This window comes from Leptodactylus fuscus, chromosome 7, assembly GCF_031893055.1.
Source record: "Leptodactylus fuscus isolate aLepFus1 chromosome 7, aLepFus1.hap2, whole genome shotgun sequence".
NCBI lineage: Eukaryota > Metazoa > Chordata > Amphibia > Anura > Leptodactylidae > Leptodactylus > Leptodactylus fuscus.
This window is the reverse complement of record NC_134271.1, coordinates 119,929,807-120,001,895: the sequence shown is the minus strand read 5'-3', so window position 1 is coordinate 120,001,895 and position 72,089 is coordinate 119,929,807. Positions and strand designations below refer to the sequence as shown.

General features: G+C 43.1%; 1 protein-coding gene across 6 annotated transcripts; it reads left to right on the top strand.

The window, feature by feature from the left end:
- The first annotated feature begins 17,104 nt into the window (after positions 1–17,104).
- Positions 17,105–63,071, top strand: RASGRP1 (RAS guanyl releasing protein 1). Of its 6 annotated transcripts, none has more exons than XM_075282980.1 (17): positions 17,105–17,312; positions 29,677–29,855; positions 42,754–42,863; positions 44,362–44,417; positions 44,520–44,651; positions 45,140–45,293; positions 47,045–47,218; positions 47,308–47,424; positions 47,998–48,273; positions 49,590–49,670; positions 53,565–53,669; positions 53,769–53,878; positions 55,244–55,388; positions 56,175–56,211; positions 57,102–57,251; positions 59,034–59,401; positions 61,652–63,071. In XM_075282980.1, exons 1-17 carry the CDS (start codon positions 17,221–17,223, stop codon positions 61,784–61,786), a joined length of 2,421 nt encoding a protein of 806 aa, XP_075139081.1. In that variant the 5' UTR covers positions 17,105–17,220; the 3' UTR covers positions 61,787–63,071. The 6 variants fall into 6 exon arrangements, with proteins under 6 accessions (XP_075139081.1, XP_075139080.1, XP_075139084.1 ...); XM_075282979.1 differs by having other exon boundaries at positions 29,674–29,855; XM_075282983.1 differs by lacking the exon at positions 17,105–17,312 and adding an exon at positions 23,388–23,455 and having other exon boundaries at positions 29,674–29,855.
- The last annotated feature ends 9,018 nt before the right edge of the window (positions 63,072–72,089 follow it).

Below are 72,089 nucleotides of genomic sequence, written 5' to 3'. Positions count from 1 at the left end.
AGCGCTGATTGGCCAATGTATTCTATTAGCCTGATGAAGTAGAGCTGAATGTGTGTGCTAAGCACACACATTCAGCACTGCTTCATCACGCCAATACAATGCATTAGCCAGTGCTGATTGGCCAGAGTACGGAACTCGACCAATCAGCGCTGGCTCTGCTGGAGGAGGCGGAGTCTAAGATCGCTCCACACCAGTCTCCATTCAGGTCCGACCTTAGACTCCGCCTCCTCCGGCAGAGCCAGCGCTGATTGGCCGAAGGCTGGCCAATGCATTCCTATGCGAATGCAGAGACTTAGCAGTGCTGAGTCAGTTTTGCTCAACTACACATCTGATGCACACTCGGCACTGCTACATCAGATGTAGCAATCTGATGTAGCAGAGCCGAGGGTGCACTAGAACCCCTGTGCAAACTCAGTTCACGCTAATAGAATGCATTGGCCAGCGCTGATTGGCCAATGCATTCTATTAGCCCGATGAAGTAGAGCTGAATGTGTGTGCTAAGCACACACATTCAGCACTGCTTCATCACGCCAATACAATGCATTAGCCAGTGCTGATTGGCCAGAGTACGGAATTCGGCCAATCAGCGCTGGCCAATGCATTCTATTAGCCCGATGAAGTAGAGCTGAATGTGTGTGCTAAGCACACACATTCAGCACTGCTTCATCACGCCAATACAATGCATTAGCCAGTGCTGATTGGCCAGAGTACGGAATTCGGCCAATCAGCGCTGGCTCTGCTGGAGGAGGCGGAGTCTAAGGTCGGACCTGAATGGAGACTGGTGTGGAGCGATCTTAGACTCCGCCTCCTCCAGCAGAGCCAGCGCTGATTGGCCGAATTCCGTACTCTGGCCAATCAGCACTGGCTAATGCATTGTATTGGCGTGATGAAGCAGTGCTGAATGTGTGTGCTTAGCACACACATTCAGCTCTACTTCATCGGGCTAATAGAATGCATTGGCCAGCGCTGATTGGCCGAATTCCGTACTCTGGCCAATCAGCACTGGCTAATGCATTGTATTGGCGTGATGAAGCAGTGCTGAATGTGTGTGCTTAGCACACACATTCAGCTCTACTTCATCGGGCTAATAGAATGCATTGGCCAGCGCTGATTGGCCGAATTCCGTACTCTGGCCAATCAGCACTGGCTAATGCATTGTATTGGCGTGATGAAGCAGTGCTGAATGAGTGTGCTTAGCACACACATTCAGCTCTACTTCATCGGGCTAATAGAATGCATTGGCCAATCAGCGCTGGCCAATGCATTCTATTAGCGTGAACTGAGTTTGCACAGGGGTTCTAGTGCACCCTCGGCTCTGCTACATCAGATTGCTACATCTGATGTAGCAGTGCCGAGTGTGCATCAGATGTGTAGTTGAGCAAAACTGACTCAGCACTACTAAGTCTCTGCATTCGCATAGGAATGCATTGGCCAGCCTTCGGCCAATCAGCGCTGGCTCTGCCGGAGGAGGCGGAGTCTAAGGTCGGACCTGAATGGAGACTGGTGTGGAGCGATCTTAGACTCCGCCTCCTCCAGCAGAGCCAGCGCTGATTGGCCGAATTCCGTACTCTGGCCAATCAGCACTGGCTAATGCATTGTATTGGCGTGATGAAGCAGTGCTGAATGTGTGTGCTTAGCACACACATTCAGCTCTACTTCATCGGGCTAATAGAATGCATTGGCCAGCGCTGATTGGCCAGAGTACGGAATTCGGCCAATCAGCGCTGGCTCTGCTGGAGGAGGCGGAGTCTAAGGTCGGACCTGAATGGAGACTGGTGTGGAGCGATCTTAGACTCCGCCTCCTCCAGCAGAGCCAGCGCTGATTGGTCGAGTTCCGTACTCTGGCCAATCAGCACTGGCCAATGCATTTCTATGGGGAAAAGTTAGCTTGCGAAAATCGCAAACTGACAGGGATTTCCATGAAATAAAGTGACTTTTATGCCCCCAGACATGCTTCCCCTGCTGTCCCAGTGTCATTCCAGGGTGTTGGTTTCATTTCCTGGGGTGTCATAGTGGACTTGGTGACCCTCCAGACACGAATTTGGGTTTCCCCCTTAACGAGTTTATGTTCCCCATAGACTATAATGGGGTTCGAAACCCATTCGAACACTCGAACAGTGAGCGGCTGTTCGAATCGAATTTCGAACCTCGAACATTTTAGTGTTCGCTCATCTCTAGTAACTACCACCATAGCAGCGGTAGCAGCTGCCACAGGGCCCGGGACATCAGGGGCCCGGTGACAGCTGCTACTGCTGCTATCATTATGCTCGGAGGTCTTTTCGGACCCCCGAGTATAATGATCGGGGCCCCCTGTTGGTGGAATACTTTCCACCAACAGGGGGCCCCGAAGCTGCAGCAACGGCTGAGACACAGGAGCTGCAGCTCTGGCTCCTCTCAGCGCTGCAGGACGTTCCCCCTCTCCCCCCCCTCCCTTTCTCTGCTGTCCTCTGCCCACCAATGAGAGGAGGAGGCGGGGCTTATCCCTGCCGTCCAGCACAGAAGAGAAGAGGAAGAAGCTGCTCTAGGAAAATGAAACTGAAGCTACACAGGTACGTACTGGGGTTACTTATTACTATCAGGCATTTGGGGGGATTACTTGTGTTTTAGTAACTCCATGTGCCTCATAGTAATAGCAGTTAACCCCATCATCTCCCTCACATTAACCCCTGTTTGCCTCACCATAAGAGTTACTGATATGTGAGACATTTGGGGGTAATAGTAATGAAGATACTTTATTATTACCTCCATGTCTCTCACATATCAGTAACTCTTATGGTGAGGCACACAGGGGTTAATGTGAGGGAGATGATGGGGTTAACTGCTATTAATATGAGGCACATGGAGTTACTAAATTGTAATGCACAGGACCAGATTTTTTTTTATCCACAATTTGTCCTGGTATAGCGGTCAGCGGTGACAGTATTTAGTCCTGTAGGGGCCACTAAGGGACATAATACTGTGTGCAGGGGCCACTATTGAGTATAATACTGTGTGCAGGGGCCACTAAGGGACATAATACTGTGTGCAGGGGGCCACTATTGGGTATAATACTGTGTGCAGGGGCCACTATTGGGTATAATACTGTGTGCAGGGGCCACTAAGGGACATAATACTGTGTGCAGGGGCCACTAAGGGACATAATACTGTGTGCAGGGGCCACTATGGGACATAATAGAGCGCGCAGGAATGCGTAGGAGGGACTCGGTCGAGATCTTCGGTGTCGGGGGGGCCCCATGTCAAAAGTTCGCCACGGGGCCCCGCCATTCCTAGTTACGCCACTGTCCAAGAGCAAGCTCAGGGTCACACTCAGGGTCAATTTGGAATTAAAACTAGGAACAACAGTAAATGAAATGAGAGCCAGGATAAAGGGTATGAACCAGGACTTTTTCATTGGTGAACTATCCGTAGGACAAATGATGTGCTCTGTTACGGTATGGCCTTATACTGCATGAGCTCCACACTGACTGCTATACTGTTCAGTAGGGCGTGGAAGGTGAGCATTTGGGAAAGTTGAGGGTTAGGGTGCAGAGGAGGGGGATCTCGTAGAGAAAAAAGCAGCCCATTCTTTTCAATGTGGAGCGCTCGTATGCCAGCTCCCATTGAAATGCATGGGATCTGCTTTATACGCGCTGATTCTGAACGTGTTTTAACATTCAGAATCAGTCAGCGTATCCGTAGTGTGAAGGGGCCCTAAGCTTCTGGCTATGTCAAGATAAGAAATAAGACAAGATAATCTTTTAAGGGCCCCTTCACACGGAGGATACGCTGGCTGATTTTGAATGTGTAAACGTTCTGAATCAGCAGCGTTTAAAACAGGTCCCATTGCTTTCTATGGGAGCCGGCATACACGCGCTCCCCATAGAAATGAATGGGAAAAAGCAACCCATTCATTTCTATGGGGAGCGCACGTATGCCGGCTCCCATAGAAAGCAATGGGACCTGTTTTAAACGCTGCTGATTCGGAACGTTTACACATTCAAAATCAGCCAGCGTATCCTCCGTGTGAAGGGGCCCTAATAGTCTCACCATGGGGAAATTCAGTGTGTTACAGCTTCATGGATAATACAGTAATATATTGCAAGATAGAACATATACAAGCTCAGAATAGCAGATAGAAAAGAAACTAGGAGTCATAGCAACTCAAAAGAAAAGAAAAAAACTTCATTTACTTCTATCTGCGAAGTGATGATGGAGCTTGGAGCTTCTGTAACAGGCAGCCACTCACACGCCGTATCCGCCTCAAAATCCTGACTAGAGATGAGCGAGTACTTTTCGGATCAGCCGATCCAAACAGCACGCTCCATAGAAATGAATGGATGCACCTGGTACTTCCGCTTTGACAGCGGCCGGCCGCTTAACCCCCCGCATACCGGCTACGTCCATTCATTTCTATGCGAGCGTGCTGTTCGGATCGGCTGATCCAAACAGTACTCGCTCATCTCTAATCCTGACCAAAAAGACGGCTCCCATTGAAATCAATGGGAGCCGCTCAGGAGTTTTTTCCAGGAGCCGTTTCTTCCAGCTCCTGGAAAAAAGAAGCGAGATGCTCATTCTTCAGGCCAAGTCGCCTCGCGACTCCGCCTCAGGTTCCGGACCAAAAGTCTCCGTGTGAACTTACCCTTATCCTGCCATTGTAGGGCAATGTCTGGCTGCCTACAGCTGCCCCTGATGATCATTAAGATTGCCAAGGGGTTTTAGTTGCAGGACCTGCAACAATCAACTGATCACTGGCAGATCTTCATTGTAATACAGGATTATGCAGATGACACCCTCAATGCAAACCCATAAACAGCAATATATAGCAGGAAGTATTAAGGCACAAATACACATGGAGACTTATAACTAGGTGCATGTTTTCTGCAGAATAATCACTGGTCTGAACTGGTCAGGCGTGCACTCAGCAGCCATGTACAATTTGTTCTGAAGTCATTTCATTCCGTTGCCAAAGAGGCAGAAGACAATTAAGAATGTTGTTGGTTTAGAAAAGCTTGGCACTTGGACGTAGTAATTCACAATCCACAACATCACCCACATTTGTTGCTTCTTGCTTTACTTTAAAGAGATGATTCACTGAAACATGAATTTTCCTTCTCTGTTCGCATGTGGCATGTCTTGTTGTTATTATGAGAACGATTATTTTCCTTTATTACTTGGAAAATCATCCAACAGTGTGTTATGTGCGGACATGTTCTAATTATATAAAACAGTTCTGGAAGGGTTAAATACCCTTTATAACACAATAGTTCAGTTCCAGCCAGTGCAGATGGTTGCATGTTTTTCCCTTTCTTGGATTAAGGGAATTTCTGGGGGGGCAGGGTGTATAATATAAAAAGAAACAATAATCACCTACCCCCGGGCCTCTGTTTCAGTGTTGGTTCCCCCTAGTTCAGTCTGTGGTCGGGCTGGAAGTGGAGCAACTAATACATCACCAGTACCCAAGATCTGATCACTTCATTTCAGATCCGGCTAGTGTCAGCCCAAGATAGAATTCAGGATCCCATGCTGGAGCGGAGAACCAGGGTTAGGGGAATATTGTTTCTTTTTCTACTTTACCCCATCTCTGCTCTCTCCTTAGATTTCTAGTTTGCTTGTAAGACCCTTTAGGGCTGAGGCGCTGCGGCAAAAAATCTGTGTTTTGTATTACCTGCAATGTAAATGGGATTCTGACCCTTGTACACATTGCAGAAAGCTGTTCTGCAGCAGAAAGCTGCAATTTCAAGAAGTGTGGAATTTTTGGAAATCGCAGCATGTCAGTTATAGCTACAGAAATTATAGCATTTTTCGTATAGGTATAATAGGTACAGAATGTACACAGAGTCAAACTCTGCTGACTTTTTGTTAAAATAATGTTTTTTGGCTGCAGCTCACTACATGAGGTCTTCCAGACTTGAAGGAGAATGGAGCTGCAGTAACACTGCATGGCCACTATAATGCATGGAGCCGTCTGCTTCTGGCATGTACTAGGGGCCATACATACTGTAGAAGCCTGTTAAGATTCTATGTACTTATTGTTGCAGTAGATTTTTCTTGTATCAGGCAAATATATATATGTACATATCTTGACAATTCTAGAATGGATGTTGTTACATTTGCTTCTGTGTAAGGTGATTCATGTAGGATACTGATATTGTCTGAAGAGATGAACACCAGAAGATACCCATCAGACTCATCTCTAGGTATGTATAAAGTTTATTTATATAGACACCGCCATACACAGGGTTAGGATTAGGCTATTTGGGACATTAAACCACTTCTCCATAAGGACTTGTTAGTGGTTTAGTACCCCAAATAGTACTGACAGGTTCCCTTCAATAAGCTTCCTCTGGTTATTAGGATATTAGGAAATAAATCACAAAATGATGGACCTCAAAACAAAATAACCATCAAAGTTGGAGTTACCCTATAATCCACAACCTGTCATTCTGAGTCCTTGATAATGATACTTTACTCTTCTAACCCTTCCGAAATAATAGGTAAGCGAAAGTACAACCCTATGCCCTAGGAAATCGTTACATAGTTTACCTTATTGAATCTACATGGCTTATCTCCGAATACTTAGTATAACATGCCCTGGCAATACAGGACACATTGTTTACTGCTTTCAAGCTTTGCAAAGGTTCCTGGAAATTCTGATGTGTGCAAGAATTCACTGGCTAATTTCTTCAAAATCCAGAACTTGATATTGCACAAGGTTTCTCCTATTGTGCATTTATTCAGCAGGTCTGGACATGCTAATAATGGAAGTTCTTTCACTCTGCTGTTGAGCAAGCCTGTCTATATGTGTTACACCTACACTAGAATCTTATAGACAGATGTGTTTCTCTGCTACTGATTCCAGTGAGGGTAGTAGCTCCTTTAGGGCTAGTTCACACGGGGCCAAAGGGGCGGATTTTGACAGCGGAATACACGTCATAATCCGCTCCTTTACAATGCTGGTCTATGGAGACCACTAGCATTCTTTTTTCCGCTATCGGCAACTGCCGATAGCGGAAAAAAAGAAGCGAGCTGCCCTTTCTTCAGGCGGATTCCGTGGCTCGCTGAGCTGCGGCTTCCACCTGGCAGCTGCAACCTCCGGTGTCGGCCCATTCATTTGAGCCAACTCTGGGGTGGGAGAAGCCGCGACCGCGGCATCATGGCAGGCGGGTTTTGACCATATTTTGACTTGGCTCCCCGAGTCAAAATATGGTCAAAATCCGCCCCCCCCGCCCCCCCGTGTGAACGAGCCCTTACTATATGATCCACAGGTTGCAATGAGAACAAGGGCCGTCCTCAACAATTAACAAAATTAAGTGAATTTAAGAAAATAGCAGTCTGAATCCCATCAATATTTGGTGTGACCCTCCTTTGCCTTCCATCAGTTCTTCTCTGTACACTTGTACACAATTTTTGAAGGAATTCAGCAGGGAGGTTCTTCCCGCCATCTTGGAGAACTAAGCCCAGATCTTCTGTGGGTGTAGCTTGCTCTAATCCTTCTGTCTCTTCATGTAATCCCTGACAGACTGGATGATGTTGAGTTCAGGGCTCTGTGGGTGCGGTATCAACAATTCCAGGACTCCTCCTCCAAAGGGCGGTCACACCAAATATTGATGGGATTCAGATTTCTCTTTTCTTCATTCACTTTGCATTTTGTTAACTGACAAAAATAAACTATTAACATTTCTATTTGTGAAAGCATTCTTAGTTTGAAGCATTTTTTCCACACCTGCCTAAAACTTTTGCACAGTACTGTATGTGAAGATTAATTGAGTTGCATATTGAGTCCCTGTGCTGGAGCCTATGTGAACTAGGACCGAACACTGTCCGGACATCTCCATGCAATCTAGAAAGCCTGCAGTAGTTAAAGAGGTTGTTAAAAGGGGGGCAACACGGTGGCTCAGTGGTTAGCACTGCAGCCTTGCAGCGCTGGAGTGGGTTCAAATGCCGCCTGGAACAACATCTGCAAGGAATTTGTATGTTCTCTCTGTGTTTGCGTGGATTTCCTCCCATTCTACAAAGACATACCAATAGGAAAAGAAAAATCTGGGATCGCTGATGATGGACCCGAGTGTTATGGCAATGTCACAATCCATGTGTCATGTGAAGGACTGGTTCTCTACCGGTTGCCTGCCGCCCCCCCTCCTTCCCCAATCCTAAATTACCTGTGCCATGGGGTCTGACTGACTATAGTAAAGATAATTGAATCATTTTCTGTGGATCTCCTATTAATTTATCATTAGGACTCATAAAAGACCTGTGGAGTCAGTAGGCCAAAGCACCGACTCTGACCCCTCTATATTATCACATCCCTACTCCGACTCCTTCATGACTGACCTTCTACAAAAATTCACAAAAAAAAAGCTAGTGATTGAAGTAAATATGCAACAACCTATGAATCCAAATTTATTATACAATGTTAATAAACATATAATATAATAATAATAATAATACAAAATAATAATTATTATTATTTTGACGCTAGAGTGAGTTACTTTTTTTTATAACTCTAGACTCCACTGAGAACTAGCCCTGACTCCAACTCCATGTCTCTGACACCACAGCCCTGATTCATTATCCAGGCCGTCTGCTAAACTATTCACACTACTATTGAAATTTACATACCATTCTAAGTTTATATAGATGACAACCCCTGTGGAGCTCACAGTATAATGGACCTACCCGTAATCCATTACATCAGCAATGAACAAAAGGCAAGAAGGTCTGAAGTATCACCAGCCAGTAAGCTGTAAATGCAGAAGGATCCTATATTCCTATTCCATATGATGCTACAATGTCCCCTTATGAATAGGTACACCCCTGCTGGCTAACATGATATCCCTCCGAACGTTTACCAGTATAAGCAATAATATCTTATTGACTTCTTATACTAACTTCACAGTGCCACAAAATTGCAAGTCACAAAATGTAATGTTTTTGGCTCATTGTGGTCTCTGTGGTTTTCCTATTACAGGAAGTCCTTCTGTAGCTTATGTTGACGGTGTGTATACATACAATGCATTCATATGGGATTCATGACTTTTACAACACCTGACAGATAATATCTCCTATAAGAACAGAAGCAATAAATATTGAAATTCATCTTGACCCATCCTGTCCTATCACACTGCAAAACGCCACATATTTGACCCATAGTAAGAACCGTGCAACTCAAATCTCATGGGCTCCAATGCAAAATGTGTAATGCTGCGCCAACCTGGCATTTAAAGTATCGGCTCATTTTAAGTGGTAGAGGGCCCTTTAAGGCCCCTACAGGATCCTCCGCCTTGTAGAGACTGCTACAGTAAAACTCTCTCTGTAGGCATCATACTTTATTTTGCTTGCCAAACTAAGTGTAGTGCGAACAGAGCCTTATTGCTGGATTTCTGCTTTTTAATGGTTAAAAGAAGGAGTAGCATTAAGATAATGTAGTCTTATTGAGTGGGAATCGGACAGCAGTGTCTCTGTGCTTCACCAGCATTTCCAGTTCAGCGACTTGTTTTGGAGCCCATGTTGGCAGCACTCAGTGTAGAGATGTGGGAATCACATGCTGGTGGCACCCACACACACACATACCCACACAAAGCCTAGGAGCATCCTGGCATAGTCAGTGATTCAGTGCTCACCATGAAGTTAAGTAGCGAGGATTGAAAGCGTCTTTATTCCTTCTTCGTCCTGCGGTTTATCTCTCTCCTACACTCATGTTAAACATTTCCTGTTTCTTAATAGATGTAGATGTCTTAGGTCTCATTTACTGCTGGAGTCAGAGAAATGCCAGGTACGTGGCTGGGTTATCTGCTGAGTAAGTCTGCCTCCTTGGGCGCAGTTCAGATGACTGTTCTATACAGTGGCATTCTATGTACACACATAGTCTTATTGCATCACTTCCCAGTCTCTTGGTTGCTCTGAGTTACTAGATTAAGTTGTTATTGAAGGAATGCTGGGTGGTAGCGTGGCATGTTTGTCTGCCTTATCTCACTTGGCAGATCAATATAAAACCCTTAGTTCCCTGCAAAGTGAATAAAGCACAGCGGAAATGCGTTAGTTTAGGTACAGCAATAACAAGGCTCTGCACTGAATGCTCCCCAACCATCCCTTTGTCTCTGGAGCGACATCTTTAGCAGTTTCCTGAGCCCTCACTGAAGGCGCAGAGGGGAGGGGGTGCGAAGTGTTCAGTGCAAAGAGTCCAGGACACTTTACAAATAAGGGACCACCCATAGGACACTAGATTGTAGCACAGAGCAGCATAGAACAGCACAAAGAGCATTACTTTTTTTTCATAGTCATACAACTAGTATGACCTAGATATGTTGTAACTACTTTACATCTATGGCTGTCAGCAGTTTTGAGGGGTCAAACTGCTGACAGACTCCCTTTAAGATACCATCTACAACTACTAAACATTGCTGACAGTCTAATTCTAAATATTGCTTTGTTAGTCCGAATAGCAACATTGTTTCATGTCAGTAACACACTTACGTTTGAGTCTTCAAGATAAGATCTTGGTCTTGTGGATAACGGAATTTGCTGTCTGTGCCCTTGCAGTTTCCATAATAGGATCTGCTCATTTTCCGCCCAAAAAATGCAGAGAGAAAAGTCCTGCATCCAAAACTTTTCTCTCGTTTTTTAAGTGGAATGGAGGATGGAATCCCCGAACGGTCATCAATGTGAGCCCAGCCTTAGTAAGTTTCATATAGCATCTTATACAAAGGTATCCCCGCCCCAGCTTGTCTTCATCAGTGTCCTGCTTCACCTAGTTTTTGCAAAAGTGGCAGGTCTTATGAAGAAAATAAGAAAAAGTTGCACATTTTCTTGCAGAAACGGTAAGTGCCAAAAATTGCAACTTTTGTCATTGTTATGAGGTGGCCTTAGATGGCACTTACCTCTTACTCCTACTTACTGGTTCTATTGTAGGGACACTGGCTGTTATTGTTTTAGGGGCGCAGTGGCTGTAACTGTTTTGTGCTTGGGGGGAGGGGATAATCCTGCACTGGTCATGATTCATGGTCATGGTCATTAGGTTGAGGGCGTGGGGTATTAAAAGATGTAAGTAGGCAAATATAAGTAGGCAATATTAACTATTATATGTCATTGGAATACCATAGATTATGGATTCCATCCATCAGTTTTGTCTATCATCCTCCCAAAGGAGGAAATAAAATAACAGAACTTCTAGCACCCACACCTTAGGCTCTGTTCACACTTGCGTTTTGTGCGCTCTGGCACAGTTAACAGTGTTTTTTAAATCAAAAATAGCAGCAACACTATTTTTGCCATCCAATATATCAATCCTGACATACCACATGGATCTGCCAAATAGCATAAAGACCAGTTACATTTTCTTCCTGGTGGGTGAGAATCTTGGATTCCATTATTTTCAGTTTAATTTACTGTACATGGCTAGTCACTAGAATACATCTTTATAATACATACCACTGTAAGACATGTGAGAAGGTGACAGGCAAAGTGCTGGACTCACGATATATCTCCCCCAGATTTCTGACATATGTGTGATTCAGGGCAGGTCTTGTGTAGGCCTCAGCCCCAGATGTGGGTCCTGGGCTCGTTACTGGGCCATAAAAGGCTGCAGAGCCTGACAGCAAGAGCAGGTGCCTGGCTCTGTCCAGAAATACTAAGAGTCTGGTGAGACCTTACTGTGCTATTTTGTTGTTTGTGTGATTAGTGGTAAGCCACATGTATAGTTAGCTTCATACTGTTTAGTTAGTGCTCAGACGAGCAGGATTTTGTTGTTAGACATTTTTGCCTAAAGTTAAGCACCTAATTTTGTTTCCCTGTCTCTGACTTCTTGGGTCCGCACCATTGCTGTAATGAGCTGACCTCCCCACAGACTATATTAGTCTTGTTGGTGACTATTGGTCACTGTAAGACTATATTGGTCTTACCACAGTAACAGCTGAACTAGACCAATGATCTGTTTCTTTTCAACAAAACAATCTAGAAAAATATGTAGCTTTTTGCATTATTGATGTGGGATTTTCCATTACTTTGTCCTGGTGGTATGTTTTCCGTTATATAAGAAAGATGATATATACAAAAAATATACAGTACTATATAAAGCGTTAAAGCCTACAAAAGTCAAAACATGACAGTTTTGTTAGTACAAGAGTCGGGGGAAATGTAACTTCCTGGTATTTCTTCCTTCAAAAATTCACATTTCACATTTCTTCATCTAAAAATATGACTTATGCCAGTTGCACATGACCATGTGCTAACTGGAGACCGCGAATGAACGGTAGAGGTGGCGCACAGGCGACACATAGATGTCATCCGTGTGCTGCCCGTGCACCGGACGTGCTTCCACTCCTCCTTTCATTCAATGAAGAAGAGCTGCAGAAGCAGGGTCGCAAAATCGGACAGGAATAGGAGATGTTCCATATTTTGCAGCCCGCACATGTGACTGTGTAATTCACGGTCATGTGTACGGGTCCATAGCAATTAATGGGTCAGTGTGCTATCCGGGAAAACCCGGAGAGTATATAAGTTTTTTATTTTTATTATGGTCATTGATGGCATTATAACAGGGGGATTTGGGACCAAAGGGCCTGTTGGTGGTAGAATCCTATCATGTGAATGAGTACTTAAGGCTCACAGCCCTGGTGCAAAAACTCTGCTTGGGCCCTCAACCAACTTTTTCCTACAACTATTAGCCACAGCTATACATTTTAATAGCATATACATATCACTCTCCTACTCTTAACAGACTAACATGTCAGTTCACAAGCGGTTCCCATAATTCCCATCCTCGTCACTACCCCCAGATAGTAAACGTTCACCCTTTTTGCCACTGCCTCCCCTACAGAATCCTTCCTTGACTATATTCTGCTGCCCAAATGATATTTTTGCCACTAAAGGATTCATTTTTCCCTTTCTGACAGTGGAAGGTTGTGCATCATAGATTTTCTCACTCCAGTGCACCAGAGTGCAGGGGTTACAAGTTTACAATGCACAAACTGCCAGCCATCAAAGGAAATTAGAAAGGAGAAGTCTGAGGGTGACCTGCGGGTCTCCCTTCTTTCTGGGCCTGGTTGCAGCTGCGACCACTTCTCCCGCCGTAATCCATGTATGGCCAAGAAAAGCTGTTTTTGGGTCAAGCTCCTGGAACAGGATGTAGGTATATATATGGTAATATGGGCTTCTGGGGTTCTTGGTAAAATAAGGTTATTGAGAATTTAGTTTACAGACCTTGTTATTTTTGTCTGTGCATGAAAAGCACGCGTGAGGCTTCGCTCTTCCTGCTGATATAAATCTCCAGTCACTTCCCACCTGTACAGCTGCTGTGAAATGTATGTGAGATTGTGCTGAAAACGCTGTAGATTTGCATATAGGAGAAGCTTTTTTAACCATTTTCTGCAAGTTAGAAACTGTTTTTGCAGGAATGCAATCGATTGGGAAATCAAAACAACAACGTCACCAGTATTTAATGGGTTAAATTTGGGGCCTGGGGACATCTGTCTGTGTTTGGTTACCGGCAATGTCCTCACAAATCATATCCAGTCATTCAACAGTTAGGATTATCCAAGGAAAGGTCAAGAACAGGTGATAGATAGAATGTGTAAGTCCTTCATCCAAACATATGGGAAATGTTTCGAAAGTTTATGACACCTTGCGAAGTTACAGCCTCTTCATCAGATAACAGGAAAAATAGTGACAGGTTAGCGTGGTCACTTGCAGCACTGGAGCCCTGGATTTGAATCCAGCCAAGGACAACATCTACAAGAAGTTTGTATGTTCTCCCCATGTCTGCATGGGTTTCCTCCAGGAACTCTGCTTTCCTCTCCGGAGACATACTGATAGGGAATGTAGATTGGGAGCCCTATATGACTGACAATGTCTGTAAAGCACTGGAGAAAATAGTGGCGCAATATAAGTAAGAGAAATACCGTGTTTTCGGACTATAAGGAGGAAAATGTGGAGTGCGTCTTAAAGTCCGAATGTAGGCCTCCATGATTGTAGGGGGTGATGAGAGGTGTTGCTACTGCCGGAACCTGGAGGCGGAAGTAGTAGGGCGATGCTGCAGGCCCTGGGTGTGAGGAGAGGGTGTCCCGGCGAATCTCTCCTGACATCCGCCGTACTATCATTGTGGATGCCGGTTTTTAAAGATCAAGTCGAGTCTAAACAGCAGAGTCCCAGAGCTAATGCCCATGATCAGAGTCCACTCTAATTGTGGGCATTACTGCCTCAAAGCTACCCCCCAAAATGTAAAGCCAGTGCCCACCATCCCCTTACCTTTCAAGTTGCAAGCCACCTCCGGCGCAGTGAGATCGAGGAAGCCGACCTGTTGCTGTGACAGCCAGGAGCCATATGAAGGCTCTCAGGCTTGTCGTAGGAATATTACTACTGAGGCCGATCTATGAATTCCCCTCCAATGCACCAAAATTTTAACTTGCATCAAATTATCGGCCTACATAGCATGCACCATATGGGTTTTAGAAACTTTTTTTGGCTTGTCCAGCAATAGAGTGGCTTAACCCTTTAAGGACCACAGGCTTATCAGTACATTAATGCTTGGAGACTCTTTTCACATTTTCCCTCCCTGTCTTCCAAAATTCATTACTTTTTTTAAATTTTTCTGTCCACATAGCTATGTGAGGGTTTATTCTTTGCGTGATGAGTTGCACTTTCTTTGCCACCATTTTGGGGTACATATAATATCTTGATGAGCTTTTATTTAAATTTTTTTGGACATCCATATACAATAACACAATTCTGTCTGATTTTTTTTGCATTTTGTGTTTACATTTTTAAAGGCTATTCATGCATATGTGGGGCTCTATCAGCATGATTTTGCTGATAGAGCCCCTTTAAAAGCACAAGCCTGATGAAGTGCGCTATGCACAAAACGGACGTTGCTGAGAATTTTTTCTGACTAATGCTACCATTCTTCCTGTTGATGTGCTTTCAAATTTTTAAAGAAATGGAATAAAAGACTTGTGCTTTTAAGAAATCGCTATGGTGAGTGCCTTGCTTTTTCAACTTTTGAATTTTCTGGACTTGTGTATATATTTTTGCAATGTGCACCACCCGGACTGCGATTAGCAGTTTTATTTGTTAGCGATTTGGACTCCCTACAAACCATTGCCTTGCCCTGTGTTTTGAAAGCTAAAAAAAAGTCCCTAGCGTTATCCTGGGAACAGTAGTGCCGCTGGTGCTATACATTTCTGCTTACAAGTTTCCATAACTCCTATTGATGTAGCGTTGCCTGTATCGAGCACCATGACACGATTTTTATGGACAGCGGTTGAAGTCTCGGTATAGAGGTGCCCACTGCAGTGACCTTATATGTGTGAATGACTTATGTGAACACCGGAGGATACTATTGTTGGAATACCTCCTTAAGACTTACACTGTACATTGGGGAATTAAGTAAGCTATATATAGACTGGGTGTTTGTCTTAATGCAAGACTACAAACCTGTTGCCAAGTCGGGACACGTCTAGACAAGGAAACAGTGAATAAAGGGACTCTCCAGATATACACCATTCGGGTGGAGTGTTAAAATAGTCATATAAACATTTGAAGAGGGTGATTTATAGAGTAATACAGTAATACCACCCAAATATAAAACTTAGGCTACTTGGACACGAGCATTGCAAAAATCAGCCTTGAAAATAGAGGCAACATCTGTTTTTTTTCTTTTTTTTGCATCTGCGGGGCAACTGTTTTCAAGGATCCCTCATAGACTTGAGTTTATTGATGGATTTGGGAAAACCAACAAAAATAGAACATGCTTGGTGTGACTTGTTTTATACCAAAAAATGTGCCAAAATTTTAGACCTCTTTTCACATGGGAGTTTTCTGGACCCGAATACATTTTTATAATCATGCCTATCTATAGGAAAGGATATCAATATCTGATCTGTGAGGGTTTGACACCTGGACGTTGTACAGATCTGCTGATCTGGTTGCTTCTGGGCATTGGAAGCTACAGCAGTGGACAGGGAGTAGAGGCAGCAACTATTGATGTTATAGGTGCGGAGCTGCAGTTCCCTGATGTCACCACTGTACAGTAGATGGGGCTGCAGCTCTGTTCCTATTTCTTGAATAGCAGCAAAGCTGTTGCTACTCTTCTTCCATGCACAATAGATGTCTATGGAGAGGGAAGTAAGGAGAGCTCCTCAGAGACTTCGGCACTATAGAGAGACTGGTCTCTTTCACAACACTGCTGGCTTACCAGCCTTCTCCAGACAGCAATGACTCATTTAGGCCAGGGCCCCACGTGGTATAAATGCTGTGGTTTTACAGTCCTTGCAAAGTGAATGGGATTATATCAAACCCCATCCACACATTGCGAAAAAATATGCGCAGTGGACACGCTGTGATTTCCAAAACCATTGCGGTTTTGGAAATTGCAGCATGTAATTTATAACTACAGAAATGCTGGCGGTTTTCCCATAGGTATAATGGAAGCAGAAAGTCTAGCACAGATGATCTGTGTGGGGTCTGAATGTCGGACCCCAAAAGATCATGATCTGATGACATACCCAGTCATCAGTATGAAAGTCTAATTTGGGGATGGACAACCCCATTAAGTGTCATACAGGTGAAAGGGAGCTGATCCGCAATAACGTAGCCTGGGGACTACACAGATATTGGCAGATGGGTGGGAGTGCCAGGTGTCGGATGATGGTGTTGTTTAGGTGGGCATAGATATACTCAAGGGTTGGCAGCATAACTTGTGTAAATATTGGATCTTATCAAAAGTCTTTCCACCCCATACTGACCATGATTCCTCCAATCTGCCTGCTATGCCTCAGAATGGGCAGAAAATCTGTGATTGTAAAGACACTAAGATTGGTCAGAAATCGTTACCTGATATGTAGAGATGTGGTGCCAGTGTATGAGGTGGCACAGATGATAGAACTGTATCCTGAAGGGTCTGCTGCCCTGTTATACACCATCTATATGTAATAGGTGTCTCTGCCATGGCCCCTGTGTCCGGGCAGCACATAGCCTGGCAGTGCCACCTGTGTGAGGGGAGACCCTGTGAGTGGCTGCGGCACCTGAGGGTTAATGTAGACGAGGCATGGTGTGTGGGAGGAGTGTGCGGTATGTGAGGCAGGCAGACGGAGCTCGTGTAACTTGTCACAAGTAGCAGCAGAAAGAGCACAAGTGTAGTGAGAGGAGCGGCCGCCATGTGTGTGACCCAGGGCACAGGTGCTGCTGCTGCTGCTGGCACAGGGGAGGAGGTGTGCTGGGGTGGAGACCAGTGAGCAGCCCCATTCCAGTATGGGATACAGGCGGAGGACTGGGACAGCACAGCACGCACACCACACTGGCATCTTCATCATGGGCACTATAGGCAAGAAGAAAGGCATCCAGTAAGTCATTGTGTCATTACACACATACATCATACATGTAGTCATTCTCTGCATGTGTGTTACACTTATATTACATACATGTAGTGATTCTCTGCATGTGAGTTACACTTATATTACACACATAGATCATACATGTAGTCATTCTCAGCATGTGTGCTACACTTATATTACATACATAGATCATACATGTAGTGATGCCCCTAATGTGTACTATGTATTACACTTACCTTACTGTGTCTATATCTTATATGTAGTGATACCCAGCCTATGTATTATCTATTACACTTACGTTACTGTGTGTGTATCATACATGTAGTAATGCTCCAGCTGTGTATTATCTATTACACTTGTTATTGTGTCCATATCATACATGAAGTGGTATATGTCACTGTACATATATTATATATGTAGTGATGCCCCCGCTGTACATTATATATTGCATATACTGTATATTATTGTATATATATTCTGTACATATATACTACATCTGGTAGTATTATAAGACCTGTATAGTACACATAGGTATATTTCTATGTACATGTATTATGCACTAAGTTGTGTTACTGCTTGTATTCTATATGGTATGGAACTTGTGTGTGTGTGTGTATATATATATATATATATATATATATATATATATATATATATATATACACACACACACACACACACACACACACACACACACACACACACACACACACACACACACACATTTATGTATTATATTTACTTAGTATATAGTATAGTCCCTTCTGTGCATTATGAAACCTTTTTAATGCACACATTTAAGTGCACATATATTATACTTACATTGGTATTATGGAGCTTTATATTACAAATGTATATCAATGTACATATAACACCCTAGCTGCTGTGTTGTTATGTTACATATATGTATATTATGTTACTGTGTATACATATATTATGTTACTGTGTATACATTTTTGAGGTGATGCCTTTGTTGTGAAGTATGTAACCTTTATATAACTGTGCATGTGTTATACATGCAGTGGTATTGTGAGACCTTAATATTGCACGTATATGTAATTATACATGTATTATGTAGTTAGTGGTACTTATGAGACATATTGCACACCCATATTATATAAATAATAGTGCCCTTCTGTACCCCTATATACATGTACAATATTATGTATTATTAAACCTTTTACAATATTAGTGTTCTTGCTGTGTATTGTTTACTGTTACATATGTTACTTGAGCATAAGTACAGGTGCCCCTCCTGTGTATTTGGAGACCAATATATTACATATGTAACCATAGTGCACAGGCAGTGTTGCTCCTGTTGTGTTGTGTTTATTGTTAGACCTTTATATTACACTAATATGGAATATAAATGTATATTTACTATAATTGAAGGGCTGATATAATAATATTAATATCTGGAGATAGTATGTGAGCAGCAGTCAGTGCTGTGACTTATAGGCTAGTAGTCTGCATTAGACTTCCCTTCAGAATTACAGAGAGACAAGAATAATGGCCCTGGTGAATATCCGGTATATACCCTGACCCCAGGGGAATATACTGTGTGCAGCCTATCCCCAGGTGAAGAGTGTGCAGTACCACTATGTGTAGCCTATCCCCCAGGTGAATATACTATGTGTAGCCTGTCCATAGGTGAATATACTGTATGTTTGGGTAATATGATGAGACACTGGTGGAAAAATTGGTGATGTTCAGTGGATTTCAGTAATGAACCTGGAAATTCTACAGAGAATTTGTAAGGTGGTGGTTAGCTGGACAAACAAAAATCCATATATATATATATATATATATATATATATATATATATATATATATATTTCTCTTCAAAACCCAGTTCAGCGTTATGGAACAGGCATAGGCATTTCTGTAATGAATGTGACATGATCCAACTTGTATGGAGCATGCTTCTATATGATGTAGTGACTGTGTTGGACCCCATGTAATAACATTGTTATTGTACAATACCAGGGTGTGGTATCGGAGCCATCTGGGTACACAATGACGAGTAGGTGGTGACATTTCGCATAGGTTATGTCTATTTGGAGCTGCTTTCCATGATAAGGTTTTAGTCTCCTTTGCCCTTCCTGGCAGAATTCCCCATGGAATTGTTTTACTAGCAGGATCGCCATTGTCTCCTGTGGCCTTTCAACCCCAGAGCTGCTATATATAAAATCAAACAATATACTATAGATATGTCTCTAAAAAAAAAGTAATTCCATTGAATGCTGTATTTGGTTTTGTGCTGCTATGTATTATTCCCTTCAACTATAAAAGCAGTAAGAAGTAATAATAATAATAATAATAATAATAATAAATGTTATTTATATAGCACCAACATATTCCGCAGCAAGATACATTACAAAGAAAGTCGATTCACACAATGGGACTGAGGGCCCTGCTCGCAAGAGCTTACAATCTATGAAGGAGTAAGACTACTAAACCCATTGCTCCCCCAAATAATTACAGATTAGACTATGATGTGTACTGCCAGGCTGCTAACCATGCTCTATCACCAGCCAGGCCATGTCTACATACCAATCACACTTAGTCATGTCTCCATTGTTGGTGTGGGCGCAGGTTAGTGCCCCAGCCTTAGGTGAAGTTCTGTTTTATATGCACTGCTTCATACATGACGCATGCATATACACTCCGAACTACCTTAATAGACCATTTGGATATGTGGATGCCCCCATTGTACCTACTCATCCCAATTGGGGACTACTATTTTTGCACTGTTGCCTAAACTAATACCTCCACCTATTAGTATCACCCCCTCCTTTCTATAAGGGCCCCTGCACATGACCGTCTGCTATCCGGATAATACAGCCTAGCAATTGTTGCTTTATGTCATTGTCATCTTAGATAAGTGTTATACTATCTGCATATTCTATTGTCTATCGCTTAGCGGAGAGATGTCATTATACATTTATTACCTGAATTCTCTACCATCGATTTCTTGAGACAAATGGAGGAAATTGAGGGCCTTGTTCATTAGCCAGTAATGAACCCAGAAGATCTTATGTCATGCACATATTACTGCATATCAGGCACTGAACAAGGAGTCTAATCCATCTCATATAGTATGGAGGAAATATATTAAAACTGCTGCAGAGCACAAGTGGGGAACTTGCCCATGGCCACACTTCTTATTTCTCAGAGGCGCTTTGGAAAACGTAAGCGGTGACCCGGTTGGTGGCCATGGGCTACCACTGCTGTTGAGTGGATGTTTGCTAAAAAGTGGTGGTGGGGACCGCTCTAAGAAGATGGCTAGTATATATACAGTAGTACTGTATATAACGGAGCTGTAAATTTGGCTTGGATATAGGTTTTCTTCTCCTAGATATTTTCTTAGAGAGGGTTCAATGTAGGTGACTGAACCATTTGGTGATTGCTGCAGGACATTGTCACTCCGGATAAAATGCCATTGTGGCCTGCAGCCATTACTGCTGTATTATTATGGAGGTAACATCGCTGTGGCCTACAGAGGATGCTGCATATTGAACATGAGGCCAGACAGGATCTGTTCCAAAGGATAGAAGACGTGTTTCAACAATAGGAGAATTTATGAAGATGTTCTATATGGCCGTATGGTTTTAGCGTGTCTGATTTACACCAGGTTCACACTAACATTGACTCTCTGTTGGTCGGGTCCGTTTGAGGAAGGCCATATACTGTAGAACTGGAGTCTCCAACAGATGTGAAGTTAAGTCTTAGTAAGAGCCTATTAATAATTCAAGTGCGCTCCCATGCGTCAGAATTGAAATCTACGCCAGTCGGGAACTAGTGGAGATGTCAGGGATATCTCATGTTAACTTTTTAGTGTGACTTATAGTAAATTTAATAGGCTGAGGCATCCCTGCCCCAGTCCACCTTGTTCTCCACAACCCTCCAACCACTTTTGGCCCCTTCTTGTACCACATTTTCACCAGAAAACTGGAGTACATGGCTTAGTAGCTTCCCCCCAATAAGTATATTATAAAATAATAAAATTAAAAAAAAATTAAAAAAAAAATTAAATAAAATAACAAATAATAATAATGAAAAATAAAATTACAACAAAATCAACAGTAAATTACTGAAGCCACATGTAGTTTTTTTGGGGGGTTTTGGTGCAAACTTTTTTTACCCAAAGCCAAGATCGATTGGAAAATAAATGGGAACTATAAAGAAAAAAACTTAAGACTTCTCCTGTCTGATAAATACACTGCTCGCTTTGGCTCAACAAACGCAGTTTCTTTCAGACATGTAGCCTCAACCTAAGCCAAGTTTAGATTTCACGGATGCAGAATGTATTTGTCAAAGAAAAAGCTGTTGGAAAATGAACCATGTTACAGCATGTGAATATAGCCCTACAACAGGGAAAGAAACATGGCCCTCTCCACCCATTCAGACAGTCCAGAGTTTGGACTGTCTAACAAGCATCAGTAGGTCTCAGTTGTGATGGTGTGATGTCCAGAGACAGGGCTCCTAGTTTGACACTTGCTAAACCCGGTGGACCCCTTTATAGTCTATGGGGTCCATGGGTTCTGCAGGTTACCGCCTTTTAAGCAAATTGGGCTTCCGATTTTCAAGTTCCCAAGTGGATCTGAAGAATGTAGACCTGAGTGCAGGTGTGAACTTAGTGTTGCTAGTCTTTTGCAGGGACTTTTAGGATCTTAGATGACTACAACTAGGAACCATTTCTATCTAGATGTGTTATTTTATTTTTGTCAATAAATGTAGCTCAGTCTTCTGATCCTGTCACTACAGTATTGATAAGATTGGTAGGATACACCACAAACACTTCATCTGTGGGGGTTTAAAGTTTGGAGTTGGAGAATACCATGTATGCAGAGAAGAAGGGCTTTTGGTCATACACTCCATTATAAAGATCACACGGTTGCGCTGCTTTCCTTTTGAATGTGATCACTTTGCTTCTCACAAGTTGACCAGATAGTTCCAAGGAATCCAAACCTGATTGATTTTTTTTTCTAACCTCATGCCGCTGTAGTATACCAATTTGTGAGTCTCTACACACGTCTTACTTCATCACTTTTGTGGGTTTTTCTTTCTTTAACAGAAGGGTTCCAACAGTTGTCCCCATGTGTATACAAACTGTTTACAACTCTTTACATGAAAATTGGGACATAAATTGTTGAAACCCAGCAAGCTTTGTTATAATTTACAATAGAAGCTATGAGCTTTTAGGTGCATGGCCTGCTGGCTCAAGGGCTATGAACACGGCCAATCTCCATAAGGGAAAGTTCACACGGGGATTTTGGACAGGAACCTAAAACGGAGGCCGCCTCAGATTCCGGACCAAAAAATGGGTAGCCGCTAGTGATGAGCGAGTACTATTCAAAACGGTAGTTTCGAATAGCACGCTCCTATAGGAATGAATGGACGCAGCCAGGGGTGGCGTCCTGCCGCTTAACCCCCTGCGCGACGGCCGCTCCCATTTATTCCTATGGGAGCGTGCTATTTGAAACTACCGTTTCGAATAGTACTCACGACTGAATAACCAGTGCACTGCAGTGTTGGTGCACCGGTCCAGTCGCGCATTCCGCTCCGGATTAGGTCCAATGAATGGGCCTAGTCAGGAGGAGGGAGTGTCTTCAGGCCGAATCGCGAGGCAAATCGTCCTGAAGAATGAGCATCTTGCCGAATGACAGGCTCCCATTGATTTCAGTGGGAGCGGTCTTTTTGGTCAGGATTTAGAGGCGGATACGGTCTCAAAATCCTGACCAAAAAACTCCATGTGAACTTACCCTAAATCTCAGTTTCACTGTGGCTATTCACAATTAGTTTTTTTGACAGTTCATTTTACTGGAATATCAAAAAATAGAGCATGTCCCGTCTTTGCCCATTTTTACGTATACGTAATGTGAAGTGGAGAGGGGTATAGTGTGGGAGAACCGCTATTTTTCCCCAAGACTGTTGCAGTATGCACAGGCGTTTAGCTTGTAGGTCCCGGACTGGAGTAAAGTTCGGGCCAGTCCTGCAGGGCAATCTATTTCAGTCTTGGGAACCGACCAGCAGAGCTCTGTAAGAAGAACAGGTGTGCTGGTTAGTGAGAGAGGAGAGAGACTGAAAGACTGATACGGTCAAGCAGCCTGAGAAAAAGTTCTGCCAAAAGGACGCAGTTAAAGTGCTGGGTATGTGCACCCCTTGTTTACTTGTAAACCCTGTTTTGTTAGGAGGACGGCAGTAGGCTGACCCCCTGGTTAGTGAGGGAAGAAATTGTTTAGTAAACCGCTGGACAAGCGTAGGTCTTTATTTTCATTTGTTTGTTTTGACATGCTGAGCTGCTGAGCAGCACTACCTGTACCTGTAAGCTTGTCTGCTGCAATAAAGACCGCTTTTGGGAAAGAAACCAGAGCTTCTGAATCCCCCATACATCACAGTAAATAGACTCAAGTCTATGAGGGATCTGCAAAAGTGAGTACCAGGACCATTTTGTCCATTTGTCACTGCCATCTTTATCTACGGTCGACTGACTATAGTCTAAATAGAGCTAAGCTGCAACACCGCTCTCCTTATGACGTTTTCTAGAAATAACTTGGATCTTCTTGGGTTTACCAGATGAATGGACACAATACACAGGGTTTAGGGACTGGCACCAAATTGAATAAACTGCAATGTTTCCCTACTTAATTAAAATATAACTTTTATTCCCAGCTAAGATAAAACGTAGACCCCTTCAAACAAAAAAACCTACAAAGGGAGGGTTGGCGGTAGAACAGTAATTCAGAACAATTACCAAAACAGTGTTGTGACAGTGGGCTAATCCCCTAAACTTGTATACATCAGCCTCACTGTCCTGCTACTGGAATTGCGTTCCTTCCAGTACCCAACCAGCCCTCACTCAAAAGATAAATATAAAAATGTGAAGTTCTGTGAGGGTTGAAATAGCAATGCTGGTCCTGCATTCAATTGCTATTATAGTTCTGCCCCGTCGATCCCCAGGGCAGACAGCACAGCTAAGGAACCACGTCTACTCTATTTCCCTTTCCTTTCACATTAAGATCTCATTCAGACCTCAATGAATGGAAACTTTTTTAGAGTGATTTGATACTACAGCAGGGCAGTCGTGGGAAGATTCCCCTTAGCAGAATATAGACTGCCATTTACAGTGGCCTCCATACTGACTATGCAGCAGCCACTATTTTTTTGGACTTCCGGTATCTGAATCTCTACCTCTGTTAAAAGGATGAAGTGCAATTAATTGTTTATTCAGAGATGAACTTTCACGTTGTGAGTAAGTGTATGATCTATACTATGTATAATGCTGTGAGTAGGCATAATGGATTAAACTGTGGTTACAATTCACACAATAGATCATAGTTTACTAGTCTCCAAGGTGATTCTGGAGCGCTCTTCTTAAGAAGCTATTCCCAGCCAAGCCTTTTCATAGAATTATCATAGCAAGAACGTCACCCCGTTTTATAGACTTGCTGTCTCCGACGTTGAGACTTCCTGCACATGAATTCTTGATCTCACTTGCAAGGAAGTGCTAATACGCTGCTTACTGGATCCTGCATGTTGAGGTGTGTTATGGAAATACCCTACAGTTAGATCCACTACACATCACTTAGCTCATCCCCAAAGAGTTATAAGCCACGTGGGCTGGGTGCATGCTTTCATCTCCCAGTGTCTTCTGTTTTTTGCACCATATATTTTGAGTGTATCCCACTACTGAGTGGTTTATCTATCACAATACCAGTATGAAACCTATGAGGTCTGGTATGAAATCAGGCTTTTACTGATTCCAGATTGTGACATGAGCACGTGGATGAGGAGCATTTCACGAAGCAATTTTTAAGGATACACTGAATGGTCACTTTATTACAGACACTAGCCTTTTCTATATACAAGTTAGACATGTGACCCTGGAGTGCAGCATAAAATCAAGCGAGAACATTTTCTGTGGGTGAGCCCTTATCAAAATGGGAAAAACAAGTTATATGATCAACCATGAATGGGACCTGATCATTGGTGCTAGACTAATAGTATTTCATGCATTGGCAGCCTTGTGGGGTTTTCTCATGCAGTAGTGAAAGGGTGGGCTCAATGGAAGTACATTCAGAGATCCTGTGATTGGGAAATACTTGATAAATGGGGTTAAGAAGATGTCAGTAATCGTTCAAGATGAACAGGCGGTCACAAATTTTAGGTGAATACAATGCTTTTCTATATACAGTTAGCTCCAGCTAATGTGTCCGAATACCCTAATTCATCATACCTTGGCATCGATAGACTTTAACCGGATGACTAGTTCCAGTGTCATTGAAAGGCAAGACTCCAGAGGACAAAAGAATGCAAAAACGGTATGCCTGATTAGTGGAAAAACATGGCCAGGTCAGACGGACGCAGATTTCTGTTGGACCATGCTGATGGATGAGGCAGAATTTGGCACACACAGCAAAAATTGCTGAATTCTTCCTGTCTATAGTTCAGGTTGCTAAAGATGGCGTAATAGTGTTTGGTAATGTGTTTCCCTGGCATACCCTGGGTCCTCTTATACCTGTGAATGCCACAACAAATTATTGCAAATCTGAAAGCCAAAGTAGCTCCAATTAATTTCTAGATGGCTGCCATAGTGGCCATTCAGTGTACAGCTGTATACTACTGCAGCTCCACCTGTACGAGGGGTCAGGATTCTCAACCCAGATCAGACTCCCAATGAAAATAGTCCAAATGGCAGTCTTCAGGGTTTGTAGCCACATTTTTCCTTTGGTTGGAGAATGGTCAGTTCTAGAGACATCTTGCATGTTCTCCACATGACACAAGAAGTGTCACCATCCAAGCATTGACCATTGACTGAGTTTTGTGGCCCTTCCTGTACTTTGTATGGTTCTTAAACAGTATATCTGGATAAAGACACATATTTTATGCTTTAGTTTATTTCATTGCTATCATATTTGGTTAGCCTCTCCATAAATATTAAATATATCCATCCGATAGAACTTTGTATAACGGCTAAGAGTAAAAACATGTGGGACTATCCAGATCTATTGACTCTTGTGGTGTGCAGTATATTGATGTCTATACACATTAGATGAATGATCATTGGACAATATCTTCTTATATATAACTGAGACATGTCAGATAATAACATGGACAAGTATTTGGGAACTGGGACTTCTAAAGATCCCAGGAGAGAATGAATCGGCATTGAGTTATGTGCCTGAATGTCTTTGTTGGCCATTAGGCATTTTCATAGAAGTTTTATATACAGGTGACAAAGTGATGTTAAAGGGGTATTCCCACGTCACATACTCACCAGTCTTCACTGCTGTAAAATCTTCTTTCTTCCTGGTTTCTTGCATCATTTGGTGGCGGGGTTTCACATGCAACCTGCCGTTTAGCTCCAACCCCAAATTAGAGTGTAGCTCCGCCCACCCATATTGGACTATGAAGTACAGGCAGCAGCAACTCCATTCTGTGTTACATACAAAGACTGTCTGTCTCTGCCATAATGAACACAATTGTATTAGTTAACCTGATAACTGGGAGAACAGAAGAAATGAAACAGCTCCTCTCCCCTATCTGAGAGCAGGACCTAGGTCACGTGGTGTAGACACAGGAATAGCTAGATACACAGGCTCGCTCCCTGCACTTAGCCCCTCCTCCCTCCCCCCTGAGAGCAGCAGATACATCACTTGACTTTTGAGCAGATAAGTCAGGGCTGTGGCCACAAAGAATTGAATAAAGTAAGATAGGGGACAAACAAAGCAGCTTTGCTGAAGCAATGTATTTAGGAAAAGTCTTACATCCACATTAACAAGCAGTATAGATAGGATCCTTGTGATGGGACAACCCCTTTAACATGAGTATTCCTGGGCTTTGTGTTGTTGGGTTATGAGCTTTGATATTTTGTTTAGCTTTCACACATCATGCTGAAATCTGTTGTGCATTTCAATGACAAATTCAAGACTGCATCCTTGGATGTACAGCACGTCATTGACTGGGGCTTATCTTCTGTGTTTTCCACCTGAAATAAGTGATATGCCACGTATCTATGGAAGACATCCTTGCAGAAATTTTCCAATGAGGGGTAGGGTTACCATAGCTGAGATAGATTTCACTTTCTGGTACACGGCTTGCTTAGTGACGTGCCAGATTTATTAATAGATGCATCCTATTTCACAAGGACATTTTGCTAAGGCTGGCATGAGAAAGGCCAGTCATACTCAATTGGCCAATTTGTTGAATGTGTTCTGTGTCGAATAATTGAGGAAGAATCCAGAGGTAGTGACAATGTATCTATACCCTATATTGTGGATTCCGGAGAAAGGCAAAAAAACAACAACCCATGAGGCTGATACCAATTGGCCAATGTCAAGGGAAAAAATTGTTGACTCTGACTCCAGCAATCTAAAACCTGTAAGCTGTAATATTTTTCCATTCAAGAATGGCGTCCAGGCCCTTCTTGAACTTACACAATGAATCCACCATCACCCGTGGCAATGAGTTATCTGAAAAAAGTACGGGAACAGTCTCGCTGTTCTTACAGTAAAGAGTCCCCGTTTATGTTGCTATTGAAATGGTCTTTCCTCTAGACTTAGAACATGCCCTGTCACTGACACCAGCCTAGGAGTAAAAAGATCATTAGAAACGTAATGATTAGAGATGAGCGAGTACTGTTTGGATCAGCCGATCCGAACACCACGCTCGCATAGAAATGAATGGACGTAGCCGGCACGCAGGGGGTTAAGCGGACGGCTGCCGTCAAAGCGGAAGTACCAGGTGCATCCATTCATTTCTATGGAGCGTGCTGTTCGGATCGGCTGATCCGAACAGTACTCGCTCATCTCTAGTAATGATCATTGATCATAACAAAGTATTCTAGTGACTTCAGATAACTTAAAGCATTAAGTGATGACAAAGTAAACACTACAAACTAGTGGAAGTCTTAGGGAGCCTTCACACGGAGTAGACGCTCCGCTCATTCTGAACGTTAAAACTCGTTCAGAGTGAGCGGCGTTAAAACAGATCCTATTGATTTCTATAGGTGCCTGCATATGCGCGCTCCCCATTGAAATCAATGGGAGGCTTTTTTACCTATTGCTTTCAATGTGATACGTGCGTATGCCGGCACACATAGAAATCAATGGGATCTGTTTTAACGCCGCTCACTCTCAACGAGTTTACGTTCAGAATGAGCGGAGCGTTTACTCCTTGTGAAGGCTCCCTCAGGCTGGTCTTACACGGTTGTAATGTAAGTCCGCAAATGGTCCGCAATTGAGGGTTTTCACATTATATTCAATGTGGCCGTTTACACCACCGGATATTTTATCCGTGGTGTGCCAGGCCGCAACCGAGGTCCGAAATTTATAGAGCAGGTCCGTAATGGCCGTGAATTGCTACACTGCATGGACTCGCCCATAGAACTCTATGGGCGAGTGCGGCAGTTCACGGGCGTCTGTGTTGCTGATCAGTAACTTGCGGACCGTAAAGTCATTACGGCCGTGTAATACCAGCCTTAAACCCGCAGAGATAATTCAGCAGCAATAACAATACAAGTAAAGGTTTCTAAGCAAAATTACACTTTCAATCAAATCTAAAAGGGATGTCCGAATTATATACATATATGTGTAATTTATTAATTTATTTTTTAAGACTTAGACAGTACAATGTTCCCGTCTAGACATAGTAGTGTCCTCTAAGTGTTCACACAATATAGTGCCTCCAGGTATGGGATTGGTGAGTGAGCAGTGAGTACAATTGTCAGTACTCAATATTCTCAGTGCCATTTGCCTAGAGTGAAGTTGGCGCATAGGCACTGAGAGGGGTGGAGAGTCCTGGGAAAGGTAAGTACAGACTCAACACTCACTTCAAAGCCCCGTCACAACCCGTAAGCACTGCCATCACTTTTGGTGTAGGCACTTGTTAGTTACCATGCCATCGTTCAGCAGAATGGAGCCGGCTAACATCAGCAGGGGGGCAGTTTTAAACCTGAAACTGCCCTTTATTTACACCTCTACATAGTGGTATTTTATAACCCATTCTGCCCCTCTCTTAGGGTCCATTCACACGGAGGAAAATGGTGTGGAATTTCAGCACTGAAAAAATAGCCTCCCGTTGACTTCAATGGGTTCCTTTTTCTGCTAGTAGAAATCATTGTACATTGGATACCACTATATGCCTTATGTAAAAACTTATTACTAAGGAAAACCATTGTTGATTGTCACTTTTCCCGGAAAGAGAGCACAGAATAGTGATTTGTGGTTGGCACAGGAGGAGGAGAGCTCTGAGGAGGAGGAGGTGGTAACTTTGTTCACTAGCACTCGGCTGTATTGATCCTGACATTTCATGTTCTGTATAAAGGTAGCTGTGTAGCTGTTTCATCTGTGGTCTCTTTCTCTCTCAGTAGACCTGCACATGGCTGTACCACTATACCTAGACTGGCGCTGGAGTTAAAGCAAATCATCCATTGTACCTCGCATCCCAAACTTCCCCAGGTCCATCCCATACGGGTGATGATGCCTCTAGGACAGCTCATAAAGGGAGCCAGCTTGGACGAACTGATACAGATGTGCATCCAAACTTTTGGTGAGTTATTACAACTCTTCTCTAGTTAGTTGTGTTTGGTTCCAAGGATGGTTCACGGTCTCTTGCATTCATTGTCCACACTCTTCTTCTCCTGTAGATGTTTAGATCCAGTTTATGGAGTTAGAAGAACATCCTATAAGTTGGTACATTATAATAGTACACAAAAGAAACTCAGCCCTTCTACATCTGAACACTCTTTTCCTGTTATTCTACTGCAATAGCTTACCATGGTCTTATATCTAGCTGTGATTTTCCACAGTACTCGTATGTTTCCAGTTTACTGATAACTATATATAGTGAGTAGGTGTACAATGTACACAGAAGATTGTTCTGGTGTATTGTCCCTGACAAAATTTGTTATCGGTGTCTGGGACACTTAGGGACACAGTGACCTGTTCAGTTTTAGAGGTTTTGAGCACCTTATCCCATTATACTTATCTCGGGAGGGAATTACCGTATATACTCGAGTATAAGCCGACCCGAATATAAGCTGAGGCCCCTAATTTTACCACAAAAAAATGGGAAAATTTATTGACTCGAGTATAAGCCTAGAGGGGGACATGCAGCAGCTACTGGAAAATTTCAAAAATTAAAATGGTCAGAGTTTTTGGGTGCAGTAGATGCTGGGAAAGGAGAGGGGGTGTTTTGGTTGTCTGTCTGCCCCTTCCCTGAGTTTGAGGACTGGGTTTTTTCTCCCCACGTGGATTTCAGCCTGGCTGAATATAGGGTATCTGCAGTGCTCCTATTAACCCCTTCCCTACGGAACAGGAGCGCTACAGATCCCCTATATTCAGTAGACCGGGCACTGTCAGACACAGGGATACCTAATGTGTTTGTGTTTCACAGAAATATTCTACTTTTATATGTATTCTAGGGAAAGGAGGGATTTAGAACTTTTATTTTTTTTAAAGTTTCTCCCCCCCCCCCCCCCCACTATTCTATGGGAGATTCTATACATTGATATTGCGGCTGGTCATAGACTCCCCCACCCCCCCAAAAAAAAAAAAATTTGCCGAGGGGGGCTTTTTCAGCACTGAAACTTCTCTACAGAATTGAATTTTGTAGACAGAAATGTGGGACGTGGTCGTGGATTTTGATCCAAAAAAACAGAATTTTGTCTAACATACTCCCCACATAACTCTTCCTAACCTCCTCAGTGAATTGAAATCATATGGCTCTATCTCAGGTTACAAGGTTAATCCTATCAAGACTGAGGCTCTTCCTCTGAACATACCCGATGTAACCTTGCGCCTATTGTAGTCTAACTTTGACTTTCAGTGGCGTACTCGCTCCTTGCGTTATTTAGGGATTCATTTGTCCCCATCCTATTCCACTCTCTTTTCAGCTAACTATCCCCATCTCTTTGGGGAACTACGCTCCCTCCTAGATAGATGGCGCCCCCTCTGTATTTCTCTCATTGGCCGTATTAATGCTGTTAAAATGACCCTTCTTCCGAAACTCTTGTACTTTTTTGACACTCTCCCCGTAACGGTTCCGCAATCGGAGTTGTGTGCTCTCCAGAAGGCGATTTTTCCAGTTCATATGGAATGGCAAATGTCATCGTATCCTCCGCTCTGCGATGTTCTCTGGTAGAACGGAGGGGGGCTGGTGGTCCCACATATCCTGCACTACTATTGGGCCTCCCATTTACGTTGCATTCCATTTTGGGCTGCATCGCTTGCCTACACAAAGTGGTTGGAAATTGAAAAACTTTGGCTAGCTCCGGTCCATCCTAATGCATTCCTGTGGTCCCGCTCACCCCCCTTCCCGCAATCCCCCTCTTAGGGCCTATCCGTTTCACGCGAGTTCTGTAGCTTTTGTGTTCAAAACTTTTTACATTGGCGTCCCCACGCTCCTCCATGGTCTCCTTCCTGTATAACCCGCTCCTCCCTGGGGGACTCGAAGCAGCTATGGTGCGTCCTTGGACCACACGCGGCCTCTTTCACGTAGCAGATTTATTTGACCCATTGACTCTGGAGCTCAGGCCCTTTGAATATTTTACCTCCACCTTGTAGATGCCGGCTTCAGAGTGCTTTCACTATCAACAGATTGCTCATTTTATCTTTTCCCAGTTTGGTTCTCTTTGGGTATCCACACCTACTGCCTTCGAGAAGATCTGCCGAGCGGGTACTTCTACTGCCGGCTTGATTTAATTTATATTTAGGCTTCTCTCTTCTTCTGGAGGGACTACCCCTATCTCTCACAAGTACATGGCTAAATGGTCGGAAGCGTTAGACAGATTTCACCTGGTCAGTGGCTGGTAATTTGGTCTCGCGCCAATAAATCTTCCACTTGTATTTAATTTTGTGAGACTCAATTTAAAATACTCATGCACTGGTATCATACCGCTATACTGCTCCATTCCCTTAACCCTAGTGTTTCCCCTCTCTGCTGGCGCTGCCAGTTGAGTGTTGGTACATTATACCATATCTTTTGGGACTGTACCTCTATCCGTCCTTTTTGGTCGGAAGTTCAGTCCCTTACCAATGCCCTCTTTATTCAGGGAGTCCCACTTGACTCGCTTATTTACTTAATCTCCCTAATTCGCATCTAGGTAAACAGACCTCTAAATTGTTTTTATACATTTGCACCGCAGCCAAAACGCTCATAGCCCTCCACTGGAAGAGGTACTCTACACCCTCGGAAGCGGACCTGATTGCTAGAATTAAGGATATCCGTTTTATGGAGTACTAAACGGCATCTCTTAACCATTCTATGAATACTTTTCAGGTCCTCTGGAAGTATATATTGATTGAAGCTTCTGCACTTCAATGTCTATTGAAATATTGTGCAAGGTTTCTAAAACTAGTTACCTCATTGGAGGACGGGAACATATTTGAGCCCCTTCAAGCTAAAGGACCTAGACCTGACCTCTGCACCATAAGGGTGCATTCACACTGAGTAAACGCTAGCTTATTCTGAACGTAAAACACGTTCAGAATAAGCGGCGTCTAAAGCAGCTCCATTCATTTCTATGGGAGCGGGGATACGAGCGCTCCCCATAGAAATGAATGGGCTGCTTCTTTCACTCCGTGCAGTCCCATTGAAGTGAATGGGGAGTGCCGGCGTATACGGCAAGCTCTGCTCATGCCGGAGCGTACACGCCGGCACTCCCCATTCACTTCAATGGGACTGCACGGAGTGAAAGGAGCAGCCCATTCATTTCTATGGGGAGCGCTCGTATCCCCGCTCCCATAGAAATGAATGGAGCTGCTTTAGACGCCGCTTATTCTGAACGTGTTTTACGTTCAGAATAAGCTAGCGTTTACTCAGTGTGAATGCACCCTAAGACTTGAAGCTTTTCGAGCCAAAGCTAAAAGTGAGAATTTTATAATCACTAGTAAAGTTCTTATGGCCACTTACAGTCACCATAGGGTCCAAGTCTTGGAGTGGTATTATACATGTTTCAGTTAGTACAGGAACAGGTAATGAAAACTGTATGTATCAGGTCACAATTCGCGACTCATGAACTATTCATTTTCCGGACCTGAGAAAAAAAAATGTTAGGTATTCCATCACAAAGCCAAGATCTGAAATGGTTAACATACTGGAAAATGGAAACATTTCTGAAAATCTCATTACCCCTATGGTGGAGGCAACTAGGAAGACATTATTTAAACTAAAAATAACCCATATCTTGGAAAGAAAACACTAATGTGGACAGTGACATAATGAGTAAGGTCTATAGGTCTATCAGATGTCAGTGACTGGTGCTGGAGCTACAGATAAGTATTGTCACTGCTTACCCAGATAAGCCATGAGACAGTCCAGATACTGATAAGTGTAGATTAGGGCAAGCCTGTGTCCTCTAAACCAGTGATTTCCGACCATTCGGATGGACACATTTGTGTAATTTTTTTACTGCGTCATTTTTGGGGATTGTTAAAGCAAGAATTTAAGTGTCTTTATAGCCATGCATATATAGTACAGTACATACACCTATAAAAATACAGGGAATAGAATTGTATGGCTCAAACCCCCACCGATTAGGAGAACAGGGGAGTTTTGTTCCCCATTCTGAATGGATCGGTGGTCGGACCATTCAGTTCACCATGGTACTTTTGGTACTCCTATGGAAATTAATGGGACGCTGGAGATGGGAGAGCCAGAGGTAACTGAGCACTGTACCGGCTATCTCCAGGAGTCCTATTGAAATGAATGGAGTGTTACACCACTCCATTCAGAATAGACAACACAGTTGCCACATTCACCTCCGTAAAGGGTCTGAGTGGTTGGTCCCCCATCAATCTGCAAGTTAAGGAATTGTCCGAAGATTATCCCTTACTATTACTTATAGGTAACAAAGTGTCTGAATGCTGAGAATCTTACCATTAGGACACCCACCGCCAAGACAATGGCGCTCCTGTGTCCATCCCTTTCCATGGGTCGGATGTGCAAAGTGTCTATGGGTTGCTATCTGCCTCAGTCCCATAATGTCTGAATGTGGCATAGCACATGAACACGACCACCACTTCATTGAGAGGAGAAGCACAAAAGCCCCTTTTGAATGGTAGGACCCTCAACAGTCCCGTTATCCTGTGGGTAGGTAATATGAGTTTATACTGGGAAAACCCTTCAAAAGCATATCTGCTATAGTCATGCCACCACATGCAAGAGCTGCAAAGCATACAAATAAGTCAGTTCTCCTATGAGCCAAAATGGCAAATAGACTCACAGTTTTGACTTTGGTGTATTCATGAGGGGAGCATTCCCCTGCCCCTCTCAGGTGGCTGCTGTATATGTGCATGAATATACGGAGACCCCAGCAATTGGTGTAAGGTTTTGTGGCAGACACACAGCCACCTCTGTTCTTCCCTAGAGGTGTCACTGTAAAATATAGAGAAATATAATTATTAAACGTGCATTTTAGTGCTATCGTAATATTGGCTTTCACTTGTTGCATTGATATATCACTGGTTGGCTTTGAAATATAGAGAAATAGGAGTATATAGGACGTATTGATATCTTATATCTAAAGGACAATATAACCTAAACTCTAAGGCTTAGCTCACATGTAAATAACGTGTGGCTTATTTTGGCACCGGAAAAAAACGCTTCCTAATTAGGAAGCGTTTTTTTTTTTACCTTGGCACGCTTTTTGTGGAGCGCTTTTTTGTAAAAAACGCTTCCAGTCGGTTTTCCCATCCTTTAAGAGAACGGGCAAAAAACGCGCGGTAAAAAACACTTCCCATTCACTTCTATTGCTTTCTTCAGGCGGAAAACGACTGAAGAAAGGTCATGTCGCTTCTTTTTCTCTGTTAGCAGAAAAAAAAAGCTAGCAGTCTACATAAACTACATGTCTTATATAAGAGTTACTGATATCATCCTACTCTGTATGTGGGGAAGGGTACAAGACCTGTTATTGCACACAGCGGGCTTCCTGTCTGGCTTCCATCTTCTGATGGTATTCAAGCACGTACAGACGGTACACATTGGTCACTTACATAGAAAAAGTCAAAGAGCACTAAACCACTAGACCACTAAAAAAAAATAAATCACCAGTTGAGTCTTATCTTGGTCAAATCAGGTTAAGCACACGGTTGTGTTAGGACTCGGTTTTGCAAAGAAGTGAAACAGGGCTCATATTGCAGGGTATGGCGCCTTTACTTCACCTCTTTATGCCTCAGATTTCATTTATAAGATAAGATAATCCTTTAAAAAGTCCCACCATGGGAAACTTCAGTGTGTTACATAGTCATAGCATGTAGAATGCTCCATCAGATATGGTATATATGTAGGTTTCCATCCCTAGAAGCGTTGGTCCATGCAAATGGCACCTGATGGAGCCTAAATGATCTTGAACAGCTCCATCCTAGGGAACCATACCAGAACAAACAAAGGGCTCCAGCCACAGGTAAAAGGAACTTCAACTTTAATAAATCACATGAAATCCATTCAAAAATTTGCTTATGTATTTCAGGTTTACAACAAACCCTTAGCCATCGCATACCACCTCTAAGCTTTTCTTCCCACTTCTCATAGATTATAAGGGTGTGTTCAGACATTGCACTTTTTCAGATGCTGTTGGCCATATTAATATATTGGGGCAAAATGGACCCCCTTTTTACCCAATAGGTGGGTCCCCTATGGTTTCTACATAGATATGCATTCTGTTACAGAGAATTCACATGTGGAAGATTTGTTACAGAATCTTCTGGGGCTAAAAAAAAATCCCAAAAGAAATCCATTATATACATTTAGGCTGAGACCCTACGTTGCGGAAACGCAGTTTTTTTTGTTGCAGATTTTGTGGTGGTTTTTGAGCCAACGTAAGGAGTGGATTGAGCAGAAGGGAGAAGTTTAAGAACTTCCTATATATTGCTCATTCCGTTTGAAGCCATTCTTGGCTTTGGCTCAAAAAAACGCAACAAAATCTGCAACAAAAAAAGCTGTTTTTCCGCAATGTGGGACATCAGCCTGAGGCTAAGGCCCCATATTGTGGAAATGCAGCTTTTTATGTTGCAGATTTTGGAGTGTTTTTTGAGCTAAAGCCAAGAATGTCTAAAAAAGAAATGGGGAACATATAAGAAGTTTTTATATACCTTTTGCTCAATCCACTCTTGTCTTTGACTCAAAAAACACAGCAAAATCTGCAACAAAAAAAGCTGTGTTTCCACAACGTGGGGCCGCAGCCTTAAATAGGGAAATTTTTGCAACGTGCGAGCCCTATTCACATGTATGGGACTGTCACAGAAATTCCTGAACCTATCCAACCGTGCGTGAACTCGTCTTGGAGATCGAGATGTCTTGTTCCACAATATATTTATGTAGATCTTGAATGAACTTTCATCCATGATTGCGGAAAAGATCTGACACTGCTAAATGTAGGTTGCGGGGCAGGTTTATGTAAGTTTAGATCTTTGTTGCAGCCTCAAACACGGAGATGAAATGTCGCTGGCCGAGCACCAATCAGAAGGTGTTTGATGTGAGAACCTCCCGCTGAGCCCAGTCAATAGAGAATGACATCAGGAGACTTTGTTGTTGTTTCTTTGAAGTACTTAACCATTTATCCCGACCTCTAGAATGGATGGAATCTATAAGTGTTAGGTAACTGTGATATATTCTGTGAAACTAGGAGCGTAGCCTTCCAAACTAAGAAAGAATAGTCATAGTACATGGTCAAGAGTATGTAGACATCCAAACATCACATTTGTAGGCACAGAATGTATCCTGCTTAAAGGGATATTCTGGTAATTACAATTATTTCTTGTCCAAAAGGATAGGAAATAGCTGTCTGTTTGGAGGGGTCCAAATGCTTGGTGGCTTACTGTATCAGCGGTGTGGCAGGTTTTGTACGCTGCTTTATACACCTATGGGATTGTCGAAGAGAAGCTGAGGACTGCACTTATCTGTGGCTGGCAGTACCATAGCATGGAATTGAGTCCATACTGCATAAGTGCAACTTACCACACCATTCAGGGCACACAAATCTTGTGATCAGCAGGGGTCCCAGCTATTGGATTCTTACCAATTGGACAATCATTTCCCAACTTTTGGATGGGGGATAGCTTGTAATTACAGGAATATCCCTTAAATCACACGCACAGAGGGGGAGGATTATGGCGCGTAATCTACGTCATAATCCGACCCCTCACAATGGTGGTCTATGTAGACCGCCAGGCTTCTTTTTTTCCGTGAGCGGCATGCTGCCGCTCACTGAAAAAAGAAGCGGGCTGCCCTTTCTTCAGGTGGATTCTGGCAGCAACCTCCGGGTTTGGCCCGTTCATTTGAGCCGATACTGGATTATAATCCACTCAGTATCAGCAGATTCTTGAGAATAATGTTCAAGAATCAGTGACGAAGTTGAAGTTACGCCGGGGATGGATATTTCAGCAAGACAATGATCCAAAACACCGCTCCAAATCCTCAGGCATTCATGCAGAGGAACAATTACAATGTTCTGGAATGGCCATCCCAGTCCCCAGACCTGAATATCATTGAACATCTGTGGGATGATTTGAAGTGGGCTGTCCATGCTCGGCGACCATCAAACTTAACTGAACTTGAATTGTTTGTCCAAAATACCTTTATCCAGGATCCAGGATCTGATTAAAAGCTACAGGAAGCGACTAGAGGCTGTTATCTTTGCAAAAGGAGGATGTACTAAATATTAATGTCACTTTTCTGTTGAGGTGCCCATACTTTTGCACCGGTCAAATTTTGGTTTAATGCATATTGCGCATTTTCTGTTAGTACAATAAACCTCATTTCAATCCTGAAATTTTACTGTGTCCATCAGTTATTAGATATATCAAACTGAAATGGCTGTTGCAAACACCAAAATATTTAGAACTAAAAATGATTAAGATTAATAGGGGTGCCCAAACTTTTTCATAGGACTGTAAATAGCCCCCCCCCCCAGTATTATATGCTCTTTAGTACGCCCCCCCAGTATTATATGCTCTTTAGTACACCCCCCAGTATTATAAGCCACCCCAGTATTATAAGCCCCCCCAGTATTATACACTCCCCCCAGTATTATAAGCCCCCTCAGTATTATACACTCCCCCCAGTATTATACACTCCCCCCAGTATTATAAGCCCCCTCAGTATTATACACTCCCCCCAGTATTATACACTCCCCCCAGTATTATACACTCCCCCCAGTATTATACACCCCACCCAGTATTATAAGCCCCCCCAGTATTATACACTCCCCCCCAGTATCATACACCCCACCAAGTATTATAAGCGCTCCCCCCAACATCATATACACAGTGAGCCACTCTCATACTCACCCCTGAAGAGCCGCCGGCATCCACCTTCTTGTCACTGGCGGCGCTGATGACGTCATCGCGCCCGCGTCGGGGCAGAGGTCAAACTCTGCAGCCAGTGTAGGCCGCGGTCGCGCGATCCGCGGCCTTCCCTGACAGCTTTCAGCTGTATGTGCATTTGCACATACAACTGAAGGCAGTGATCGCTCATCAACGGGGAATCCTGTACCGGATTCCCTGTTGGTGAGCGATCCGGGCGACCGCACGCGTGCCAGCATGGAGGGCTCTGCGTGCCCTCTCTGGCACGCGTGCCATAGGTTCGCCATCACTGATCTATACTATAAACCCACAGCAAAAATGTTGGTGGTTTGAGTGTCTTTAGGGTCTCATTGTCCTTGTTTGGGGCGTGTGGGTGTCGGTGGGTATGGGGTAGACAGGTGATGGGGGGGTTTAGGGGGGTTTAATAGTCCGTGGGGGATGGGTGGTTTGATAGTCCATGCGTCTCATCTTCCTCTTGTTTGGTGACAGCTGGACACGTATTGGGCAGCGATCTCCACAGTGGCCTCCTCCTCTCCCAGTAGGATGTAGTGTTTCCTCTTCTTGTCTGCAGATATGAAGTCTGGGATGTGGGCAGAGAGTCTTTGGTAGTATACGGCCCTCATGGCTGAGTATTTGGTGCAGTGTAGCAGGAAGTGGGTCTCGTCTTCTAGGGCCCCCTGGTCACAGTGCTGGCACAGTCTGTTCTCCCGTGGCTTGTACGTCTGCCTGTATCGCCCCGTCTCTATCTCTAGGTTGTGGGCGCTCTGTCTGTACCGGCTCAGGGCTTGTCTGTGTTTGGGGTGCCGTATTCTCTCCAAGTAGGTGGCCATGGTGTAGTCCCTTTGTAGAGATTGGTACATGGTGAGTTTCTTGGAGTTATTTAGTTCATTTCTCCATTCTTTAATGTACCGCTCTCTGTTTGCCTCTGTGGTCGCCTTTATTTCAGCCCCTCCTGCTGTATAACATACTGCCTGCAGATACCGTGTATATTAATCTGCTAATTTCCTCCAGATCTATAACATGCTGCCTGCAGATACTGTATATATCAATCAGCTCAGCTCCTCCTGCTGTATAACATACTGCCTGCAGAAACGATATATATCAATCTGCTAATCTCCTCCAGCTCTATAACATGCTGTTTGTAAATACTATATATATTAATCTGCTCAGCTCCTCCTGCAATATAACATACTGCCTGCAGATACATTATATATCAATCTGCTCAGCTCCTCATGCTGTATAGCATACTGTCTGCAGATATTGTGTATATACATAAATCTGCTCAGCTCCTCTAGTTCTATAACATGCTGTCTGCAGATACCCTTATATCAATCTGCTTAGCTCCTCCTGTTCTATAACATACCTCCTACAGATACTGTATATATCAATCTGCTTAGCTCCTCCTGTTCTATAACTTACCTCCTACAGATACTGTGTATAGCAATCTGCGCAGTTCCTCCTGTTCTATAGCATACTGTCTGTAGATACCCTGTATATCAATTTGCTCTGCTCCTCCTGTTCTATAATATAATGCCTACAGATACTGTATATATCAATCTGCTAAGCTCCCACTGTTATAACATACCTCCTAGAGATAATGTATATATTAATCTTCTCAGCTCATCTACTTCTAAAACATGCAATTTGACTACATTTGTTGGCAGGTCCCCTTTAAAGCACCATAGCTAGGGACTACTACCCATTCCTTTTATTAGAATGTCTTATAAAATATATGATCTACATATAAAAAGACAGGATCCCCTGCGGGAACAGCTACAAGTCGCAAAAGGAGCATTTCAGAAAGCTAAATGTATGCAGCGTCTTGTGTAAACCTTGGATCTGTCAGTCGTGATCTTAACAAAAACCTATAGCTGCCTTTCTATCCTTGAGTGTTGCCTCTTGGTGGGGGTCTGCTCTGTGTGGTACCTGGAGAGCAGGAATCAACTGGAAACCCCCAGGGACTGATTCAGTGCTGGGAAATGTGGGAGGAACATTAACAAAAGAAAGTCTATTGTTTGTCATTCTGGAGGAAAATGGAGGAAAATTGCAATCACATTAGCATTAATACAACAAGTTTCCCTGAATGGAAACACGGCAGGAAATCTTCTGCTAACCTGCAAGAACAGAAGAAGTGAAATGGAGAAACGGCCTCCTTAATTTAGATTTATGTTCCGTGACGTGATGTACAGCGTAAATGACAGATTATGTGCTAAAGTGGAATCTTATGTTCTTGGAGTGATCCTAGAAAACAACTTGCCACACTGTATAATAATCCTGAGTACCTCGGCAAGCTATTGCTTATGTAACTGGGACAAAGCCACCGGCTGGTGTGATATCATGCAACGTGTGGCCACGTGTACCATAGGCTTGTATTGCGATATTAACTCAATGTGCTACACTCGGAGAACAAACAGTTCACTCTTTGCTGGACTGGAGTGCTTAGGGCCCACCAGTAAAATTAATTGTGGGGGCCCCCTATACAGCTACGGTACATGCAAATATTACCATCGCTACCATAGCGTACTGCCTAGTTCTTACCTCCTGATTCCTTCTGATCCCTGGTCCTGTCAGTAGTCTGCTGTCTAGCCCTTGCCTTGCTCTAGGGCCATCTTAGCTCTGTGTGCCCACCAAGTCGCAGACCTCAAGCAGCAGCAAGATGATTGGCGATTGGTTAGGGGCCCCTGCAATGTGATTGACAGGGGCCCAGGGAGGAAGGACACTGGTGTCCTGGCACTGCACCTTGATGTCATTTCAACCTCCCAGCGTGTCTACCGTATCCTATCCTACTAATATGTTTGTTCCTCAATCACAGCCAAAAGGCTGAACGGATTTAGGTGAGATTTCACACATACCTAGATATTCACTAGGAAGGAAACATAGGCCACTTCTTAGGTCCCACACTCACCCGGAATCTGGACTGCGACTGGCAAAAGTTCTCTCCAGCTCCGCTGCAGGACCTGAGATGACGTCATTGTAGGTCTTTCAGCGGGGCTCCGTAGGGAACTGTGGTAGGGGTGCACCTGGGGGTGCTTTGCGTGTCTTCAACCGGCGGGGGCCATTGTCACGAACCGTGGAGAGGGGCTGGTGGGGCGCACAGGCTGGAGTGGCAACAGAGGGTGAAACACATGGGCGCGAGAGCGTCTGCAGGGGGAAAATAGGCCAGGTGCGTTGAGGACGGTGGGCCTGGGGGTGCAAAGGAGGTGGGTCTCGCAGGGGGTCAGGGGACCGCGGATGAAGTCATGGGTACTGCTAGTATAACAATAAACTGGATAGTTCCTTATTATCTATATGAAGTACAGTGAGCATACTGTGCATCCCAGGCTGAGCTGGGGGTCACGCCTGGCTCAGGGGCCCTCTGGGGGATTCACCAGTTCACCTATGGGCCAGTCCAAGCTGGAATCTACTCATGGATGTAGTGCATGGCTCATACCATGTGCGAGATACTGTATGTACACCCCCCACAATTTCTTTAACCTCATCATCTTGAAAATGCCTCCCTAAACCACTTCTTGTAAATTATATTAAGCGATAAATAAAGAGGAAGCGCAAAGCAAAGTGTGAGACGAAAAGAGATCAGAAATTTCCTTCTTAGTATGTAGGGATGTGAGCAGAGAACATTAAAGGGAACCTAAACTGCAACATATCCCCTAATAATAGAGCAGGATGCCTTTGACATGTGGAATTAAAGGCACCTGAACCCTCAAAATGCTTTCCCAAAATATGCTTATGGCATTGAGTCTTCCTTGCGCATTAACATATATCTCTAAAACCAGTCTGTTTCATTGCGCCAAAGCTGCTTATGTGAAAAATGCAATAATTTTGTGAATGTTCTACCGTTTTGTATCTAATTTTAGTATATAGACCAGTGTGTCTCCATGGTAGCAGACTACACTAAAACTATGTAGTCTGATGTTGCAGTTATGCTCCCGCCTGTCCCTTACTTCTTGCTGTTGCAGATTAGCACGGTGCACTGACATAAGATGGTTTGTATATGGCAGTAAGGATGCATCTGACCCTTTATGTTATGACCTCTGTATTTACCAGCAGTGTGCATGTCACATCCTGTACTGTTCACCGCGGAGTTCCTGTAGTTCTACTAGATCACAATTGTCCTCTGTAATCTTTCTAAACCTTATCTTTTTCAGATTCTGATGGGAATGTATGCCAGGGCAGCGAGCTGGTACAAATCATGCTGACAATGCATGGGTTCCTGATTCCCTCAGCGGACCTGCTCAACAAGCTCAGGACACTATATCCTTTACTGCATAGTGCTTACATATAAAGCAGGCTTTTGTCGAGCATTGCAATGTCCCTATTGTCTAGCCCAGGGGTAGGGAACCTTCGGCCCTCCAGCTGCTGTGAAACTGCAACTCCCAACATGCTCCATTCACTTCCATGGGAGTTCCAAGAACAGCATAGCAAGTATGCATGATGGGAGTTGTAGTTTTGCAACAGCTAGAGAGCCGTACATTCCCTACCCCTGGTCTAGCCATTTGGTACCTTGGAATCAGAGCTATGTTTGGTTTCAGGTGTCCATGATATGGCTTCATTTAGGCACCTGTATTACACAGTCCAGTCACATTAATGTGACCACCTGTCAAAATCCACAATAACCACCTTGGGCACAGCGGACCGCTGCGAGACGTGCAGGAAGAGAGGGGATGTTGTGGTGATGTTCACTGGGATGCTGAGCCATGCCGACTCCAGTGCCAGCTGCGCTAGGTTACGCGGTTGAGCATCCATGGCGCGAACAACCCGATCGAGGTGGTCCCACAGATTCTCGATTGGGTTCAAGTCCGGGGAATTTGCTGGCCAAGGGAGTACGGTAAACTCATCCTGGTGCTCCTCGAACTACGCACCTATACTGTGAGCTTTATGACACGTCGCATTGTCCTGCTGGTAGATGCCGTCATCCAGAGGAAAAACAATTCGCATGTAGGGGTGAACATGGTCCGCAAGGATAGATGCATGCTTGTGTTGATCCATCGTGCCTTCCACAGTGATGAGTGCACTCAGTTGGCTGATGACACGTGCCTTCTGCCATTGGTTATTTAACATTAACATCAAAAGTAGGCGGTGGTCACGTTAATATGACTGGACTGTGCAAGTCTTCAATGACTAGACCTCCTGTGGTTAAAATAAACCGAACCTACAAAGCTATGGTAGGACCACAAACGGTTTATGCATTGTGATCGCATTACAGATGCCAAAATTCATCTGTGTTGAGGCTTTTTGACCAGAATTACAGGAGTTTGAGACTGATCTGAATCAGATGTAATAGACCAATAATGCCATACATGGCAGATCTGTTGCAGAAATTTCTGCAAATGAAAATCTGTTCCATTTGTTGGATGGTAGGTGTTGGTTGCAAGTCATTTGTAGATGAAAGGGATAGTTGCAGGTGTGAATTCATTCTTAAGCAAAATATCCACACACCGAGTGTGTCAGTGATACAGGCGTATGCAGATAATGAAGAGACACATAAGAACGTGTGCTGGTATTGACAGGCGTGTGCTCATGAGGCTGCAGGTAATGAGGATTCTCATGGGGGAGGCATAACCTGGCAACAGAGAGATTACGTCCAATGCTTGTTTATTCCATAACCCCCTTAGACTGATCTTGTAGAATTGCATACAATACCATACAACACCATATATCACATAAATAATACACTACAGTCTCTCTCTTACCATTTCTCCTATAAAATATTATGACTATTACATTTTTTACCTTAACTGACGTTCCAAACATATGAGGAGGCTTTGGAGAAGAGGTCATTGATCTGCCTCAAGATCTGCTACTTTGTAAGGTAAGATCATGTAAGAAGCCTGTGGCAGTCTGCATTGTAGAGGACAGCTGAACTTTCTAGGAAATGTTCTGACATATTAACTCCTTCCATTATTCACATTAGATATTGGATCACAGAACTTTGGACCATGTTTAAAATGGACTCGCGTCTAACTCAGACTATGGAGGAGTTCCAGGAGATGGTTCGAGCGCAAGGCGAAGAGTCACACTGGCGTCTTCTTGACACTGCTCAAATGTTAGTAGATCCTATCTGTAGCATATCTAATCTTTCTGTCTATTGATCTGTCTGAAAATATATATTTGTTCAGATTGGGATGTGCTGTCTGAATTTTCCATTTGTGTATCTCATGAGGGTTGTGGCCCCCTCTATCGGACTTGCACTCATTTAGTGCGCCCTTATATTCTACTTTAGTCTCCCATCTGTCTAAGGCTATTGTTCTTATAATATAGCACCGCTCTGTGTTTTGCTAGCTCTGTGTTCACTTTGTAGACCTATTCTTGTCCCAAGAGAGGTACGTCTGTTTAGTTTAGGGTCCCATTGGAATAAGGTCACCTTGTCGGGGCAGATGGTCTTTTACTGTTTGATCAAATATGTACAGCCAAGTCTAGTTCTATTGATCTATCTCACATCTGCCTATATCATCTATCTGTTTTATATCCATTTCATATCTATCCTCTCAATATCTCATATCTGCCTGTATTATCTATCTGTCCATATTCTAGTAACTCTCGGGAATGGTCAAGAAAACTGACACAAAGAATAAAGCCGAACTGCAGCAAGAAGAGGAAAGTCTCTCTTTTGTTTGACCACCTGGAGCCACAAGAACTGGCAGAACACTTGACTTATCTGGAGTTCAAGTCATTCCGCAGAATTTCTGTGAGTAAACCAACCAGAAGGAATGACGACACAAGGCTATCACAATATGAGAGTCTGCTTCAGGCCTATTATATCTATTTCACACATAATAATAATAATAATAATAATACATTTTATTTATATAGCGCCAACATATTCTGCAGCACTGTACAATTTGTAGGGTTCAAATACAGACAAAGATACATTACAAAGAAAGTCATTTCACACAATGGTACTGAGGGCCCTGCTCACAAGAGCTTACAATCTATGAGGTAGAGGGGGTGACCCAAGAGATAGCAGGGGCGATATTGCTTATGCAGAGGTCAGACAATTTTGTAATAGAGGTGACTGTCATTACACAAACATAAAACTTTATAAGCCATCACTAGTCGTGTCCTTTAACATGTGGATGGAGCTTGGACCTATAAAGTTAGCCTGAAATGGCATCATATCATGTGGGGAAATGTGGGAGCGGGGACAGAGAAGGGTTAAATTTTGGGGATTCTAATTATAGTACGGAAGGGTTTACGTTAGAAATTGTGATAGGCCTGTCTGAAAAGATGTGTCTTTAGTTTGTATTTGAAACTGTAGAAATTGGGAATTAATCTGATTGTCCGGGAGAGAGCATTCTAGAGAAGTGGTGCAGCTCGGGAGAAGTCTTGTATACGAGTGTGGGAGGTTCTGATAATAGAGGATGTAAGTGTTAGGTCATTGAGTGAGCGGAGAGTATGGGTTGGGCGGTAGACAGATATAAGGGAGGAAATGTAGGGAGGTGCAGAATTATGGAGAGCCTTGTGGATGAGAGTGATAACTTTATATTTTATTCTATAATGAATAGACAGCCAATGTAGCGACTGGCACAGACCAGAGGGACACTTACGGGAATGCATGTGGACACTAGCTTGGTTACGTCAGGACTGTATATAGGACAGTTGTTATTGCATTAAAGTCACAGTGGTGGGTTGTGACTGTGTTTTGGCCTACACACAAAAAACATACTACAGGACAGACAAAAAGCTACAGCTCAGCTCCATTTCAAGGGTTTTTTAGTATATGGATGGTCTATCTAAAGCATAGGCCATTGATGTGAGCTGTTTATTACCTTGTCTACTTAGCAGCCGCAGGGCATGGTATTGACTTGCATGGGGAAAACCTACAATTTCCAGTACCAGGACTACTAAGTAGATAGTATATAAGTAGACGCACTGAGTAAAATATAGAAGAGGCTGCAGGGCTCCCATCGATCTGATATTTTCATGATCAATCCTAATAATAGACTAGCTCATCAGAAACAAAGGGCCCTTTTGTTTTAGCAATTGGTGGGGGTCTCTGTACCCAGAACTCCAGCAATCAAAACGTCTTTACATGTCACAATGAAAAGTCAAAAGTTTTCAAAAATGAGTCAGATCTTAAAACATTTCAGCTGCCATTGTTCTTTACAAATTCAGATTAAGGGTCTTTGTCTTCAAGATAACTACAATCCTGAGTCATTCACTGTCTCTAGCTGTCTGTTCCCGTACTTCAGCATCTTCACAGGCGTAGATCTACCCTTGACATAATCAAACTGAGGCAAGCATTAGCACAATATACAATGATGTCATTCATCAGGCTGAACATCTTTTGTTACAAGAAACTTTTCATCACTCAGATACTTAGTCTATGAAGGTTATGTGAAATAGCGCGTTTTTTTCTGGAACCCATTGGGCTATAAGCTAAATATAATAAGTCACCAACTTGCATTTTTTATCATAATTTTGATTTGTTTCTCTTAGTTTTCTGACTATCAGAACTACATTGTGAATGGTTGCGTGAAAGATAACCCCACCATGGAACGGTCAATTGCTCTCTGCAATGGGATTTCTCAGTGGGTTCAGTTGATGGTCTTGAGCCGACCAACCCCTCAGTTACGAGCTGAGGTTCTCACCAAATTCATTCATGTGGCTCAGGTGAGTAAGTTATGTCCATGCTTAGTGAAGGAGTAAAGAAGGACACGGCCGTCTACACCAACATCACTTATTTTTGGTTGTCCTTACAGAAACTTCAGCAGCTGCAGAACTTTAACACTTTGATGGCAGTCATTGGAGGTCTTTGTCACAGCTCCATATCTAGGCTAAAGGAGACCAGTTCTCATGTTTCTCATGATGTACATAAGGTATGAGTTAAATTAGACAATTGTCTACCTAAGGCTAGGGCTACAACGTGACTTTTGCCCACATACCATTAGGATTGCAAATGTTACAGTGCCAGTTGTACCAAGTGTTATTGAATGTGGTCATGCAAAAATCCAGTGGGATTGGATTTCTGCCAACGGTTGGGTCGAGGTCGTGGCACCTTGTAGATCACAACGTGAGCACATTTCCTTATACAGGAGTGAACTATTCATATTGAAACTACTGCTTGGATGATGTAGCATATTGGTCAACAATGTGAACCAGGTATTTGGGAGGATAGCATCTGGAGAGAGCCACAAAAATTTTGCAGAGGCCATGCCCTATTTTCTCTGCCCGTATAACAAAATGTTCTGACCACACCCATATTTTGGGACGTGATCAGCACATATAGTGCCCATGTCATATATAAAATAATAGATGGGGAGTTCCAGCAGGCTTAGAGATTTGCCAGATTTGGGAACGTTGTCTTTAAAGGGGACCTGGAGTATTTCTCGGCCCGTCAACTTACAAGCAAGATTTAATGAACGGAATAAACAGATTGCATTTTCTTGCAGGTCCTTAATGAAATGACAGAGCTCCTGTCCTCCTGTAGGAATTACGACAATTACCGGAGAGTATACAATGAGTGCAGCAATTTCAAGATTCCCATCCTTGGGGTGCATCTAAAAGATCTCATTTCCCTTTATGAGGCCATGCCCGACTTTCTGGATGAGAAGAAAATCAATGTGCCAAAGTTGCATTCCATGTACAACCATATCAATGAGCTGATCCAGTTACAAAATATAGCGCCCCCACTGGATGCCAATATGGATCTTGTACATCTACTTACAGTGAGTAAGGCCCTCAGAATAATATATAATGTAGTGTCTGTCCTGTGGGTTGCACCACTGTCTTATCCTCTCATTGTAATTCGAAAGAGTACCAGTCACATTTAGAAATATCTGCAGTCAGCATGTTATAGAGCAAGAGGAACAGAGCAGATTGATACAGTATATTTTGTTGGCAGTTTACAATTTTGTATGCTATCTATGACATAGCCATAACTCCAGCATCCAAGCTATCGATGACATAGCCATAAGTCCAGAAACCAAGCTATCGATGACATAGCCATAAGTCCAGAAACCAAGCTATCGATGACATAGCCATGAGTTCAGAATCAAAGCTATCAATGACATAGCCATGAGTCCAGAATCAAAGCTATCCATTGACATAGCCATAAGTTCAAAATCAAAGCTATCGATGACATAGCCATAAGTCCAGAATCCAAGCTATCGATGACATAGCCATGAGTCCAGAATCCAAGCTATCGATGACATAGCCATGAGTCCAGAATCAAAGCTATCGTTGACATAGCCATAAGTCCAGAATCCAAGCTATTTGTTGCTGGATTTATGGCTATGTCATCGATAGCTGGGATGCTGAAGCTACGGCTATGTTATAGATAGCTTGGATGCTGGAATTATGGTTATCAATGACAAAGCCATATCTTCAGAAGTCATGCTATCTATGACATAGGAAAAACTCTAGCATCTAAGCTATCTATGACATAGCCATAGCTTCAGTAGCCATGCTATCAATAACATAGCCATATCTCCAATAGCCTTGCTATCTATGATATAGCCATACCTTCAGTAGCCATGCTATCAATAACATAGCCATATCTCCAATAGCCTTGCTATCTATGATATAGCCATACCTTCAGCAGCCATGCTATCAATAACATAGCCATAACTTGAGCAGCTATGCTATCTATGACATAGTTGTAACTTCGCAAGCCATGCTATCTAGGATGTAGCCATACCTTTGGCAGTCACGCTAGTCCTCACATAGCCATACAACCATATAAACCCCCTCATTGGTAACCTAGCTGTCTTGTAAATACCATATTGCCTATGACCTTCACCAGTAATAACACGCTTCTATGGTTTTTCATTGTCCATGGAAGGAAAGATAGGGGTTTTCTATGTAAACGTCTACACTTACATAACCAGGTCACGTTGCTGTTGGCCGGGGTAAACAGATGCCTGCTTTAATTGTGTAATATCTAAAATTGAATTTAGGATTTAATCTGATGCCTGGGGCAACAGCAGTATATTTATTTGCACTGGTTTTTATAAATGTACTTCATTGTTCATGTGTTTTCCAGCTCTCTCTGGACTTGTATTACACAGAAGATGAAATGTATGAGTTGTCCTATGCAAGGGAACCCAGAAACTATCGGGCTCCAGTAAGTAGAAAAGAGAAATAGTGAGATGGTTGTGTTTAATATTGCAGAGTCTAGAAGCTTACGTTCAAGAAACACCAGCAATAACAAGTTGTTACATAGCCATAGTTTGGAATAAGTAGAAGAGGCATACTCCTTGAATGTAAAAGTGGCCGTACACATTAGCCTAAGGATGACCAGCTGATTACATTGAATTATATCAGGGAAAAAGGATTGGGCATATTGAATTTCTACATGTCCAGTCCGTTGTTGTCTTTAAAGGGATTTTCCCATGAACTATATATTAATCTATCACTAAAAATGAAATATTTTTGCAGATATCAACCATCTTAGCGGTAATGGTCTTTTGTCTTGATAAGTAGTCAGTGGATACGAACATGAATGCAGGAACTTTCTATGGTCTAGCACTTGTAAGAAATCCAACCATGATGTCCTTATTGTAGCTGGGTTATCAGGCAGGTGCATTACATGTATGAGAAGATACCCCGACCACAATAAGGAAATCATCGTGGGGGTTTTGACAAGTCCCAGACCATAGAAAGTTTCTGCATTCACGGTCATATCTATTGACAACTGATCAAGACAAAAGACTGTCAGCACTAAGTTGGTTAGAAAAAAATCCTTTAAACTCTGCAAGTTTGAGAAATTATTGATTTATAATCACTTACAAATTTAGACATGGTTATGTTCATGGAAAAACCCCATTAAGGGAGATAAGCCACCACCTCGGGTATCTGACAGCGGCTTACTCCCCTCTCCTAATGCAGAACACATGCAAGCAAGTATGAACTGACTGTATATCTGTATGGGGAGGGGCGGGGGTATGGGGAACTATGAAATGTACACGGTCACCTTAAGGTAGATCTGGGTATTAGAGGCACAATAATAACATGGTATTCATATGACATTGGCAGACACGGATTCTGAAGGGTAACCCTACACTTGACCTGTTTGCCATAAGCTACTGCTAGAATTGGACACGTACACTGGATATAGTCCTTAGTCAGGACAAGATCGAGTCTGTGATTAGATAAATGTTCTTTGTATTGAGGTTAGCTGAAACTAGGATGGAAAGTTGTCAGTGCATATATTAGAGCTATCCCTTATATAACACTCATTACTTACTTACACAAGCAGCAACCACAACTGAAATATGATTCATGCCATGATACCATAGCCTACATATTCATGGCCAAGTGGAGGTGTAAATATATACTGTGGAGTGCATTTGTATTAGAAATAGATAAGATGCTGTAAGGGAATTGGGTATATTGTGTGGAACTTACCCAACTGCATTATACATTGAAACATATTAGAAATCTGCAGTAGAAATTATTCCCTGGTGTAAACCTATTAGTAACTCGATGCATTGTGGGTGCTGACCATATTGGAATGGCCAATGTACCCCCTCCATTCAATGGATAATAGAGAATTCAGACAGGGTTTTCTTATAGGCATATGGTGTCCAAGGTGGAAGGGCATCCTTACAAATGAATACATTAAATATGATACTGATTTGTGCACTGATAGATTATAGTGATTTGAAAGCAAATTGTGGACATCAGGAAGGGTCAGCTGAAGGCTGCAAAGGATGCCTGGTGTTTTGAGGAAAGCTCCACGGGGTGCTGATTTGTGTGAATAAAGAAGAGTGAAAAGTGAATAAAGATTTTTAAAGCATTACATGACTTAAAGGGGTATTCCAGTTAAAGCAAGTTATATCTTGCTGATTGGTGGAGGTCACAAAACTGGGACCCCCACCAATCTCAAGAAGTGGGGTATCTTGCACCGCAGCGTTTCTGGAGTGCCTGGTCATACGGGGTGTGCCGCTCCAGTAATTTAATTGGCTGGAGATAGTCAAATGCTTAGGGTAAGTTTACACAGAGTTTTTGGTCAGAATTTTGAGGCCGTATTCGCTTCAAAATCCTGACCAAAAAGACGTCTCTCATTGAAATCAATGGGAGCCGCCCAGGAGCTTTTTCCAGGAGGCGGCAAAAGCTCCAGGAAAAAGAAGCGAGGTGCTTATTCTTCAGGCCATTTTGCCTCGCGATTCGGTTTGCAGACACTCCCTCCTCCAGACTAGGCCCATTCATTGGGCCTAATCTGAAGCGGAGTGCGCGGCTGGATGCCTGTGCAGTGCACCAGCTTTCAGTCACAGCTACCAGCTTTTGGATCGGAACCTGAGGCGGCCTCTGCCTCAGATTCCGGTCCAAAAAACCCCTGTGAACTTACCCTTTACTTGGCCATCTACAGTGGTCCCCACTGAAATGAATGGAGTGATGTGTGCTGTGAAACCACACACTCTGGAAATGGGGTGTAAAACGCCCTGGTATTCAAAATCAGTGAGGGTCCAAGTGGTGGGACACCAACTGATCAACACGTTACCCCCTATTGTATGTTCTAATTGGAATTCCCTTTTAAAGTGTGGCCTACTTGACAGCTGAGGTCTAATTTCTAAAGCCTTGTTCAAACTTGAACATGGAAAGCACGGACCGCACATGGACCCATTGTTTTCAACTGATTTGTCAGGCATCTGTATTTTTCACTGGACTATTTTTGTCCATTTTGCAGACACGTCCATTAAAGTCTTTAGAGTTCATGAATGTCCTCCATGTATGGCCTCTTTCTCACTGAACCAATGCCTTAAAAATAGTTTTTAAAAATGATTGCTGTTTTTCATAGATGGAAAAAAAGGATCAACCATGATCTAAACAATAGACATCTCCTAAACATGGACCTATACAGACTCACAATTTGGATGCCAAATAGTCAGTGGTTTTGTTGAATAAGGTTTAAGGCTCCTACTGTGAACAGTCAGTTTTTGAAGATGATGTTTAAGAAAAAATGTTTGTAATATTTTGTGTGACAAGACCCAAAATATGATGCCTAGATGTCTGGGCCAGAGCACCTCCAAAATGGCGGACAGGCCTGGTAAGATCATCCTAGTATGCAGTGGTTAATACCTACTAAATGTGGTCCAAGGAAGGACAACCAGTACAATAGGGTCATGGGCGTCCAAGTCTCAGTGATGCATTTAGGGAGTGAAGGGTAGCCTGTCTGGTGGGATCTCACAGAGGAACTACTGCAGTTAGCATTTTCATGTTGGCTATGATAGAAAGGTGTCAGTGTCGAGGGCATTGCTAAATGAGGCGCAGAGGTAGCCGTCACCACCAGACCCTGAGAGGGCCCCCTTACCCATAAAATATACCACTATTCTAAATGGCACGAGGTAGGCACCCATTGCAGCTTTTGCCCAGGATCTACAAGTTACGCCTCGGCACAGTACATGGCAGCTTGGTCTACTGACCTTTGTCATAGTCCATCAGATCCTGAGGCCCTTTGCACACCACGGACCCATTCTTCACGGATCTAACATGCATGAAATACAGGCGTCAGTCCATTTTTGGCCTTACCCACATGACTGTGTGATGGTTGATTTTTGAGCCATTTTAAAACCCATGAAAGTCTATGGTTGTATCCATATGTCTTTTGGTTTTTTTTGGCCTGATGCACCATAAAAAAAGCATGAGAGTATAACACAAGATAATACACGCTATTCATTTCTCCTATCAGTGGTTTCAGTGTTATGGCAGATAGGGTGTTTGCCCTCCAGCGCCACAACACATTACCATATGGAAATGATTCTGCAATTCTTGAAAATGAAATAAGGCCTGGTGTAAATGATGATATAAATAGCAGGAGAATATTGTCACCTTAACTGCGCACAAACACACTTATTATATGTGATAAAACTGAAGGTTGGCTGGAGTAAGATAAGCTCTCAATACTGAGAGGAGATCCGGACAGGCAGCAGGTCTATTCACCCCATGACGGCTGATCTATATTCTTAGTGTTACAAATCCGACGTAATGAAATTCTATTTGATCTCTCTTCATACAGCCGGTCACCCCCTCCAAACCCCCAGTTGTCGCAGATTGGGCATCCGGTGTCTCCCCTAAACCAGACCCAAAAACAATCAGCAAGCACGTGCAAAGGATGGTAGATGTAAGTAGAATCTCGTGTGTCTGACATGACTGCAGCCTTTACCATCGAAATGTTCTTAGATCTGTGTAGTTTGATATAACAAGTTTTTTTTTTTTCTAGTCTGTATTTAAAAACTATGATCTGGACCAGGATGGCTATATATCTCAGGAGGAATTCGAAAAGATTGCTGCCAGCTTTCCCTTTTCTTTCTGCATCATGGATAAGGACAGGTAAGGAACCCTGAGGGAGTTGTGAAGGATTAGAAAATAGTGGCCTTTTTTTTCCTGGAAGTCTTAGGGTAAGTTCACACGGAGTTTTTTGGTCAGAATTTTGAGGCCGTAATCAATCAAAATCCTGACCAAAAAAGTCGGCTCCTATTGAAATCATTGGAAGCTGCTCAGGAGCTTTTTCCGAGAGCCGTTTCTTCCCCTCGCGATTTGGCCTGAAGACACACCCTCCTCCGCACTAGGACCATTCATTGGGCCTAATCCGGAGCAGAGTGCGCGGCTGGCTTTAAGTCACAGCGACCCGTCTTTTTGACCGGAACCTGAGGCGGCCTCCGCTTCAGATTCTGGTCCAAAAAACTCAGTCTGAACTTACCCTTATCCATGGGTTGGTATTGCAGCTTAGCTAGATTTACTTGGACAATGTGAAAATGTAATACTTTAATAGTCTATGGGCAAAAATCTAATTTAAAGATGTCCTCTGGAATGTTATATACCACTGGAAAGCTGAACGTGCGCTGAATTCAGCGCATGGTCAGCTGTGACTGTATGCGCTTGGGTGCCAGAGATATTGGTGACGTTGGTTTTGGCACCGTTATCCCTTCACTGTCAGAAAGATTGGCCTTACTACTCAATGTCATTGCTGGGCAGTAAGGAAGGCCCCCCGACAGTGCCAGGCTATTCCAGAGTACTCTCTGAGGCGGCGTTCCTCACAGCTCAGTGACGGCTTTGTGACAGTGGAGGGATATCAATGCCGAAACTAATGAAACTAAAAGTAAAATCTTTCTAGTGGTTTACAATACCGCTGGTGCCAGTGGACATGAAAGGTCTTTATTAATAGGATAATTAAAATACAGACATTCCCTCTATGGTGGTTTCAAAACTTTTTATGGGAGAGAGGTTCAGTCTTTGTGCGGCAAAGCCAGGAGCACCCAATTGCGATGATGGGGCATCTAAAGTAACCCAGAAGCAGAACAATATCATTCTTTCTCTATGAGATTGCCAAAGAAAAGCCAATAGCAGATCTCCAGCAATTTCGTAAGTGGTGACTTGGGCTTCAGTATGGAATTGTCCATAGATCCCTATGGTTCTATCCAATGTCCTTATGTGAGCAAGAACTGCTCCACCCTAAGACGGAAGACTCCAAGATGGCAACTGAAGTCAAACTGAAGTTGCTTTCATCCAATCTATATCCTCCTCACACGTATTGATGGAAGTCAGGTCCTCCAAGATCTTAACCTGGGCCTTCTACAGGAATAAGGGGATTCTTGTGTAACTCCACTGAACAATATGATGGTGATATTCACTGTTGTCATGGTATATGATCCTAGGTATTCATCCTGCTATTGTATGTCATCTCTTTCTCAATAGGGAGGGTCAGATAAGCAGACAAGAAATCACAGCATATTTCATGCGAGCCAGCTCAATATGTTCAAAACTTGGCTTGGGTTTCTTACACAACTTCCAGGAGACAACCTACCTCCGCCCAACGTTTTGTGACAACTGTGCTGGATTTGTAAGTATTTCATTTTCACCATTAACTGGCACGTACAAGGTCAATACTAAAACCTGCCAACCTTTAGGTCTACTCCATAAATAGTATAGTTATGTTAATACATTCTATTAATGCAATCATTTCTTGGGATTCTTGGAAGTTGCCCAATACTGTTGGGTGTGTCTTACTATTATTGGAATACGGTAAATGAGTGATATTGTAGAATATGATTGATGGCACTAGGTATATTTTAAAGATTTAAAGCAAGGGGAAATGAAGCATCAAATAGTTGAATGGGAGACTATTATCAAAATGGTCACGGATGGCTGAGAACCAGGAGACAGCAGGCCAAGCATACATGCAGCTCTGTCCACGAAAGGAGGAGCTGTCACCTCCAGACATGTCTGTTTCCCCTTGAAATAACAATTCTATAGCATACTTCTGTGGTGTGTAATTCCTCTGTTACTCCTCTGAGAAATGTATGAATAAAGGGTCCCCTTTTGACAAGGGGAATAGTAACATCCAGTCAATGTATATATACATTTCTAGGAAGAATAACAGAGGAATAACACAATGCAAATTTATAAGAAAAAATACTCCAGAATTGTTATTTTAGGACAAATGCAAGTATTTACTAAAACTGACATCACAGAAGAGATGATGGGATCCATCTGAGGTTTAAGGGAGTTATGGGAACCTCATAGTATACTGGTTACAATGAAAGTCCATATAAAATACCTTTGTACAGTCTAAGATGTTGGAATAATATAAGACCAGACATAATAATATTTTCTATATATTTTACAGCTTTGGGGTGTAATTAAACAAGGATATCGCTGCAAAGGTGAATATCAGAAGATATGTATATTATACTTCACATGTACCTGTTGAGCAAATCTATCTATCTATCTACCTGTGTCTGTCTTATCTATCTATCTATCTATCTATCTATCTATCTATCTATCTATCTATCTATCTATCTGCTATCTATCTACCTGTGTCTGTCTTATCTATATGTCTATCTGTGCATGCTGTGCAAAGTTTTAGGCTGGTGTGGGATAAATGCAACAAATTAAGAATTCTTTCAGAAATGGAAGGGTTAATAGTTTATTTTTGTCAATTAACATGATGAAGTGAATGAACTAAAAAGAAATCTAAATCCCATCAGAATTTGGTGTGACTGTCCTTTGCCTTCCATCAGTTCTTCTCGGTACTTGCTGACAGTTTTTGAAGGTACTCGGCAGGGAGGTTGTTCCAGACATCTTGGAGAACTAAGCCCAGATCTTCTGTAGCTATAGGCTTGCTCCAATCCCTCTGTCTCTTCATGTAATCCCAGACAGACTGGATGATGATGAGATCAGGGCTCTGTGGGGGCCGTATCATCACTATCAGGACTCTTTCTCCCAAGGATGGTCACACCAAATATTGATGTTGGTTAGATTTCTCTGTTGTTCATTCACTTTGCACAAGTTACCCTAAAAATCTTCATTATTACCTGTATTTGGCATATACCTTGTCGCATATGTATAGAAATCACATCATACCACAATTGTCTTTGTGGGGAAACAAACAAGGAAGTCTCACCACACCTGCATATACAGGATGGAGTCGGTGCACACCCTGTATACCAGTGTAGACCTGCAGAGAGGTGCAGTTGTATTGTTACAGAGTCTAGGCCTGATGTAAACCTTGTCACTAGTATAATACTTGTTATCCATTGTGTTTGTGCCACAGACTGCGGGATGAACTGCCACAAGCAATGCAAAGAGCTGGTTGTGTTTGAATGTAAGAAAAGGGCAAAGTGCCCCACAGGGGACAGTAGTTTGTCACCGGACTCCGGACAGACTGACATTTCTTTGGCCAGTGGCAAGGGGATGACTAATGGTGAGCATCTGTCCTGCAGAATTACATGTGTCCAAAAAAATATCAATGTGTTAACTGCTTATGTGAAATAAAACATGTACTTGTGGGTCTTCTATAGGGAGGAAAGCTGAATTCTTTTTTGGTTCTTGCATGTTTTCTTCTTTAGGCTGAGGCCCCATGTTGAAGAAACGCAACTTTTTTGTTGTTGCAGTTTTTGAGCCAAAACCAAGAATGACTACAAAAGGAATGGGAAATATATATATATAATTTGAAATATATGAAATATATTATAAATATGAAATTCTTATACTTCTACCTTCTGCTCAATACACTTATAGCTTTGGCTGTGTTTCCGCAACGTGAGCCCTTAGCCTTAAACGTATAATCTGATCTGTAGGCAGCATGTTATAGAGCAGGAGGAGCTGAGCAGTGGGAAAAGATTCAGTATAACTGGTTTATTTATTGCAATCTTTGCCCTTACTATGCTTAGGAGTCCAGTGGGCGGTCCCACTTTGATTGATGCATGCTAATACAAGGAATTAGGATAGGTCAACAATTAGAAGATCAGTAGGGAACCCTGTTGGATCCACAGTTTGGCGCTTCATGAGAACCGCTTCCTTATCACATTTATCAGTCACATGGCCTGTTCACAGTTTAGTCCCATTCAAGTAAATGGGCTGAGCTGTGATAACAAACACAGCCACTAAACCACTAGACAAATGTATGGTATGCTGATCAGTAAGGAAAGGTCATCATTATTCATTCTTTCTGTAGCGCCCACTAGGTTTGACTCTAAAAAGAAATTTCAGCCAAAATTTGCAGATTTTTGGCAGTTTATGAGATTCAGGCGCAAATGTGAACTTGTCCTTAAGGGTTTTCTGGCCCAGGAATGGAAACAAAGGCAGGGCAGTGATGGGGTTAAAATGCAGCCATACAGCTGTGTCCTAGGCCCCAATATCCCAAGGGCAGCGCTCTGTTTCCTGGGCTTCAGCTATGACATATGTCACTCCTCATGTGACCGTTGCAGTCAGTTATTGACCTCGTAAGTGTGGCTGGGTACTTTACCACCCACATGTGAATGCTAACACCAGTGATAGGTGGCGGTAGCCACATGGGGTTGGGGTGAGACCCTCCATTGCTGAACAACCGGAATGGAAGACTGGCATTGGGAAGTTGGGAGGAGTATGGCTTCTATTGTTATTGTAACTACTTTCCTGCCCCCTTAATTGTCACTTCTAGATCAGAAGTCCCTTTAAGTAGGACTGCTAAGTGGATTCCTAGGCATAGAAAGAGCATACAGTACAGTAAAGAGTCTGTAAAACTTCTACTGCTCTATACCATGCTGCCTGCAGATTGACAAGACAAGGAGATGTTCCTAAACACCAAAATATTTCATGGTAACTTTTTTAATTCACTCCTGTTTTTGTCTTGAAAAATGGAAATACTGATCAAATACTGAAGTGTGAATGGAACCTTATAACTATGAGCAGATGGAGATGTGCACCATTTGTGCCAATTTCTTATGCTAGCTATAGGGAATGTCAGTTCATGGGAGGCCAAGTCCCCTCCTATAGCACTCTCCACGTTTCATGAATCCTTGCCCTTTAAAGATTGTCAGGCCGCTTAGAAAGAACCATTTTTTTCTTGTTAATATGGAATATAAAAAAATTGCTACCCAATTTTACTCCAAAACTCAGATTTGGCATAGGTAGAGATCCCAATCTTCTGTTACCACTCCTTGGTCCAACCCCAAAAAAACTCAGCTGTTTTGTTTCTTATGGTTTTTTGTATATATTCCCACAGACTGCTTAGCGGACGAGGACCCCTTTCCTTATACAAATGGGGAAGTAAACGAACATACAGAAATCAGCAAAGACAGAACAATCATGTTGATGGGCAGCTCGGCTCAGAAGATCTCTGTACGGTTGCAACCGGCAGTGAAGCATCGCGCCACACAGACAGATGACTGCCCCGCCAGCCCTTCCTTACAGATCCCCTCCATGCACCGGAGTCGTACACCAGATCCCTCACTTAACCGCAACCCATCTCCCTGTCCCAGTCCAATGTTAATAAGGAAGCGGGCATATGCCAAGTGGGATAATAAAGACTCTGTTCGTAAAGCACGAGAGGAGAGAAGAGGTATTAAACCCACAACCCAAGAACTGGAAAAAGTAAGTGGCATAATATAATATAAAAATGGGTAAAATAGATAAATATCTCCTTAGGTCTGTGATGGCGAACCTATGGCACGGGTGCCAGAGGTGGCACTCAGAGCCCTCTCTGTGGGCAACCATCTGTGGAACAGATTATACTGTGTAGTGGCCACTGTGGAGCAGATTTGGCTGAGTGGGGACTCTTTACTATTTATATCACACAGTATCTGTTTTATAGCAGACATGTGATATTATTACAGGTCATAATAACATTGCACGGTCCTATAAAACAGATCTGTACGATGTAAATAGAGAGCATTAATTGTTCAACATTATACCGAATGCAGTACAAATTGTTTGTATAATTGAAAGCTCTGTAAAGCCCCATTCACACAACCATATTTTGCAGGTCCGTAATTGTCCGCAATTGTGGATCTGCACAGTATTAAAGGGGACCTTTCACCTCCTGGGGCACATGCGATTTTATATACCGCTAGAAAGCCAACAGTACGCTGAACAGTGCTGTGAAGAGTAGAGATGAGCGAGCACTGTTCGGATCAGCCGATCCGAACAGCACGCTCCATAGAAATGAATGGATGCACCTGGTACTTCCGCTTTGACGTCGGCCGGCCGCTTAACCCCCCTTGTGCCGGCTACGTCCATTCATTTCTATGCGAGCGTGCTGTTCGGATCGGCAGATCCGAACAGTACTCGCTCATCTCTAGTGAAGAGCTATCGGTGCCGGTACCGTAGCTCTTCACAGTCAGTAGGGCGTTTCTGACAATCAGTCAGGAACGCCCTTCCTCACAGTAGCATCTATTGCGCTGTACTGTGAGAGCGGTAAGAAACACCCCCCCCCCCTCTCCTCCTGATCCTAGATGGGTACTCGGGGGAGTTCCTCCCCGCTCACACTGTACAGCGCTATAGGCGCTACTGTGAGGAAGGGTGTTCCTGACTGACTGTCAGAAATGCCCTACTGACTGTGAAGAGCTACGGTACCGAAACCGATAGCTCTTCATCAGGGGCACAGAACGGGAAAGCCGATAGTGAGCTGAATTCAGCGCACTGTTGGCTTTCTAGCGGCGTATTACACTGCATGTGCCCCAGAAGGTGAATGGTCCTCTTTAAGGTTAAATTGCCGTGTTGGGACTTTGTGATAATTTAGTGGCTTTTGGGTTGCAGATTGGACACTTATTCTCTAAAAGGTTCACCATCACTGCCTTAGGGTAACAACCAGTATGGTTGCTATTACTGTACCCAGTCTTCCCAGGCAATTGAATGATGACTCAGGACAGATTGTTAGGAAGATATATGAAAGGCTAAGTAAGTGTGTGGATCACGCAGCAGCTATGAGGTCCTTAGTCTATGTCCAGCATGGGATGGAAATGCTGCGGATTTGTGTTGAGAAAATTTTTGCATCCATTTTTTCCAGCCCACTGATCGGTTTTTATCACTGATGCAGATCCCTTCTGATGGACATTACATGTGGACCTACTTACTTAAATTTTTTAAATATTCTGCACCACTTTTGTGGCATAAAGTTGCAAATCTTAGGTTGGCGACTTTTTACTGCCACTTGTGACAAAAATTGTTGCTAATGGTGTTTCTATGCCTCCTTTGCCACTTTAACTGAAAGGGGGTGTAGGTGGAACTGGCACTGATTTCATTGCAACCATATGGCACCACCGTGGGCGTACACCACATCACAAATGAGACTCATCTTCTAGTGGTGGGGGATTATCAAAACTGATATACTAAACGTCATTCTGGATAAAAATCCCCCCCCCCCCCATTGACTTCTATTGTGGCCATCAAAAATGGTACATGACTTATTTTTTGATTCTTGTGTTTGTCTGAAAATCAGACATGTGGTTAACCCTTAATGCGGGGAATTTATTACGTTTGGCGTTTACTATGCCAGTCTTAATAAAATCCCAGACTGGCATAAGGCATGCCTGAATTTTTAAGAGTTTCTGGCCTTAGGCACACTCCCATGTGCTAGGAACTGGCATAGATTTCCTGTGTAACTCATCCCCCCCTTACCCTCTGTCCCGCTCTGCCCATTTTCACAAAAAGTGGCAAATAAGACACAAGATAAACTATGTGGCACATCTTCGGCACAAGTAAAGACAATATACCAAAATTACAACCATCTATATCTTGAGAACTGCAAGACCCTTGTATAGAGGTCCTGAAAATATATTTAGGAAAGGCACCGAATTAGACCAAAGCTGAAAATATTCTTTTTTTTTTCTCCTTTCATAACAGGAGCGATCATATCTGAAGGAGGAAAACACAAGTCTGAGGATCCAGCTTAAAGATGCTCAGCGACGAATTGAAGCCTTGCGAGCAGAACTCAGAAAATACATTCTGGATAGTGAACCTGTAGGGAAGGGATCATAGCCATAGAGAGTGGAAGCCTTCATTGCCACATATTGTATAGTGAATAGCTACACCACTGCCACAGTGGGTGCTGAGGATGCCTGCGGGATCCCTACGGATGGCGGACAGTGTGACAAATCCCTGTGCCTGCTCTTTGTCGGTAGCTTAGCAGGAGATACCTGTATTGTAGTGGTGTACAGAGTTGCAAATGCACAGTATTCACACTGCTTCTGGAAGGGGCAGCTGGAAACCTAATAGTTCTCATTACATGTTATTTAGGAAGTCTCCCCAGCACATTACTATTCATTGTGCGTAGGTTTGGGGGGTGATAACTATGGAGAGTATGTATACAGTGTTTATACTGGTATTCGGACGGAGCCATGTGATGTTCCCATGTATGTTTCGTTCATCCCTGCCCGGGTGGCAGCAGATGGAGAGGGTGGCACCATGCAACACCTGTACAGCAACAATGAACGCACCTCATAAATATGTAGATCTCCGTACAGGCAGTAGAACAAAAGAGAACTGTATTGTATGTTTCAGGCCATTTCGCTCTGACTCTTCTCTGTCAGTAGGTCACATCTGCCGATGGTGTAGGATTTACGAAGCTGAGATTTGGGGGGCTTTTTTTTTTATTTCGGATCAGAGCCCTGCTTTAGCCCGCAGATGCGACATAGAAGAGTGTATATGGAAAAAGTAAACCGTGCCTTTGCAGTAGTTATAGGTCGGACCACCAGAATGAGCTGGGACTTGTAGTTCCCCTCATAAGGTGGGCTTAGATTTCCTTGTAGACAGTTTATAGAAAACTGGCAGATCATACCCAAGCAATAAAATAACAAGCCATAGGTTGCAAATGTAATACATTCCATATTTAACCATTCCACCTACCAGTGGTCCTCTATAGATCTAGATCTCCAAACTGATGTCAGTGTTACCGTTCCTTGTTACTATGTATATAGCAGAGTATAAGATATAGGTATTGTACATGAATAGCCAGAACGGAGACTGACTGCCTGACAGGTAGGAACGTAGGCGCTGGATCCATTGCTGCTACTCTCTCTGTATTAGGTGCAGGTACTTGTGCCAATCGTGGGGCTCCCTCTGCTACAAACCTATGTAAATACTGTACAGGGTCGTTTTTTATTTAATATTGTCAGTGTTCTGTGTATTATTTATATACTGTTGGATTTTCTTTCATTTCTAGATCCAGAATAGCAAACAGGTCATTGTTCTAGTTTCAGGATTTCTGTCATTGTTATTCTGGGCTGGGGAGGAAACTCCAGATGTTGATGTTGTATTAATAAAACAAGAGGAAAAAAAAAGAATAGCGGTTTATGACTATAACTTTGTGTCCTTTATGGGTTCTGCAAATAATAATCTTCTACTATGTCCACATGACAGTGATAGTCAAAGTCGTGTTTATGGCTAATTGACCAATAATCCTAGGTAACAGTCGTCGTCCTAATTAATTAGGCTGAGTGCCAGGCTGTAAGGAAATGACACCAGACACACAATGTTGGTATTAGTTCCTTTCTCAACCAAGAAGAAAATACTGACGCACTTTTATTAAAACAACGTGGGGTTAAATAGTAGCAGAGAAAGGAAGAGAGATAACAACAATGCAAGTTTCCATATTCATTCCTGATTGGTATGGTACATCTCAATCAAACAGAAAAAGTTTAAGCAGTTCCATATATAGCCAGCTACTCCCGGTCCTGTGTGGTAACCTTGGGGAGCTGTCTTCAGCAGCAAGCCAAGCACTTGTTTTTCTTGCACCCATCCTGGATGCAGGCGCCATAGTTTCATATAAAATTATACCAGTTTCAAGCACAAGCAACTATATCTAGCATTCATCTTTTAAGGATAACAATGTTTTTCATACATTACATGATTATAACCTTTACAACAGTAGAAGGACACATCCATATATGCAGAATGAGTTTAATGACGCCAAATGTAACACTGTTCGCAGTCACATAGGCACACATACCGTTTCCACCATTCACATCCTCTCTTCTGATTAAATGAATGTTAATTAATTATGCTAATTAGGTGCCAAGTGCCATTCACGGAGGTCCCTGTGTGTCATGAATGACAGTGTAGGCCTTTGTGATGTATCAACACTCCCCATTATAATCTTTTGCACTTGCTGTTTAAGCCATCTCAGCGTACGAGCCAAAAACTAAGAGCAGTAACATTGGAACGACTGATGCACCAAACAGCTCATTTTTATATGGGGTAAAAGCTGATTCTCTTAGGAACAAGATTGCACCGTCACTAAACCCACGTTCATTCAACCAAGGTTAACTTGTGAAACGCTGTCCGTGTGTTGGCTGGGTTTACCTGCCTGAACAGTATGCCGTGAGAGGGACTACTAGAAGTATAGCAATCTAAGCTGCTAGGGGTCCCTGCCTCCCAGCGACATACTGTCCCCATAGTGAATATAGTACGTCACTGGGAGCCAGGGATTCCTAGCAGCATAGACAACTATACTACTAGGAGTCCCACTCCTGGCATATTATTCAGAACGGGAAATTGGGCACTTACACAGATCGCTCATGTGAATGTGGAGTAACAGCTACTACTGTCCACAGACCGTGTCTGGTTTCCCTATGTGGAGCCATTTTCATAAAGTGAATTGCACACGTAAAACTTAAAAAAAAATAATAATAAAATTTATGGCTAAGGGCACATATTACAGAAGCCGAAAAAATGCTGCATGTTACAGTACCAGCAAAGTGAATGAGATTTTGTTTTAGCTCATCCACACATTATGGAAAACAAAACCTGTTCATTTTAGCTGCGGAATTGCAAATTGTTTTCTTATATATTTAATCGAAAGAAGAAAAATGCAGAGGAAAAAAAATGCAACACTGGTATAAAAACCACTGCGGAAACAAGACACAATGCATCTTTTTCTGTAGTGTTTTTTAGTTACATAAGGTCTTAGCTTAATAGATCTTATTAGGCTGCCTTCACATGGAGTAATGCCGGGCTTGTAAAAAATCCTCATTCACAGCCGTACACACGAGCGCTGCAGAAGGCTCCCGAACACTTCCCATTCACTTCAATGGGAGCACTCGTAAAGCCGGCGTTACCAGCGCTCCCATTGAAGTGAATGGGAAGTGTTTGGGAGCCTTCAGCAGCGCTCGTGTGTACGGCTGTGAATGAGGATTTTTACAAGCCCAGCGTTACTCCGTGTGAAGGCAGCCTTAAAAAAAAAAAAGCTATCACTTAGACTGTTTGTTTACATAGAGTCTGTCTCCAGCAGTGGTAGAGTCTTATCTTTAAGATACAATAGCGTTAGGCTGAATTCGCACCAGCGTACGCACTCCAATTGAGGATTCTGTCCCTGAATCTGGTTGAAAAATGGAGTCCGTAGGTAACTGCTTTTTAAGCAGAATGGATCTGCTTGGGTACCCAAAAAACAGAAACCCGAACACTAGGATGAACCTAGCATTATACTGTAATGTCACTCAGTTGTAGCAGTGTCTCTTCCGGCAGCTGCCTCGTTCCCACTCCATGGACTTCTATGTAAAATGTAACTTTACCTTATAAATGTAGAGAAATCAATACAATATATTACAATGTTTATTATATTCTCCGGTACTATTCACATGTGAAATGTTGCTGCATCTGGGGAAAACAAATTAGGCAACTCCTTGATGTTTTCTTAGAAATAATCGCTCATGCATAGAAAGGTGAAAGCAATGCCTAAAGTTTCACAGTAGAAATTCCCACAGTATGTCATGCTGGTTTTTCCAGTTGCTGGGAATTTACATAGTCTGATACAATGGATTCTTTGCAGGTACAGATAAGTTATTCAGCACTGTCTGCGGAGGCAAGTACTGCCCTATAAGAATAACAGGGCTGGAAATACCATTACTAATGGACCCAAAAATCCCAGGGCCATGACATGGCACTGCCTCTTTGTACAAGCCCTGCACCCAGGGTCTGCTGATCCTCTGACCTCTCTCCATGGGACAAATGTTCTCATACCCTTTCCCTTACCGGTTCCTGTTGTCCCATTTCTTCCTAGCACAAGTGTAGACTCGCTGAGCATCTCATACCTACTGCTTGACTCATACGACTATAACAAACCATAATAATAGTGCTAGTAATTGCATTTTCCACACCATTAAAGCCGGGAGGACATGTTTTCTTTACAGGAAGCTTCTGCTATGATGTCACTGGAGTTTCCAAGAAGAACACCATAGTAACATCAGGCATTTTACCTAAACACAAAGCCCTGTTCTGTCAAAGTACATCTCCCCCTCAAAACCTATCCTGAATGGTACATTTTCCTACTTAAACAGTGATATGGAGGGGAGGGGGAGTGCAGTGGTATAGGGGGCTTCTAGGGCATATATACAATTATAATTTGGATACTTTAGCGAGGGACATGGGTTGAGTTTACAGAGGGTTCGAACTACTGGCAGCTAACTCTTGTACTGTGGTTTTAATCCCATAGAATGTCAATTACTGTTTTGGGTTTGGCTGTAGTTTTCCACCTTTGCAGTGCAAAAGATGAAAGCCGGGAATCATGGCTGAAAGCATCTGTGGTTTGGGTGCTGCCAAGTCCACTACAAACATCCTGCAACAGACCGATCCTATGTGGCCTTAGCCTTAACCACACAGACACCATTCCCATGTTTCCACTCCTGATAAATACTATTAGTGTACGTTCATCTTTTACATCCACAAAACAAATTAAGCGAGTCCATAAATACTTTACAATACTTGCACTGAGCCCCAGGCCTATTAGCATCTCTCAGTGTCAATACTCTAGTGATTTGCATCCTGTAATGTATCCTATTTATACCAGGAGCGCTACCATGATGTGATATACAGTCCTATGAAAAAGTTTGGGCACCCCTATTAATCTTAATCATTTTTAGTTCTAAATATTTTGGTATTTGCAACAGCCATTTCAGTTTCATATATCTAATAACTGATGGACACAGTAATATTGAGGTTTATTGTACTAACAGAAAATGTGCAATATGCATTAAACCAAAATTTGACCGATGCAAAAGTATGGGCACCTCAACAGAAAAGTGACATTAATATTTAGTAGATCCTCCTTTTGCAAAGATAACAGCCTCTAGTCGCTTCCTGTAGCTTTAAATCAGTTCCTGGATCCTGGATAAAGGTATTTTGGACAAACAATTCAAGTTCAGTTAAGTTAGATGGTCGCCGAGCATGGACAGCCCGCTTCAAATCATCCCACAGATGTTCAATGATATTCAGGTCTGGGGACTGGGATGGCCATTCCAGAACATTGTAATTGTTCCTCTGCATGAATGCCTGAGGATTTGGAGCGGTGTTTTGGATCATTGTCTTGCTGAAATATCCATCCCCGGCGTAACTTCAACTTCGTCACTGATTCTTGAACATTATTCTCAAGAATCTGCTGATACTGAGTGGAATCCATGCGACCCTCAACTTTAACAAGATTCCCGATGCCGGCATTGGCTACAAAGCCCCAAAGCATGATGGAACCTCCACCAAATTTTACAGTGGGTAGCAAGTGTTTTTCTTGGAATGCTGTTTCTTTTTGGACGCCATGCATAACGCCTTTTTGTATGATCAAACAACTCAATCTTTGTTTCCAAAATGAAGTTGGCTTCTCCAAATGTGCTTTTGCATACCTCAGGCAACTCTATTTGTGGCGTATGTGCAGAAACGGCTTCTTTCTCATCACTCTCCCATACAGCTTCTCCTTGTGCAAAGTGCGCTGTATAGTTGACCGATGCACAGTGACACCATCTGCAGCAAGATGATGCTGCAGCTCTTTGGAGGTGGTCTGTGGATTGTCCTTGACTGTTCTCACCATTCTTCTTCTCTGCCTTTCTGATATTTTTCTTGGCCTGCCACTTCTGGGCTTAACAAGAACTGTCCCTGTGCTCTTCCATGTCCTTACTATGTTCCTCACAGTGGAAACTGACAGGTTAAATCTCTGAGACAACGTTTTGTATCCTTCCCCTGAACAACTATGTTGAACAATCTTTGTTTTCAGATCATTTGAGAGCGGGCTGTCCATGTTCGGCGACCATCAAACTTAACTGAACTTGAATTGTTTTGTAGAAAGAAATGGTCCAAAATACCTTCATCCAGGATCCAGGAACTGATTAAAAGCTACAGGAAGCGACTAGAGGCTGTTATCTTTGCAAAAGGAGGAGCTACTAAATATTAATGTCACTTTTCTGTTGAGGTGCCCATATTTTTGCACCGGTCAAATTTTGGTTTAATGCATATTGCGCATTTTCTGTTAGTACAATAAACCTCATTTCAATCCTGAAACATTACTGTGTCCATCAGTTATTAGATATATCAAACTGAAATGGCTGTTGCAAACACCAAAATATTTAGAACAAAAAATGATTAAGATTAATAGGGGTGCCCAAACTTTTTCATAGGACTGTAGGTATAAGGCTATGACCACAAGGGACAAAATGCATCAGAACAAACCCGTACAAGTTACATGTGGGTGTGCCATAGATTTCACCCTGCTCATATAAAATCTGCACCACAGCCCAATTCTTGGGCAAATTTCTTCAGCAGAGTGTTTTGTGGCATAGAGGGAACAGTAAATTTCCCCATTGAGTGTATAATCATACAAAGTGGTAGTGGGTCGAAAGGATACTAAATCTCCTTAAGGGTAAGTTCACACCAGTATTTTGGTCTTGATTTTGAGGCCGTATCTGCCTCAAAATCCTGGCCAAAAAGATGGCTCCCATTGAAATCAATGGGAGCCGCTCAGGTCTTTTTTCCAGGAGTCATTTTTTTCTGGCTCCAGGAATAAGAAGCAAGATGCTCATTCTTCAGGCCGTTTCGCTTTGCGATTCGGCCTGAAGACACTACCTCCTACACTACCTCATTCATTGCAGTGCACCGGCTTTCAGTCACAGCTACCCAGTTTTTGGTCTGGAACCTGAGACAGCCTCCACCTCAGGTTCCGGACCAAAAAACCCCATCTGAACTTCCCCTAAGGAGACATTGCCTCAAAGAGACCAGAGTGGAGGGACTTCTAAGGGTGCATTCACACGGAGGAAAATGGTGCTGAATTTGGTGTGGAATCCGCGTCAGATTCAGCGCTGGAAAAAAAAACCTCCCATTGACCTCACAGAGACCTTTTTTCTGCTAGGAACCCGTTCAAGTTAATAGGAGGCTTTTTTTCAGTGCTGAAATTCCACACCAAATTCCTCACCATTTTCCTCTGTATAAATGGACCCTAAGACCATACATACCAGGCAAAGAGTTCTGGAAAAGGAATATGCACTGATGAGATGCACAATTTATTGCTGTAAACTCACTGCTGATGAAAATATTAGATTTACACCCCCGACCCGCAATATGGCACCACAAGGTCACGGTATTATCTTGGCATAGAAACAACCCATGGACATCACTAGGTCTGTTTACAACATTTGCTTAAACCCTTTCCTTTTCCAGACCTGCATAAACTCATAGTAAGTGATTCATATTCACATTTACTAATACACGGCTGCATTGTAAACGAGGTCATCAGTCTTACAGACATGGCCAGTGGCGTAACTAGGAATGGCGGGGCACCGTGGCGAACTTTTGACATGCCCCCCCCCAACCGAAGACCTTGACCGACCCCCTCCTCCGCACTCTATTATGTCCCTTAGTAAGTCCAGTACACAGTATTATGTCCATTAGTGGCCCCTGCACACAGTATTATGTCCATTAGTGGCCCCTGCACACAGTATTATGTCCATTAGTGGCCCCTGCACACAGTATTATCCCCAATAGTGGCCCCTGCACACAGTATTATGTCCATTAGTGGCCCCTGCACACAGTATTATACCCCATAGTGGCCGCTGCACACAGTATTATACCCCATAGTGGCCCCTGCACACAGTATTATCCCCAATAGTGGCCCCTGCACACAGTATTATGTCCATTAGTGGCCCCTGCACACAGTATTATCCCCCATAGTGGCCGCTGCACACAGTATTATGTCCATTAGTGGCCCCTGCACACAGTATTATACCCCATAGTGGCCGCTGCACACAGTATTATGTCCATTAGTGGCTCCTGCACACACTATTATGTCCCACTGTGGACACCCATAAATAATTATTATACTCTGGGGTCTTTTCAGACCCCAGAGTATAATAATCGGAGACCCGGGGGAATAAAAACATTAACAAAAACAGTTGCTTACTTGTCCCCCGGCTCCTATGCTGTCAGCCGCCGCTCTCGCCCTTCTTGAATGACGTCGGACGTCACATGACCCAGGAAGCAGGCTGGGTTCATGTGACATCAGACAAGTATGAAGGAGGCCTGGCAGGATCTTGGAGAGGTAAGTAACAGTATTTTTACGTTCCCTTACCTCTCCCGGTCCGCCAATCATTATCCTCGGGGGTCTGCAAAGACCCCCGAGTATAATGATAGTATTTGTGGGGCCCGCGGTGTCACTTGCCGATCCTGGCCCTGCCATAATCGGCAAATAAATAGGGCCCGTAACGGCTTATTACAAAAAAAAAAACAAAAAAAACGCAGCGGTAGCGGCTGTCACCGGGCCCCCTAATGGTCCGGGCCCTGTGGTAGCCGCCTCCGCTGCCTCTACGGTAGTTACGCCCTGGACATGGCATCATCTGACACATATGGACGCTAGTCACACCTGCATCAAGTGGAATGCCACCACATGAGAGGAGACGAGGCGACTGCTCCGTCTGATATTACACTATTTTGGAAACGCGATGTAGCAGAGGTGAACTAAAGCATAACAATTACATTGAAATGAATGGAGACATGGTAGGAAATGTTTCTTTACACTATTTTCTATCTGCCAATTTATCAATGTGAATAAAACTTTATAGACATACAAAATGAAGACGGGAAAACAAAGACCGTTTTCTCTGGGCCTAATAGGCCAGTCAGTTCAAGCAGCAGTTTACATGGTCAGTATTTGCTGAAGGATTTTGCATTAAGTGCAAAGAGGCTAATCCATATTGTTTCAGCACTCAATCCATAGAAATACGGAATATGCTGTGGAATATAAACTCCATGCCATGGTCGATATTCTGTACAGATTCTTACCACAGCAAGTAAATTGGGCCTAGGAAACCATTAAGACTGGGAACACACAGTGTGAACACTGCAGGCTAAAGCCTCGTGCACACAACCATAGTTGTTTGTAATGTCTGCAAATACTTATCAGCAAAAAAATATGTCATCTGCAAACACAAATCCGCTAAAAGACTTGTATGATTCCCTACACTTTGATGTGCCACAACTGTGGGCAAAAATAGGACATGCTTCATAAATTGCAGTCCTAGTATACGGTGCAGGCACAAAAACTACAGCGTGTGTATGGACCCATAGAAATAAATGGGTTTGTACTGTGATAAGTAAATGCAGATTGTAAAAAACTAAACAAAAAACACAGAGTCATGTCATGTGCTGTTGTTCCCCAGCTCTCAACCTTTGCATTGCAAAAGGGTAATACCTGCAGCATTAACAGACATACTGCAGGTTTACAACTAATAATGCCAGTCATTTTGTGCTGTAGGTTTTTACTCGTAGTCGTTGACAGGGCTCGCGTTGGGGGGGGGGGGGGGTCATGCTGGGCAAATTCCCAGGGCCCCAGACTGCAAAGGGGGCCCGAGATCCGTAGCACCAGATCCTTGGTCTGTTGCTCCAGATCAGGGGGAGCCCTAGTTATGTGTATCAGTGTACTATACACTCCAATACTGTGCACATGGAGATCTATTTAGTCCCTGCTACATAATAAATCACTACATAGCAGACAGAGAAGGACCTTGTAGTGACGTCATCATAGGTCCTTCTCCGGAGGAAACAAGCAGGGAGAGACTTCAGCCTCAGGACTCAGCAGGGAGCCAGGTAAGGTGAGTAAGAGGTTTATTATTTTTTTTGCCAAATTAAAGGGGTTTATTACTAATAAAGGGGGAACAAATTTACTAACAGGGATTAGCTTTAATACCTTTAGGACAATTTATAAGGGGAGGGGGGTTATTTATAAGGAGAATTTATTGTTCATAATCCTCAGATTCCCCAGTATCCAAAACTTGAACCAGAATGTCATATATATTTGTTTTTCTATGCTGTCAGTATTTACTTCAGTTTTGCATTATATTTGTCAGGATGATCACCATTAGATTTTCTAAGATTCTTGCTATATATGTAAAAGATGAAGGCCAGATAAAAACTAATTTTAAAATGAATTGAAAACTTTTAGGGAGTAGAGATGAGCAAGTAGTATTCGATCGAGTAGGTATTCAATCGAATACTATGGTATTCGAAATACTCGTACTCGATCGAGTACCACTCG

Bases quoted from the DNA above. Each gene is read 5' to 3' on its own strand.
- RASGRP1 (XM_075282979.1), top strand. From the start codon at position 17,221: ATGGGATACAGGCGGAGGACTGGGACAGCACAGCACGCACACCACACT. The intron at 44,652-45,139 runs GTTAGTAGATCC...TCCATATTCTAG, and splicing joins CTTCTTGACACTGCTCAAAT to TAACTCTCGGGAATGGTCAA. The intron at 53,670-53,768 runs GTAAGTAGAATC...TTTTTTTTCTAG, and splicing joins ACGTGCAAAGGATGGTAGAT to TCTGTATTTAAAAACTATGA.